At 33.5% G+C, this 72,089-nt stretch overlaps 1 protein-coding gene across 1 annotated transcript; it reads left to right on the top strand.

Moving 5' to 3' along the window:
- The first annotated feature begins 28,883 nt into the window (after nucleotides 1–28,883).
- Nucleotides 28,884–55,522, top strand: LOC129894236 (omega-6 fatty acid desaturase, endoplasmic reticulum isozyme 2-like). Its single transcript, XM_055969826.1, has 5 exons — nucleotides 28,884–29,051; nucleotides 49,159–49,215; nucleotides 50,310–50,405; nucleotides 50,638–50,748; nucleotides 54,857–55,522. The coding sequence occupies exons 1-5, from the start codon at nucleotides 28,884–28,886 to the stop codon at nucleotides 55,505–55,507; spliced, it is 1,083 nt and encodes a 360-aa protein (XP_055825801.1). The 3' UTR covers nucleotides 55,508–55,522.
- The last annotated feature ends 16,567 nt before the right edge of the window (nucleotides 55,523–72,089 follow it).

The following is a 72,089-nucleotide window of genomic DNA, read 5'->3' as shown; positions in this document are numbered from 1 at the left end:
TTTTGTTGTCACATTTATATTTTGACGATTACCATGAACCAACATTATCATTCTTATATTTATTTATTTTTTAATTTTCCTTTCACTATTTTTATTCCTCGTTACTAAATGTTCTAAAGTCTCTCAAACAGTTAAACCTTCTATGTTATGCAAAATCTATTATTATGTGTCTATAAAAGATCAAATCTATTTTTGGTATCTTTTCCAAATTCCAAGCACCAAAATCAATCAACACGATTTATCATTATATCAACTTATCAAATTCAGAGTAACACTATTTCGATATCATTATATAAACTTTTCATATTTTTGAGTCAGGTTTTATTATACTAACTATATATTATATATTTTCATTGACAACATTGAAAATATATATTGTTTACATTCTTACTTCATAATATTCGCGTATATCCTACCTCTCCAGACCTCATTTGTAGGATTACACTAAGTATATTATAATTATTCAATTTGTATATGTCGACTAAAAAGAAATAAGGCCTCTCTATGAAGTTTGGATTTAGGCCCCCAAACTTTTTGAAATGGCCCTGCGCGAACGCGGATGACTTACTCCGCAAACGCAGAGGCAGCAGAGACATCACTCCGCGAACACGCCTTTCCTCCAAGAACACGGAGAAGGAACTCATCAGACTCTGCGAATGTGGACTTTTCTCTGCGAATGTGGAGAAGGAAAGTAATGTGGAGAAGAGTTCCTAGGCACCAGATAGCAGATTTTTGGCAAGTCTCAAAGTCACGGAATAGACCCTCGGAATTCATTCAAAACTCCGTATACACAAAATATGCAATCCTACTAAATTCAATGTTTCGGACTCAATGAAATCACCAGAATTTGAATTTGAGGCCTTTGTAACCATAAATCTGATAAGTCTCAACTAAACTAGTTTCGACACTTGAAATACCCAAATTATCCTTGGGAACTTTAAAAATTATAATTAAGTCATTTCTAGCATTATAATCACCTCCCGAAATCATTGGAACCATCAAAAATCTAACCCGAACACCCAAACCCCGAATGTTGACCAAAGTCAAACTTGGATCAAACTTTAACTCAATTTCCAACTTCGGACCTAAATTCTACGTTTTAACTCCAAATTAGATTCCGACAACTCTCCTAGACTAATTTCTATATTTCAGAACTGATGGAGTCGACGCAATTCCATTCCGAGACTCAAAATTTCAAATGACTCAAAATTTGACAACTTAAGCCTTTAAAACCCATTTCTCAAACAAAACATCAACTTTTCACAATATTTCCAAAAATTAACTTTCAGACCCAACCAAAAGTGATTCAGAAAACCTAATGAGAGGAGTAAAATAGTAATTTTATCAAAAATATCAAAACTGACCTTCGGGGTCATTTCATCATCAATCCGCAAATCTCGAAGGAGGTCGAGATTTTCTTAGCTAGTATGCAACTGTGGGTTTAGTGACCAAAAGATCACAAGGCAAACCCTACAAAAGATATTCCATTGAGCCTCACTATAAATAGCATACTAATTATTTGTATTAGCAATTCCGCAAATTTGATTGACGCATTGTATAGGCATGATTTTACTAAGCTTAAAGTTCCTTGTTCTTCGACTTTTCAACTATTCCGGCCACACCATTCTAGTCCAACGAGGCCCAATTTTCATAATTCAACACACCACTCACTTACTTTATTATTTTTATATTCATTTGTCTTTTCTTAATTTGCTATGATTTACTTCAATATCATTATATTGCAAGATAAATTTAATTCACGTATCTTTAAATCATTTGATAAATTCAATTGTATCATTTTACAGGTAAAGCATTACTGTGTATGTACTACCCATTTGGTATTTGAAGGATTTTTAGATGTATTGAGTCTATGGAGAGAGTTGGCAAAATAGCCACTCTCAAAACTTAATTGGACATTTAGACACAAGTCTTAAAAAATTGCTCTATAGACACTAATTATGACATCAGCCATTTGATTTTCAAAATATACAAGATCAACCTCAACTCTTTAATAATACACTTTTGGTCCCCCCCCCCCTCTCATCAAACAAATTTTTAATATTTCCCCTCATTTATTTTCAAATTTATGAAATAATCAAAAAATATTGTCCAAGAATCCACCCAAAAAAGCTCCTATTTTTAGCCATTTTTTTTACCTATTTTTCTCGATTCCGATGACTTTTCCGACGAAATCTTCCTCCTCACAACTGAAAATCTCCATTCTTGATCATTGCCTCCATTTTTATTTCATTTTTAAATTTTTTACAAAAAATATTCCCACTATTTTTACTATCTTGAAAAGCTTTCAAAATCAACTCAATACCTCATTAGTGGACAGATTTTCGTAGTTTAAAAGCCCTACAAATATATGTCTTCATTACAGAGCTAGCAGAGCATCGATTATACCAGATTTCATTTATTGACATTTTTTGTACGGAGATTACCAGTCATCGATCCATTATAGACCAACACTGTAATCTAGGATCGATCATTATGGTCTATAATTGTGGAAACTGAAGTAATTATTGTTGGTGGTGATTATATGAGTGTGTAGGAGGAGACTCCCAAATGTTAAATCATCTAGTAAGGTGACAATACCCATCCCGTTGCATCGCAATGTTTCATACGACGACATGGTTTGAAGTGCAATAGAGAGCGGAGAATTAGCTTGTCAAGCAATGTTGTAATTAACTATATAATGAATGAGGGAAAAAATATGTCCCACATTCATAAAGAATAAAAAACAAGTGTCCCTGTACATATTAGATGTCGCTTCTGATAAATCTAGGCCTATATTAAGGATAAATATCATCGAAGGGCCTCTGATACCCCAATCACCACACCCGATAATCGATAACGATGATTCAGTTGAAGATGATAGTTTGAGTGATCATTCCATGAATTTGATTGATCATCCAATATATATGAAAGATCATCCAATGGTAGTGGAAGATCCTGAATTGTTTCAAGAAGAGCAATGGGTGTGTGGTTGGGATCTCAACCCAACCACACCTTCTCTGATGTCGATGTTATGTTAAATATATAGTAATGAACAAATGAATAGAATCCATTTCAGTTTCCTACATATTGTTGTCATTTTATTGTTTTTGAATTTTGCAATTCTGTTGGCAATTCATATATTGTTATAGATAATGAATCTGGTCTAACATCGATTAGATGAATTTATACTAAACAAATCAAATGATTTATAGGGCCTAGGCTTGAGTGAGCCCATTATCATGCTAGATTCTCTATATAATCTATGGGTTCCAGTATATGGATTGGTGCAATGGTTATACAATCAACATCTCAAAGTATGTTGACCAAAACACAAGTATGCTTTGAGGATTTCATTTGTTCAACCATAATTCATCCTCATACATCTTTGATTTCATTTGTTCAACCACAATTCATCCTCATATATCTTTTATCACTATTTTCAATTTATGTGGACTCATATATGATTATATGACTTTTTAAAACTCATTTAATTGGGTAAATTTTAATAATTTATTTTCTTATTAATTAATTGTTCTATTTTTCAAATTCTACTAGTTATGGTCTATGCATATGTATTCTAATCCAGTAAGTTTATTATTGATGAAGATCTTAGCCTAGGCTAGACTACGCTTAGTTTGGTCTTCGACTTGCTATATCTAGCCTATAGTAAGACCTACATCCATAATAAACTTACCAGATTAGGATACATATGTATGAACCATAATTAGTAGAATTTTAAAAAGAAAATAATTAATTGATAAAAAATACAACAACAACAACAACAACCCAGTGAAATCCCATATCGTGGGGTCTGGGAGGGTAGAGTGTACGCAGACCTGACTCCTACCAATGTAGGATGGCTGTTTCCGAAAGACCCTCGGCTCAATAAAAACATAGAAAAAGGTCAGACAGGAATATTAGAGTAAATCAGTAGATGACGAAAACGGTCCAAACAGTAGTATAATCAAAGCACAAAAAACAGTAGATATTATTATTAGATAATAACATAAATACCATAAATAACATACGTCAGAGTACAGGAAATCATAGTGCGTTAATACGCCTACGAGTAAGGGAGAATAAAACAACTATGTACTAGCCTTCTACCCTAATATGAGTCCTCCACACCCTCTTATCTAGGGTCATGTCCTCGTTAAGCCGTAAATGCGCCATGTCCTGTCTGATCACCTCTCCCCAATATTTCTTCGGCCTACCCCTACCTCTTCTGAAACCATCCATGGCCAACCTCTCACATCTCCGCACTGGTGCATCTGGGACTCTCCTCTTCACATGTCCAAACCATCTCAGTCGCGTTTCCCGCATCTTGTCTTCCACCGAGGCCACTCCTACCTTTTCTCGAATAGCCTCATTTCTAATCTTGTCACTCCTGGAATGCCCACACATCCATCTCAACATTCTCATCTCGGCAACCTTCATCCTTTGCACGTGGGAGACCTTAACTGGCCAACACTCCGCCCCATACAGCATAGCTGGTCTAACAACCACTTTGTAGAACTTGCCCTTATGTTGTGGTGGCACCTTCTTGTCACATAACACACCGGAGGCGAGCCTCCATTTCATCCATCCTGACCCAATACGGTGTGTGACATCATCGTCGATCTCTCCGCTGTTTTGCATGATAGAACCAAGGTACGTAAAACTACTTCTCTTTTGGATGGCTTGGTCCCCGAGCCTAACTTCCGCGCCAACCTCTTGAGGTGTCTCACTGAACTTGCAATCTAGGTACTCTGTCTTGGTCCTACTCAGCTTAAACCCCTTAGACTCCAAGGTGCATCTCCAATCTTCCAGCTTAGCGTTAACTCCGCTACGAGTCTCATCGATGAGGACTATGTCGTCCGCAAAAAGCATACACCATGGCACCTCCCCTTGAATTTGCCGCGTCAATCCATCCATCACCAAGGCAATAGGAACGGGCTAAGAGCTGATCCTTGATGCAACCCCATCATTACTGGGAAGTGTTCTGAGTCCCCTCCTACTGTCCTTACCCTGGTTTTGGCACCCTCGTACATGTCCTTGATCACCCTTATGTACGCTACAGGTACACCTTTAGCCTCCAAACATCTCCATAGTATCTCTCGTGGGACTTTATCGTAAGCCTTTTCCAAGTCGATGAATACCATATGCAAGTCTCTCTTTCTCTCCCTATATTGCTCCATTAGTCTCCTCATAAGGTGGATGGCGTCTGTAGTTGAGCATCCCAGCATAAATCCGAACTGGTTCTCTGAAATAGACACGCCTCTCCTCACCCTCATCTCTACCACTCTTTCCCACACTTTCATAGTATGGCTTAGAAGCTTAATACCTCTATAGTTGTCACAGCTCTGGCTATCCCCTTTGTTTTTGTAAAGCGGGATCATGATGCTCGATCTCCATTCTACGGGCATCGTTGCGGTTGTAAAGATGACATTAAATAACCTAGTCAGCCATTCCAAACCTACCGAGCCCGCACTCTTCCAAAATTCTCCAGGGATCTCGTCAGGTCCGGTCGCTCTTCCCCCGCGCATCCTACGTACAGCATCCTTAACCTCATCGACCGTAATACTCCTACAACCCCCAGAATCGTGACTCCTTCCTGTATGTTCCAAATCTCCCAACACAATTTCTCTGTCCCCTTTGTCATTCAAAAGTTTATGGAAGTATGACTGCCATCGTTGTTTGATAAGGGTCTCCTCTACCAATACATTTCCGTCTTCGTCTTTAATGCACTTCACTTGATCCACATCGCGTGCCCTTCTCTCCCGGGCCCTGGTTAGCTTGAATAATTGTTTGTCCCCACCTTTCTTTTCCAGTTTAGCATAGAGACGTTCAAAAGCTGCCATTTTTGCCGTTGCAACCGCCGACTTCGCCTCCTTCCTCGCTATCTTATATAGTTCTCCATTAGTCCACTTCTCCACCTCATCCTTGCTCTCCATCAACTTAGCATACGCCACCTTCTTTGCTTCCACTTTCCCTTGCACTTCTCCATTCCACCACCAGTCCCCTCGATGCCGACTACGACTACCTGACGAGACTCCTAGCACTTCCCTTGCTACAGCCCTAATATAACTAGCTGTCCTATCCCACATATTGTTCGCATCCCCACTACTATCCCAGGCCCCCATATTCTTCAATTTCTCTCCCATCTCAAGGGCACTAACCGTTGTCAAACTCCCCCATTTAATCCTAGGTCGTTCTTCCCCGACCCTCCTCGTCCTTGTCATCTTTATCCCTAAATCCATCACTAAGAGCTTATGTCGGGTTGTAAGGTTGTCGTTCGGGATGACCTTACAGTCTTTGCACAAACCTTTATCATCCTTCCTAAGGAGTAAAAAATCTATCTGAGTTTTAGCCACTGAACTACGGAAGGTTACCAAGTGGCCCTCCTTCTTTGGGAAACTCGAGTTGGCTATCACCAATCCGAAAACTCTTGCGAAATCCAACAGTGCGGTTCCTCCTCCATTTCTGTCCCCGAACCCAAAGCCCCCATTCACATCATCATACCCTCCCGAAATAGATCCGATGTGCCCATTGAAATCCCCTCCCACGACAAGCTTCTCAGTAGGTGGTATGCCTCCTACTAACTCGTCCAACTCCTCCCAAAAGCGCCTCTTATCCTCCTCGCATAAGCCCGCTTGCGGCGCATAAGCACTAATAACGTTCAACGTGATCCCTTCAACGACCATTTTAATCGACATCATCCTATCATTGACTCTCCTAACCTCCACCACCTGATCTCTTAAATCACTGTCTATTAAAATACCTACCCCATTTCTATACTTCGATTTACCAGAAAACCAAAGCTTATACCCGTCTACCTCCTTAGCTTTGGAGCCGACCCATTTTGTCTCCTGGCCACAGGCTATATTAATCTTCCTCCTCTTTAGAATATTAACCAGTTCTATGGATTTACCCGTTAATGTCCCAATATTCCAAGAACCTATTCTCAGTCTAGACGCTCCTTTAACCCACTTACCTCTCCTTACCCTCGTCCCCGTCCATGAGGTTAAACAAGTCATATGATCATATAAGAGTCCACATAAATTGGGATAGTGATCAATGATGTATGAGAATGAGTTGTGGTTGAACAAATGAAATCCTCACAAAACATACTTGTGTTTTGATAAACATTACTCTGAGGATGTAGATTGTATAACTACTACTCATCCTCACACTTCTCTGATCTTTGTCCCCAATTTACAAAGATTATTATATGATCATATGGCTTGTTTAAGCTCTTTTAGTTATGTAAATTTCAATAAAAAAAAACTAAATAAATTATATTATATTGAGGACCATCGATTAAATTCAGGGTAAATTCTAGACTACGTGCTTTATCAATAATCTACCGTATGAGTTTATAGCCCTTACTAGCATATTATCAATAATAATAATAATTAATTGATAAATAAATAAATTATTGAAATTTAAACAGGTAAATGAGCTTAAACAAGTCATATGATCATATAAGAGTCAACGTAAATTAAGGACGGCGATCAGAGATGTGTGAGGATGAGTAGTGGTTATACAATCAACATCTTTAGAGTAATTTTTACCAAAACACAAGTATATTTTGTGAGGATTTCATTTATTCAACCACAATTCATTCTCATACATTGTTGACCACTATCCCAATTTACGTGGACTCTTATATGATCATATGACTTGCTTAACCTCATTTAATTGTGAAAATTTTAATAATTATGGATGAAGGTCTTAGACTATGCTTAGTTTGGTCCTCGACTTGTTATAGTCTAGCCTATACTACGACATTCATTCATAATAAACTTACTAGATTAAGATACATATGCATAGTCCATAACTAGTAAAAAATTTGAAAAAGAGAATAATCAATTGATAAATAAATTATTAAAAATTACACAATTAAATGAGTTTAAACAAGTGATATGATCATATAAGAGTGCACGTAAATTGAAAACATCGATCAAAAATGTATGGGGATAAGTTGTGGTTGAACAAATGAAATCCTCACAAAACATAAATGTATTTCGGTAAACATTACTCTAAGAATGTTGATTGTATAACTACTACTCATCCTCACACGTCTCTGATTGCCATCTTCAATTTACGTGGACTCTTATTTGATCATATGACTTGTTTAAGCTCATTTAGTTGTGTAATTTCATTAATTTATTTTTTATTAATTAATTATTTTTTTTCTGAAAATATGCTAGTAAGGGCTATAAACTCATATGATATATTATTGACAAAGCGTGTAGTATAGGATTTACAGTGGATTCAATCACTGGTCCTCAATATAATATTTATCTAAGCAAATTTATCTAATTATTTTATTTTATTGGTCTAGAATAATGATGGATGCTCTTTTTTTAAGTGGCTTGTAGATGATGAATCACCGGCAAGAAGTCCATCGACATCAAATTTTTAAGGCGTTGCCAAATTTTAAATACTACAATGGTTTTAAAATTTTGTTTTAAAAACAAATAGAAATTTGCTCATGAAATTGTTCAAAGAAGCCGAAGAGGTAAGAAATCACTTGTAAAATTGATTAAAAAAAATCAAAATCGAGAAGAATCAACTAAAACAAAGGTAGATTTTGAAAATGTGTAATAGAAATATAGTGGAACTGAATAAATAGATGTATAATTTCTTAAATCAATCATGGGTGCAGTTCATAAATAATAGAGAATTACTTCTATAAGATTTACCATCGATCTTTACAAACTACGACAATAAATAAATTAGGAACACAATGCAACCTATAACAGTAAACATCAACTTCAAGTTGATAGTTCCCAATGATAGCATCCTATAAATAATTAAGAAGGCCTTCTATAATACAAGTCATCAACTATATCAACTATAAGAAAATGCAGTAACACAACACAATTCCATCTATCCACTAAAATCAGCATGCACAAGCGTATGCTGGACTTTGGACATGATTGTGACCATCCAAATCGGTTACAACCCAACCCACCGGGCCGTACGGACACCCACTATACACCTTAAGTTGGAGAACACTTGTATAAGAATAGTTGCTGAATTCAAAACAAACTTGAAAAATTGACCAAAACTTTCAAAGAAAACTCTATTAAAGATCAATTTATTCAATCATACAAAAGCCCCAAAGATACTAGTCTAAACAGATACAAGAGCTACTAAGAGTAGAAGTAAAATAAAATACCAATGACCCATCTTCCACCAAGATAAGGAAAAAAATAAAAGCTGCTTGAGGATCGCCTTAGACTTCACCTATGAAACATAACTGACCCTGCAATCAGACTATGCCAAGTGGCACAGTAAGAGTAGTATCAGTACAAACAACACGTACTGGTAGGCATCATCATTCAATCTGATACCACCGCATAATATATGAACATAAAGTAAGAGATATCATAGTACTTAAACTTCCTCAATTTAGCCACCCCAGTCAACTAAGTGCACTCCTTATTCTCAACCTTAGGGTATTCACCACCCTAAAAAATACGGCCCCACTACTGCCCTAGTCACAACTTAAAACTATGGGTTAAGGACCCACCTTATGATTATTTCATCACCCCCATAGTCCCCACCTAGAAACCTTAACCATTCAATGATTTTGCCCAACTTTCACTATTTGTCTAATTGTCTCACAACATAAAGCATGTCAGACTCACAACCACACTCTCCTCATCACTTGAGTTCTAGATATTATCCCTACCTCGGTTATTCATGGAGATCATAATGGTAGCACTCTCTGGCAACTAGAAACTTTAACTTCTAAGTGTATAAATACCGAACATGATTATACCATATAGATCACCTCCAGGCCTAACAAGGCTCATCCTCTTACCTACCAATAAGTGTATTTGTGATCATAATCCTCTAATTTTAGTGCACCTCGATTCAAGTATTCATTTATACTTCTCAGACCATGGTCATATACAGCTAACATTACTATCACATGAAAAAACATATATCACCAGGTCCTTTCATGGACTACCCACACACACATACTTGTCCCTCTCAGGGGACCCATTCCAGTCATATTTGTGTCGGAACGTAACACTCGATCCAAAACTATGTCGGAATATGACACCTGATCTAAATACGTGTCGGAACCTGACATCCAATCCAAATATATGTCAGAACATGACACTCGATCCAAATACATGTCGGAATGTGATACCCGATCCAAACATACCACATTCACAATTACATTCAACACTCACAGCATTTATACCACTAAGAATAGGTTTATCACAAAATAGGCCAGCAATTGCTCATTTATATAAGAAATAGCCCGTTAACCTTATTTGTACATATTTAGGCATATCATAAGTAATTTAATTACACATTTAAGACAATTTTGGAAATAATCAATGTCCCCACTACCAAACCTTACAGCTCTAACCTCAAAATCGACTAGTTCTACTTTTTCATACGAGATTCTATGACCGATATAAATCAACCCGCTGCACACAAAAAATCACAATCAATAACTTCTCAATTCACCGCAGCACTTTTCTACCCAGGTCACATTATAGTTTAACCCTATCACAACCAGATCGCTGCCCATAACCCATGACCCACAATTAACATATGAATTCTCATTAATTTTCCTTCTATTTTACACAGTAGATATAGGTTTACTACTCAAAAAAGAGAAGCGTAGCCTACTTGGGCGCCAAGCATTAGCGAAGAGATAACACTGTCGAATTCATTAGTTCTAGATGTTTCGTGGGTATGAACAGATTAAATTCCATGAGTTGAAACCTTTCAAAAGATGAGATTCCCTCCCCTCATCTTCTTCATTCAAGAGTGGCCTTTTTGAAGGGTTTTGCAAAACCCTCACCTCTAACCTCCACTTTGGAGAAATGGAAAAAATAAGAAAATTCACAACTTAGGTTCTGTCCTACGATTTCCTGCTCTGGCGACACCGCCCTAGTGGGACCATCTCGCTTTGGTGGAGTGGTGGACCCAGTCAAGCTAAATTCTTGTGATTTCTTTTTAATTGAAATTAACGACGGTTTGGATCGTTACAATAGATATCAATTTACCCCTCATTCATCCCCGAATAACACGCAAGGAAAGGTATGAGCCGGTTTAGGGCCCATTGAAGGAAACGACCACTGTCCATGATCTAAGAAAAATTTGTATGCTCCGAATAATGGTGCGAATGAAATCACCTCTAATACCCACTCGATAAAGATTACCCAAAGAAGGTGAACCCACTTTTCAAACCATACTGACCCGACGCATCTCACTCTAGCGGGAATATTCCTATTATAGCGGCGCCGTTGGAGTGGGATTCTACCACCCTAGCGGTATGGAGCGATCAGTAAAGGATGGGAGAATAATAATTTTCATATTCCCTCACTCAAAATCCCCCAAAACTCTTTCAAGACTTCCACTCTGATCACCTATATAACGGTAAGAACTCGTTCTTAACTTTAACTTCATGCTAATATTTACATTTAGTGGTTAATCATACTTGGAATTCGTAAAATCAAAGGCCAATAGGGTAGTTTTCAACTCCCTTAAAAATATTTCGCTTGCATTGCAAGATTAACGTAACATGGACTCTCCTTTTACGTCCACAATGTCTCCCTGAAGTATTGGGTGTATGATTAAGTACAATTTTCACCCAAATTGTACTAGAATGTGGGGTGGAAGTTGAAAGGTTTTTGGTGGCCCAAATCTTGATTACATTAGCTATTTGGAGTTTTTGACCCAAATTCCCTTGTAGATAATGTTGCTAGGACACTTAGGAGTACTGATTTGCAAAATTTTGGAAGATATTTGTGAGTTGGGGTAAGAAGGCACCATGGATCTCACCTGGTGTTCATCTACGATGAAACCCACTCTGGCGGCCTTCATTCCGCTCTGGCGGGGTCACACTGGCGGGATCCTTCCGCACTAGCGGGATTTCACTAGGCAGTAGCTCCATTTTAGAGACCCTCTCCCCTTTAACCCCATACCTTACACTTAACCTATTTGGTTATAACCGAAATTTTTTTATGAAACATGCAGGTACTTCAGTATGGATCACTACGATGATACAAACCTCCCCTTTATCCGATTCCCCGATGCCACCTTTCTAGAAAGGCACCACGACTTCAAAACTAACAAATTCCTTCCCGAGAGTGGATTTCACATACTAAGAGTGGAAGACAAGATACCTGTCTTCTATGCCCAACTGGAGGAGTTCAGGTGGGGTCCCTTGACCGAATCCCCTACCTCCACACATACTAGTTGGGTGAGGGAGTTCCATGCCATCCTTCCTACGGTCCACTGGGATGATCTTGACCCCATTATTTGTATTAGAGGAGTGGACATCTGCCTGAATCCTGCTTATATTAATATTGTGCTCAAAGTACCGGAGGCCTCTAATACTGAGTATGAGGCCAAATTGAGAGAGATAGACCTAGAGTGGTTACGTAATACACTAGTGGTCCTAAAGCGCTAAATCAGATTCTACTTGCCCAGCACTGAGGGAATCACTAGCATCGACTAGTCTAACGATGCCAAGAAATGGCTATACTTGGTGGCCAGGAGGATACGCCCTTCCAGCAACCGTACAGATGTGACCTTTCCTAGGGCTCTAGGGATGGCTTGTTTCATTCAGGGGATAGGCCTGAATGTGGGGGCCCAGATTGTGTTATAGTGGAAGATGTTCTACCGCGGAAATAAGAAGGCATTCTTTCTACTAGGCCTGATTACTTCCATGTGCAAGACAGCCGAGGTGCCACTGCTGGACTCCGATGAGGTACTCCCCATGGATCCTCATTTCCACCCCTTGCTTATCAAGAGAGCCTCCTCTCAGATACCTAAGAGGTGGAGGGCTAATAGAGCTAAGATCAGTCGGACAGTAGCAGTAGAGGACGAGGACGAGAATGAGGATGATGCCCCTCCCACTCAGTCACATCCACCAGTTGACCCTCGCTTGGAGGCAAACTTAGCTATGGTTTGGAGATGACCAGAAGGCCACTTTGCCCAGACCCCTGCTATAGTGCCACCAGCTACTGCCATAGAGGTAGAGATGCTTCGCCGTCAGCTTTGGTGGGAGAGATGGTAAAGCATAGAGAGGGACCACCTCATAATGAGGATATGGAAGACCATCAAGATCATCTTCCTTTGTCGCTCCCAGAGGGAATTTCCTAGGTTGGAAGCCGATGATTTTTGCGAGTTCCCCTTCCTGAATGAGGCTTGGGTAGGAGAGTACCCCCTAGAGGACCTAGATTCAGATGTCGACACTCCTCCTCGCCCCCATTCGACTTTTATTATTTGATTGGGTAGCCCCATTTGGGCAAGACAAAAATAGTTTACCTCTTTCCTTTACTATTCTTCAAATATTTGTAAGCACTGGATGCTTTTATTTTTCTTGCATCACCTTACATACTAATACCATCATTTTTAAGGTTATTCAGTCCTTTTCGGTCACTATTGACATTAGAGATAGCCAAAAGTGCTTTGGAGTTCATTGCAAAAGCAGGGGAAAATAGGGGACCCTTTTCTAAGGTCTCTGTCTCGCAAAATCCTGCCCTGGCGGGATAATTTCCGCTATGGAAAGATATTCCCACTAGTGCGGAATTTTTCGAGACAGTAGCTTCAGAGAATTCCCTTGGGCATTCTTCTTGTCTCCCATTCCCCCTTAGACTCCCCAAGTTAAATTCAACCCCTCTAACTCTTTTTCCCATGAGAATTTTGACGTGGACTATCCCAGAATCGAACCCAGCTCTATACATAGGGGATTATCGATCCCCCTAGAACCAAGGAAATCAAGATAAACAAGGCATTATTTAAAATAACTTGTGACATCAATTTCTTATCAACTCAAGCCAATGGTTCAATCCCTCACACCAGATAGACAGAATTCAGCAACACTTTGCTTTGGTTCAAGTATGAAATATGCTAATGATCTTTAGTGATCACTATTAGACAAAGGTTCAACACTAAATCTTTTTCTCACCTGATTTCCAACCAAGTTCCGACTGCCCTAAAATAGGAGTTTCTCCACAGTCCCCACTTTACCAATTATTACCAATGGCAAGACTATGCATCATTTACAAGTCGCATTCCCTCACATGAGTATATCATTCAACACATTAGGACTCATCTCTTAATAGCCTTGGGTTTCACACAGTTCAAGCACATAATACAGTTATGACTCCTCCCTGACATCTAGTTCATAGAACTTATTAGAAAAAGATACATCACACAAATTCAACATACAAGCAAGGGTATTTCACATGTTAAATCAGGAGTCACTATACACATAATCAAATGTTCAGCTACATAATTCAAGCAAGTAAAGTAATTTAGTTCTCTCCATAGATGACCATTAGTTGATCATCTATGCATTCCCACTGCCTCTAAGGCAAGATACCAATTGGAACCTTCTTGGTTCCAATTTCCTTGCTTGGGTTCCTTCAGTCGTGACAATGGCATCCAATTTATTGAGATACCAATTGGAATTCAGAGATACCAATTGAACTCAACTCATACCACAAATGACAGACCGTACGAATAAGAGAGAAGGAATGTAACTACTTCCTAAAATGCTTCATAGCTTCCTAAATATTGAATGTGGACGTCAACACATCAATTTGTAGAGGTCTATTCCATACTTGTCCTTGTACTGGGAGACAAGTAACCTAGGATTTGATACCAAATTGTCATAACCCAACCCACCGGGAATTATAGGCACCCACTATACACCCTAAGTAGGAGAACCTTTATATAAGAACAGTAGGTATAGGTTTACTACTTAGAAAAGAGAAGCCTAGCCTATCTGGGCGCCAAGCATTAGCGAAGAGATAGCACTGCTAAAATCATTGATTTCAAATGTTCCATGGGCAAGACCAGATTAAATTCCACGGGTTGAAGTCTTCCAAAAGCTGAGATTCTCTCCCCTCCTCTTCTTCATTCAAGAGCAGCCTTCTCGAAGGGTTTTGTAGAAACTCTTCCCTCTAACCTACACTTGGGAGAAGTGAAGAAAATAAGAAAATTCGCGACTTAGGTTCTGTCCCACGATTTCCCCACTCTGGTGGCACTACCCTGGTGGGACCATCCCACTCTGGCGAGGTGGTGGGACCCAGTCAAGCCAAATTCTTGTGATTTATTCTTAATTAAAATTAACGACGGTTCGGATTGTTACAAAATCTTCATTATCCTCTATGATCTCTACTGATGAAGTGAGGAAATCCACGACTTTGAACTCCACCTTCAATGCATCAATGAACATGTTCTTAACTTCGTTCATGTATGACTTGAATGTTTTCATGTAGGCCTGTTTCATCTCACGAATAGTAGGGGTAAGGTATGGGTGCACAATCTAGTTTTAAAATATTATTATATAATAATAAATAAGTTTTTACCATTGTATTGTTCCCTCTATACTTAAATGGTACGCTTTTCGTTATGTTGTATCTCTTCAACGTGTTCCATCTAAGTAAATGAGGAAAGTGCAAAGTAGAATTAAGTGACTTTCCGACGTACTTTCCAAGATGAGGAAAAACCTCATATATCCAAACCCGCAACCAATAGAAGAATAAATAAATTTATAGAGTTTATGTATTACTGCATAAATAGGTAAGAACCTATAATAAATCGATAAGATGGTAGATAATAAATACCAAACATTTTCAAAAAAAAAGTCGTACGATGCATTATTCTTCTAATTAAAGCTTTTTTTCTTGCTCAAATCAATCTTCTTTTTCAAATAGCTCAACGCTAGCCCAAACGATTCTTCCTCTATAGATAACTCTCAAATAAATCTAAATCAGCCGCCATGTTGATATGGTTTGATTCCACCTTTTTTGATGATTCATTTGCCAGCAACATCAAGTGCACAAACTAAACTAAAGGGCATTTCAACTTTTGCTCTTTTCTCAATCGATTACATTAATCAAGCTTCTCAACTTTGCAGTAGTGAAGTTCTTGTTCTAGATCACATTGAAATAAAATCTTTCACCATTTTGAAGGACTTTGCTTGTTTTTTATTCACTGGGTTATGCTGAACAATTCAGCCTCTTAATCAAAGCAAATTCCATTAAGCCAAAACAAGATGGCTTATCGTTCACACAGAACCAAATCTCATGCAACTTTTTATTATTCTTGACAACTTTTTACATTTTTTACTGCTACAAGCAGTAGAAGCAGATCCTTTAATGATTTTTCTATCTTTAGCCATACTTTACAATCTACTAGCAAAAATAAATTTGTGGTTATTCTATCGATCACTAGTCTATTAACAGAGACAGAGAAGTGCTCTAATCAAATATGCCAAATAAATAGCAGTGATTCTACAAAGAGGAGAATGCAAAAAAATAAAAATAAGAACACCATTTAAGTCTACCAAAATGCAGGGAAAAATATTCAAAATCGATAGGCATAAAAAATATAAAAAATTTAAAAAAAATCTAGCCATTAACCAAAGCAATCAATTAAAGATGCAAAATCAAAAACATAAACTAAAAATATATCGGGTTTTGACTAATTTAATCAAGAAGAATGAATTTTTTTGCAAAAACCCAAAATTCACTATACTATTACGCAACAAAAAATAATAAAATGGAGCTAAAATTGTTCGAGGAAGAAGAATAAACTTACCTGAGCACAAGAAGATGAAGTTTCAACTTGGGGAAGAAGATTGGAGAAAACAAGGTACGTTTAAATGGGGAAAAAGGGAGGTTGAGGACAGAGAGAAAAGTTGTTGAATTATTAAATGAATTTTAAAAAGGATGGAATATTTAATAAATATAAAAAAGTATTTTGTTTTATTTTATCCCCAAGTTTTTGTAATGTTAAAGAAATTCATTACCCCACAACCAAAGTTTTTAAAATATTAAAGAGACCTATGACTCCACAACTCAAGTTTGTAAAATATTAAATATGTCTATGACCCCACAAACCAACCCCATTTTTTCACATTTTCTAACCCTAACCCTAAAAAATAAATCAAAAAAAATTAGTGGCTATTTCCTATTAAGTTTTAAAGGTATCCCCCAATTCAATTAATCTCGAGTCTATGGATGTGTTTGGTATGAAGAAAAATATTTTTCATGAAATTTATTTTCTTAAAAAATATTTTCTAGGAAAATAATAGATTTTTTACTTATTTTTTTGTGCTCGAAAAGTATGTAAAAATGTTATCCTAAAATTATTTATACATAATATAAACAAACACTATCAGAGGTGGAGTTGTGTGGGAATTTAAGAGGGTGGAAATGGGCCTACAGAGATTAGGAGTGAAGATGAAGTGTGTTGAAGGGTGGAGATGACATAATCAATATGAAATATCATTTCTAGAACTTGTTTTCTACTTTCACAAAAAAGTCATTTTTCTCATTTTTAAGAAAATTATATTCCTTAGAAAAAATATTACAAAAATTTTGATCAATTGAATATGAAAAGATTAAAAAAATATTCCCCTCTATATTGAATTATTTGGAGTGTCTTTTATCCCTTCACTCTTGAATGGAATATTTAACACGTTGCTATTGACAACTAGAGTAAAAGTCCATATTGAGAAACACTAATAATTCCATTCTTTATTCATAGATGTCTTTCTTGACTTTGCTATTTATTTTATCTATTTTTAGGAGTTGTCCATATAGAGGACTAGAGTCACTGAAAGAGAGTAACATCATATCAAGTTGAATTTGACTTTTGAAATTTCAATGATAAGACTAATAAATGGTGATAAATATAAAGAACGTTATATTTGTCTTTAGGAAAAGGTCCATAACTTTGTGTATAAAAGTCCAAATTCAATGACCTCACTTCCAATACAACCCCCACGCTTATTATATAATATAAGGAAAAGGCCCGATATATTCCTTAATTTTATTATTTAGAATTGATATACACTTTATTATGAAAGTACAACAACAATAACGATTCAGTACAATTTCACAACGTGGGTTTGGAGAGGGTAGAGTGTACGTATATCTGACTCCTACAAAGGTAGGACGGTTGTTTTTGAAAAATCTTCGGCTCAATAAAATAAAATAAAAAGTCAGATAAGAATAAGAAGTTCAAAGCGATAAGGAATAAGAAGTAACAAAAGCACACCTTATTATGAAAGTAGCTCATAAATATCTGTATTGTTACACAAATGATTCATATATACTTCCATCATTACAAAAGTAGCTCACATATATCCTCCACCATTATAAAAATAGCTCACATATACTATTTTCATCTTATGAAAGTAAAAAATTATTTTTTTTAATTTTTAACTTTTTTTAAAAAAAAATCATGTATCCGGGTACATATTTTTTTTGAAAAAATAAAAAATAATAATAATAAAATACATACATACATACATATATATATATATATATATATATATATATATATATATATATATATATATATATATATATATATATATATATATATAGCACCCATACTATTGAAATAGTTTATCAATAAAGCTGTTTTTATGGATATTTTTTTCCAATGGTACTACACTATAACAAATAAAAAAAATTACAATAATTCGACAATAATATAATTATTGCTATTTTATATCTAGCGACAATAATAAATATGAGTATTGTTAGAAAAGGTTGTATACACTGATAGAGATGAAGATATATTGATTATATAAATTACTTTTAGTTTCTAATATATATATCTCATAAAAATATTAGATATTGAGAGTTCAAACTTTAGATACACAGGTATGAAGTTTGGTACTACTATTCTAAGTTTGAATTTCTGACATAGATATTTGTTTCGTAGGCTTAAAGTTAGATAAAAATATCTGAAATTTATTTGCAAAAATAATTCACCAAACTTCATATAAAATTTGCAACTTCATATGTAAATTTTTAAAATTTCTTCAGTCATAGAAATAATTTATTTTAATTTTTTGCTCGATATTTGGCATTCACGTGTGAGAGCCCGACTAAATTCAACTATTATCCACTAAAATCAGCATGCACAAGCGTATGCTGGACTTTGGACATGATTGTGACATCCAAATCTGTCACAACCAATCCACTGGGTCGTGCGGGCACCCACTATACATCCTAAGTTGGAGAACCCTTATATAAGAATAGTTGCGGAATTCAAAACAAACTTGAAAAATTAACCAAAATTTCCAAAGAAAACTCTATTAAAGATCAGTTTATTCAATCATACAAAACCCCCAAAGATACTAGTCTAAACATGTACAAAAGCTACAAAGAGTAGAAGTAAAATAAAATACCAATGACCGCTTCCACCAAGATAAGGAAAAAAATAGAAGCTGCTGGAGGATCGCCTTCGACTTCACCTATGAAACATAACTGACCCTGCAATCAGACTATGCCAAGTGGCACAGTAAGAGTAGTATCAGTACAAACAACACGTACTGGTAGGCATCATCATTCAATCTGATACCACCGCATAATATATGAACATAAAGTAAGAGATATCATAGTACTTTAACTTCCTCAATTTAGCCACCCCAGTCAACTAAGTGCACTCCTTATTCTCAACCTTAGGATATTCACGACCCTAAAAAATACGGCCCCACTACCGCCCTAGTCACAATTTCAAACTGTGGGTTAAGGACCCACCTTACTGTTATTTCATCACCCCCATAGTCCCCACCTAAAAATCTTAACCATTCAATGATTTCGCTCAACCTTCACTAGTTGGCCTAATTGTCTCACAATATAAAGCATGTCAAACTCACAACCACACTCTCCTCATCACTTGAGTTCTAGATACTATCCCTACCTCGGTTATTCATGAAGATCACAATGGTAGCACTCACTGGCAACTAGAAACCTCAACTTCTAAGTGTATAAATACCGAACACGAGTATACCATATAGATCACCTCCAGGCCTAACAGAGTCCATCCTCTTACCCACCAATAAGTGTATTTATGATCATAATCCTCTAATTGTAGCGCACCTCGATTCAAGTATTCTTTTATATTTCTCAAACCATGGTCATCTACAGCTAACCTTACTATCACATGAAAATACATATATCACCATGTCCTCTCATGAGACCACCCCCACACACATACTTGGCCCTCTTAGGGGACCAAATCCAGTCATATTTATGTCGAAATGTGACACCCGATCCAAGACTATGTTGGAACATGACACCTGAAATAAATACGTGTCGGAACATGACATCCGATCCAAATATTTGTCGGAATGTGACACTCGATCCAAATACATGTCGGAAAGTGACACCCGATCCAAACATACCACATTCATAATTACATTTAGCACTCACAATATTTATACCACCAAGAATAGGTTCATCACAAAATAGGCCAACAATTGCTCATTTATATAAGAAATAACCCATTACCCTTATCTGTACACGTTTAGGCATATTATAAGTAATTCAATTACACATTTAAGACAATTCCAGAAACAATCAACATCCCCACTATCAAACCTTACAGGTCTAACCTCAAAATCTACTGGTTTTACTTTTTCGTACGAGATTCTATGACCAATATAAATCAACCAGTTGCACACAAAACATCACAATCAATAACTTCTCAATTCACCGCAACACCTTTCTACCCAGATCACATTCTAGTTTGACTCTATCACAGCTGGATCTCTGCCCGTAACTCATGACCCTCAATTAGCATATCTAACACATGTTGCTATTGACAACTAGAGTAAAAGTCTATAGTGTGTTGTATCTTTCATTTGAAATTTCTTCGTCAAAACTCGTGCAAGGGCTTGAGAAACATTAATAATTCCATTCTTTATTCATAGATGTCTCTCTTGACTTTGCTCTTTATTTTATCTATTTTTAGGAGCTGTCCATATAGAGGACTAGAGTCACTGAAAGAGAGTAACATCATATCAAGTTGAATTTGACTTTTGAAATTTCAATGATAAGACTAATAAATGGTGATAAATATAAAGAACGTTATATTTGTCTTTAGGAAAAGGTCCATAACTTTGTGTATAAAAGTCCAAATTCAATGACCTCACTTCCAATACAACCCCACGCTTATTATATAATATAAGGAAAAGGCTCGAAATGCCCTTAATTTTGTTATTTAGAATTGATATACACCTTATTATGAAAGTACAACAACAACAATAATGATTCAGTGTAATCCCACAACGTGGGTCTGGGGAGGGTAGAGTGTACGCAAACCTGACTCCTACCAAGATAGCACGTCTGTTTTCGAAAGACCCTCGGCTCAGTAAAATCAAAAAGAAAGTCAGATAAGAATAAGAAGTTCAAAGCGATAAGAAATAAGAAATAACGAAAGCACACCTAATTATGAAAGTGACTCATATATATCTCTATTGTTACACAAATGATTCATATATACCTCCATCATTACAAAAGTAGCTCACATATATCCTCCACCATTATAAAAATAGCTCACATATACCATTTTCATCTTATGAAAGTGAAAAAAATATTTTTTTTAATTTTTGATTTTTTTTTTAAAAATCATGTATCCGGGTACATATTCTTTTGAAAAAGTAAAATAATAATAATAATAATAAAAATAATATATATACTCATACATGTGATTTTTTTAGCAAAGTTTAGGGGTATATATAATCTTTTTCACACATAAATTATTTTTTGACTTCTTTGATTATCATTATTTGAGTTTTTAATTTTTATTTAATTTTTATTTTTTCATTCTTTGGTGTAAATATAAGAGAAATAATTTAAAAAGTGTGAATGGAAAACAGAGAAAAAAATAAGAAAAAAATCTAAAACTATTCTTTTGCACTTATATTGTAATTTAAAATGATTTTTTTGCTACTATATTGTAATTTAGTTTTTGTATGTATAAAAAAATTGGGCATGTATAATAAATTTTACAATAAAAGTAGAGAGAAAAATAAATTTGATCATCAACAACAACAACAACAACCCAGTGAAATCCCACATCGTGGGGTCTGTGGAGGGTAAAGTGTACGCAGACCTGACTCCTACCAATGTAGGACGGCTGTTTCCGAAAGACCCTCGGCTCAATAGAAGCATAGGAAAAAAAGGTCAGACAAGAATATTAAAAGTAGAAAAGTAGAAAAGTAGATAACGGAAGAGTTCCAAACAATAGTATAATCAAAGCACAAAAAAACAGTAGATATCGTCAAATAATAGCATAAATACCATAAATAACATAAGATAACATAACATACATAACATAAATAACCTAAATCAGAGTACAAGAAATCATAGTGCGTTAATACGCCTACGGATAAGGGGGAATAATGTCACTATGTACTAGCCTTCTACCCTGATATGTGTCCTCCACACCCTCCTATCTAAGGTCATGTCCTCGGTAAGTCGTAAATGCGTCATGTCCTGTCTGATAACCTCTCCCCAATATTTCTTCGGCCTACCCCTACCTCTTCTGAAACCATCCATGGCCAACCTCTCACATCTCCGCACTGGTGCCTCTGGGACTCTCCTCTTCACATGCCCAAACCATCTCAGTCGCGTTTCATGCATCTTGTCTTCCACTGGGGCCACTCCTACCTTGTCTCGAATAGCCTCATTTCTAATTCTGTCGCTTCTGGTATGCCCACACATCCATCTCAACATTCTCATCTCGGCAACTTTCATCTTTTGCACGTGTGAGACCTTAACTGGCCAACACTCCGCCCCATATAACATAGCATGTCTAATCACCACTTTGTAGAACTTGCCCTTAAGTCGTGGTGGCACCTTCTTGTCACATAACACATCGGAGGCGAGCCTCCATTTCATCCATCCTGCCCCAATACGATGTATGATATCCTCGTCGATCTCCCCGCTGCCTTGCATGATAGAACCAAGGTACTTAAAACTACTTCTCTTTTGGATGGCTTGGTCCCCGAGCCTAACTTCCGCGCCAACCTCTTGAGGAGTCTCACTGAACTGGCACTTTAGGTACTCTGTCTTGGTCCTACTCAACTTAAACCCTTTAGACTCCAAGGTGCGTCTCCAATCTTCCAGCCTAACATTAACTCCGCTATGAGTCTCATCGAGGAGGACTATGTCGTCCGCAAAAAGCATACACCATGGCACCTCACCTTGAATTTGTCGTGTCAATACATCCATCACCAAGGCAAATAGAAACGGACTAAGAGTTGATCCTTGATGCAACCCCATCACAACTTGAAAGTGTTCTGAATCCCCTCCTACTGTCCTTACCCTGGTTTTGGCACCCTCGTACATGTCCTTGATCACCCTTATGTACGCTACAGGTACACCTTTAGCCTTCAAACATCTCCATAGTATCTCTCGTGGGACTTTATCGTAGGCCTTTTCTAAGTCAATGAATACCATATGCAAGTCTTTCTTCCTCTCCCTATATTGCTCCATTAGTCTCCTCATAAGATGGATGGCTTCCATAGTGGAGCGTCCCGGCATAAATCCAAACTGGTTCTCTGAATTAGAGACACCTCTTCTCACCCTCATCTCCACCACTCTTTCCCACACTTTCATAGTATGGCTTAGAAACTTGATACCTCTATAGTTGTCGCAACTTTGGCTATCCCCTTTGTTTTTGTATAGAGGGATCATGATGCTTGACCTCCATTCTATGGGCATCGTTGCCGTCGTAAAGATAACATTAAATAACCTAGTCAGCCATTCTAAACCTACCGAGCCCGCACTCTTCCAAAATTCTCCTGGGATCTCGTCAGGTCCGGTCGCTCTTCCCCAGTGCATCCTACGAACGGCCTCTTTAACCTCATCGTCCGTAATACTCCTACAACCTCCAATATCGTGACTACTCCCTGTATGTTCCAAATCTCCCAACACAAGTTCTCTGTCCCCTTTGTCATTCATAAGTTTATGGAAGTATGACTGCCATCTTTGTTTAATAAGGGTCTCCTCTACCAACACTTTTCCGTGTTCGTCTTTAATGCACTTCACTTGATCCACATCTCGTGCCCTTCTCTCCCGGGCCCTAGCTAGCTTGAATAATTTCCTGTCCCCGCCTTTCTCTTCCAGTTCAGCATAAAGGCGTTCAAAAGCTGTCGTTTTTGCCGTTGCAACCGCCGACTTCGCCTCCTTCCTCGCTATCCTGTACAGTTCCCCATTCGTCCACTTCTCCACCTCATCCTTGCTCTCTATCAACTTAGCATACGCTACTTTCTTTGCTTCCACTTTCCCTTGTACTTCTCCATTCCACCACCAATCCCCTCGATGTCGACTACGACTACCTGTCGAGACTCCTAACACTTCCTTTACTACAGCCCTAATACAACTAGCTGTTTTATCCCACATACCGTTCGCATCCCCACTGCTATCCCAGGCCCCCATATCCTTCAATTTCTCTCCCATCTCTAGGGCACTAACCGTTGTCAAACTCCCCCATCTGATCCTAGGTCGTTCTTCCCCGACCCTCCTCGTCCTCGTCATATTGATTCCTAAATCCATCACTAAGAGCTTATGCTGGGTTGTAAGGTTGTCGATCGGGGTGACCTTACAGTCTTTGCACAAACCTTTATCATCCTTCCTAAGGAGTAAAAAGTCTATCTGAGTTTTAGCCACTGAACTACGGAAGGTTATCAAGTGGTCCTCCTTCTTTGGGAAACTCGAGTTGGCTATTACCAACCCGAAAGCTCTTGCGAAATCCAAAAGTGCGATTCCTCCTCCATTTCTGTCCCCGAAGCCAAAGCCCCCATGCACATCATCATACCCTCCTGGAATAGACCCGATGTGCCCATTGAAATCCCCTCCCACGAAAAGCTTCTCAGTAGGTGGTATGCCTCCCACTAACTCGTCCAAATCCTCCCAAAAGCGCCTTTTATCCTCCTCGCGTAAGCCCACTTGCGGCGCGTAAGCACTAATAATGTTCAACGTGATCTCTTGAACGATTATTTTAATCGACATCATCCTATCATTGACTCTTCTAACCTCCACCACCTGATCCCTTAAATCACTGTCTATTAAAATGCCTACCCCATTCCTATACTTCGATTTACCAGAGAACCAAAGCTTATACCCGTCTACCTCCTTAGCTTTAGAGCCTACCCATTTTGTCTCCTGGACACAGGTTATATTAATCTTCCTCTTCTTAAGAATCTTAACTAGTTCTATGGATTTACCCGTTAACGTTCCAATGTTCCAAGAACCTATTCTCAGTCTAGACGCTCCTTTAACCCACTTACCCCTCCTTACCCTCGTCCCCGTCCAAGAGCGAGAACATGACCCTAGTCTACCATCACTATCTAAAGCCACGAAAACGCGTATGAACTAATAAATTATTCGGGGGTCTAAAGTCGACAAAATATAACTACAAGTATATGAACAAAGGATAGATATATAAAGATATAAAAACCGAAGGTACCAACTCCGGTAGAAATGAACCTGATTGCCGCCGGAAAATACTGCTGTTGAAATACTGTTCACATCGGAATTAGGAGTTGAGTTGCAGCGGATGTTCGTCACAGGGAATACAGATTTGTACACCTGAAAAAAAAAGAAAATAAAATAAAATACAACAACAACTTCGCCGGAAAAATAGGAGTTTCGCCGGAATTTGATAGTTACTCAACGAGAACAACAGCAATGAAAAGACTCACTGAGTAAAACTCACAACGAAAACCCAGATCGACTAAAAAACAAAGCCGAAATCACAACGGAACAGATCTTAAAAGACGTCGCCGCCGTAAAAGCCAAATTCCGTACTCTCCAGTAACCACCGTGTTGGAGATAGATATCAAGAATAAAAAATTTCTATTACCAGAGTATAGAAAGAGCGAAAAATAAGCAGAGATCAGTGAAACAATTCCTTAGAGAAAATGGTATATCAAGAGGTTTGTAAAGATAGATGAACCTACGTCAGCATTTCTAACCAGCATTTCTCATCAAAATAATAAATTCAAATTAATCGTTGAATGAAAAGTCAAAAAAATAAATTATTTATGAGAAGAATCAAATATACCCCTATATGTATTATTTTTTTAATAAAAACTTAAAAAAATAAATTTAAAATTAATTTTTCATTTTCGTTAGAAGAAAAGGGCATATGTAAGCCATTTTGTAACAATAAGGATATATATGAGTCACTTTCATAACAAAGGGTATATCAACTCTAAATGATAAAATTGACCATTTTCCTTATAATATATGGAAAACTTACATAAATCACATTCTGTAAAAGGCTAATTATCATTTTTTCCTACCTTTTTTCAATTTACAAACATGGTAATCCGGATACATTAATTTAGTAATTCGGATATATTAATTCAGTAATTCGGATACATTAATTAGGATTTTATATATCAGCATGTTACATTTAAAGCATGATACATTGAACATAGAGATAATTATTGAAACATAATTAATGTATCCGAATTACTGAATTAATGTATTTGAATGGAAAGAAGAGATTTTTGAAATTATTTGAAATGAATGATGAAAATAATGAAAAATATGATAAATAAAAAAGTGTAATCGGGTAATTTATCCATAATATATCTATATGATATGCAAAATATTATCTTGTAATCGTCGTTAACGTCTTAAAACGTTACGAAATTCTATGGAGCTTTACACAACTCATACAAAATTTACCACGATTTTATCAAAAGTTCTCATACATTAAAAATATGTTTTCATTTAAACTTAGTACAAAACGACTTTTGTTTGGATACCCAAACTAAGCGTATGGAAATAATTTGTTTCTGTCATGCACCGTGAACACCCGTACTATTGAAATAGTTTGTCAATAAAGATGTTTCTATAGATGCGTTTTTTTCAATGGTACACAAATAAAAAAAATTACAGTAATTTAAGAACAATATAACTATTGCTATTTTAAATTTAGCGACAATAATAAATATGAGTATAGTTAAAAAAATTATATTCTTTGATAGAGATAAAAATATATTGGTTATATGAATTACTTTTAGTTTCTAATATATCTCATAAAAATATTAGATATTGATTGTTCAAACTTTAGATGCACATATATTAAGTTTGGTACTACTATTCTAAGTTTGAATTAATAACATAGATATTTATTGCGTATGTTTAAAGTCAGATAAAAATATCTTAAATTTATTTGCAAAAACAATTCACCAAACTTCATATAAAATTTGCAACTTCATATGTAAAATTTTTAAATTACTTTAGTCAGAGAAATAATTTTTTTAGAATTCTTCTTCCAATATTCAATATCCAGGTAAAAAGTCCGGCTAAATTCAAATATCTCATATGTTTAATATGATAAAATCAAACCTTAGAGGAAATCTCTCAAATTATTATCATAAACTTATTGAGATTATATTTTCTATCCATGCACTTCCCCATGCAGCCGCCAAGCATATGGCCACTTTTGTTGACTATTTGAGGATATTAATCTGGATAAGATCTAAACCTGTTACTTTCATAAATAATAAAGATAGGCTATAGATCTGTCAGTTGTTAGTTTTGTAGATTTGACTACCACTAAAGTTGACCAAACCATCATTTAGTGTGTTTAATAACTCAATTCATAAATTGAGTTGAAAATCTCACTGTTTAGCGGGTTGTGTGCTATTATGTGAAAGATGTTCACCAATATTTTACTTGTTAAAAGGGTGAAATTGTGTGTGTAAAAAATCGTATACTTTATTGGTAGTATTATTGAAAGTGTTGAAGTTGTTATACTATTAAAAAATTAGTTTATTTTCACTAAAAAAAATATTCAGTAACTATTTTCATAGATATTTTAATTAAATTGGTGAGAAAAGAAAAAAATTAATATTTTTCTATGTAAAAATTAGAAAGTTTCCCACTATAATTTACTTTTTATCATGTGTTTTTCTAGTGAATTGATTCGATGAAAAAAGAGTGAAAAAATTATATTATGTAGCACAAAATTTTTCATGAATTCGTGGTGAGAAAAATATTTATTTCAATTGGTGTTAGCTCCCACACTATGCCTCAACCCCACCCAACCAACACATGTCTGAAGATTTTCTAATTACACTACATTATTGAAACTAAAATCAGACATACAACTTCCATATTCGCAAAGGTGAAAACGAAATACAATCAGGTGAATCTAATTTTATACTTTTAAAAAGTAAAGTAGGAGCTCTATGGTGAGCTCCGAATTGTCAAAAAGTTTTAAAACCTGTATCTTCAAAATAAAAAATAAAAAATATGTATAAGTGTATTATGAATAATCAAGGATAGAGTAGTTTTTTTAAAATATGTATAAGTATGCTAGGAATAATCAGGGATAGAGTAGTCTTTTAATAAAGAATTTATCTGAATTCATAATTTGGAGAAAATATATAAATCTCACTCAAGTCAAACTTACTTTAATAATTTAATTTTTTGGATAATTCTTTATCCCCCCCCCCCCAATTTTATTTCTAGTAAATTTAATATCACCCAAATGACTGACATAACAAATAAAAGAAATTTAACTTAACGGATACTTCTTTTTAGACAATATCTTTTCGATTCTTCTTCCTCCTCATTCCCTTTTCTTCTCCTTTCAATCACACCTTTTCCATTCCATCTCCCCCACCTCCTCCTCGCTCATGTCATGACCCTCTAGGTATTTCAGTGTTTAGAACTTTCCCTTAACGACCCCAGGTCATTTGCTTGATGGGACCGACAGTTTGATCGCCTTGTCGTTCGTTTGATTTTTATGTGAGTTTACGTGTTTTGGAGCTTTAGAAACTTGAACAATTGTCTTTGTTTAAAACTTCTGGTAAAAAGCCTCAGAATGCAATTCTGATGGTTCTCTTAGCTCTGTAATGTCGAGTTTGGTCTAGAAGAACCTTAGTTTCGGAACCTGAGGCTTTCGAATTCATTCCGAGCAACCTTATGGCTTATGGCTAAAATAGAGCCATGGGCGTGGGGCCCACCATTTGTCAAGACGACCTCTGTTGGAATTTTTGACAAATTTGTTGAGTCCGAAATATCAATTTTGATGAGTAGCATAGTTCATTTGTGTGCACGGGTTCTGAACAAATCATGAGCACCCGTCGGAGAATTTTTGGACTTATTGAATCAGCTGATGTTGCACCTGCTGGTGCAACACCAATTGTTCTTCACGTTCATGCGCCAAGGGTCATATTTGTGGAGGCCAATGATTTTGGTCTTCGCGTTGGCGAGCCTGGTGTTGAGTTTGTAGAGACCAGGGTCTTGTTCACCACATTAGCGGGATAGGCTTCGCGTTTGCAGAGGTCTAGGTCCCTACCTTTTACATTCGTAGATATGGCTTCGTGTTCGCAGAGAAGGGTCAGAGTTGGCCCCGATTCGCGGAGGTCAATTAAGTGACTTGTTATATTTTGATCAGTCCCGAACTGTAGCCCTCATTTACAAACTTCAAACTTTAATTTCTTGATATCTAGAGCTTTGATTGAATTGATTTTTGTTGCTTCTTGCTGGGAATTGTTGAGGGTTTAGGTTAGGATCATTGGAAAGTGTTGTGGGCTCGTTTTGGAGGTAATTCCTTGTCTTTGGACTTCTAGTTCCCTCTTTAATGGTGAATTCTTGTTCTTGATTTGCATGAAATGTTTTGGCTTGTTTCCAAGGCTTGACTGTGTCCCTTTTTAGGGAATAATTTTCTCAAGCTGTTTAGGAATATTTGACGAAGTCAATTTTAAAATTTTCTATATGGGTCCCACAATACCATTTTTGATTCATTTTTGGGATCGTTTTGAATTATTACTAAATGAGTATCAAAATATTTGTATTGATAGTGTGACCACATATTTATTAGCGTGAAAGTGATCAGAGATGTTTCGTAAGAATAAAGCTCCGATTTCATAGATTTTGGAGCACGCTTGATCGTCTTTGAGGTAGGCTACGGTCTACTTTACCTTAGATTGTGCTCTATTAGATAATGCTTAGTATGAATTGCATGTGAATTCAGATTGTATAAGTCAGGTTTGAAATCCTTCCTTATTTCTATTTTCTTGATTCTCGTAGAAGCCTCCAACTAGTCTTGGGTTGCGGAATCCTTAACTTATGCTAGTAATTCCTTGCTTATGGATTAGTTTGTTGTTTTTATCCTCTTTAGAGTTGATATTTGAGGCCTTAGAATAGGTTGTGACCTAAGTGCCTTAGAATGCATTCTGATGATCCTTTAGTTAATTTGATTTCCCCATATAGTAGTTGCTACGGTTTGGTACCCTTCGCTAGTGCATGAAATCTTAGTTGCTTTTTATAGCCGTAGGTTGGCATTAGATGTACTTAGCATTCGCTTCAGTAGTATCTTCGAATTATGCCTGAGATTCTCGAGTTACTCTTTCGGTTGTCGATTCTTTATAAATTCCCCATTTCCTGAATTATGGTAATCATTTATGATGTTATTATTGTGTAACATATATTTTTGGGCTTGAGACCTTGGTCGAGAACCAGCAGGACTTCAGGGTAGTTTCCTACGTTCTGGAGTAGGGTAGTATTGGTAATGTACATCTGGTTATTTAGCTGCTATTATTTGAATGATGGTGATGACATTCATTGCATTGATACTCATTTTCATGTGTTTTGTAGTATGATCCTGGTTCATGTATTGGATTTTTACTACTATTTTTTAGAAAGTCTAATTTCACTCTTTTACTCTTTAAAAATGGTTTTGACTGGAGTCCTACCACATTTACCACTTTGATAAATGTTTTTTTTAAATAAAGAGGCATTAGGGATGTTTTCACTACATAATTATTCGGGCGGCCAGATTGCTGACCCTTTTCTTACCACTTACTGATCGGTCGAGGATATTGTCGACCCTTTATATATTGGGGTGGTCTCATATGTATCTCCGATACCACGATGGAGCAGGTCCATAAGGATCGATTGTTGACACCCAATTTTGACCATCCACAATGCAAATTAGCTATCGAGTTTCTTTGAATTCGAACATTTTGAAATAATTAGCTTTTATGTATATATATATATATATATATATATATATATATATATATATATTCATATTATTCTTAACTATTTTTATCTTTATATAAATTTTAGTATAATATACATATTTCTATATAACTATATATATATATATATATATATATATATTCATATTATTCTTAACTATTTTTATCTTTATATAAATTTTAGTATAATATACATATTTCTATATAACTATATTTTTTATTACTATTTATGTGATTATTCAAAAATTATCTCAAAAGATTTTATTTTTACTAAATACAATTTTAGTTAAGCTAGTTTAATTATGGTTTGTATTTTTGAAATTTTTAGTTTTTTCTTAAAAAAAACAAACAAACTAAAAATACACTTCTCCCACATCGAAAATACATGGAAAATTTGGGGGTTTTGGAGCCTATATAAAGGCTCATATTCTCATTAGGAAGAAAGAAGGAGGAGGAGTTTTTTTAACCACCCCAAAGTTAGAAAGTTTCTTAACCTGGCTAGGATTTTGGACTTTTGTCCCCAGCCTAAAAGTTGTGAAAATTTCTAGCTTTCAATCTATATTTTCTTCACGGAAAATAGGAGATTGAAGTTGAAATTTAGGCTAAGAACCCACGAAGGTTCGAGTCTAAACTTTTTTTTAAAAAAAAAATCTTTTTTCTTTGTTTTGTAGATTGGAGTTCCATCAAGCTATTGGGTGGTGGTGAAGTTGTCTTCCGCTCATCGTTTTCAATCTTGACCCGGAAAGAGGTAAAATATTTTTTCAGTTTTATTTTATTTACTTATTTCATGTTTTATATTTAGTTGATTTATAGTCTTATTTTTTTTAGTTAGTATGTATATAAGAATAATTAGATTAATGATATAAATTTGTTATAGTTAGCATGTGTTAGGATTAATTAGCTAGCATGTGTTAGAGTTAATTAGCTAGAATATGTTAGGATTATTTCATGAAAACACTTAGTTTTGTTCATTATTTTTCCAAGTAGTTTGATATTATTATTATTACTATTATTATTATTATTGTTTGTTCTTATTATTATTGTTGTTGTTATTATTATTGTTGTTCTTATTATTGTTGTTGTTATTATTATTGTTGTTGTTGATTACTATTATTATTATTGTTGTTGTTGTTGTTGTTATTTTTATTATTGTTGTTGTTGATTACTATTATTATTATTATTATTATTATTATTGTTCTTATTATTGTTGTTGTTGTTCTTGTTATTATTATTGTGTTCTTCTTATTGTTGTTGTTCTTCTTATTGTTGTTGTTCTTAATATTATTATTATTATTATTATTATTATTATTATTATTATTATTATTATTATTATTATTGTTGTTGTTGTTGTTGTTGTTGTTGTTGTTATTATTGTTGTTGTTGTTCTTCTTATTGTTGTTGTTCTTATTATTATTATTATTATTATTATTATTATTATTATTATTATTATTATTATTATTATTATTATTATTATTATTATCGTTATTATTGTTGTTCTTCTTATTATTATTATTGTTCTTATTATTGTTATTGTTGTTCTTGTTATTATTATTGTTGTTCTTATTATTGTTGTTCTTATTATTATTATTGTTATTATTATTATTATTGTTATTATTATTATTATTGTTATTATTGTTGTTCTTCTTCTTATTATTATTGTTCTTATTATTGTTGTTGTTGCTCTTGTTATTATTATTGTTGTTCTTATTATTGTTGTTCTTATTATTATTGTTGTTGTTATTATTATTGTTGTTCTTATTATTATTGTTGTTGATTACTATTATTATTATTATTGTTGTTGTTGTTGTTGTTTTTATTATTGTTGTTGTTGATTACTATTATTATTATTATTATTATTATTATTATTATTATTATTATTATTATTATTATTGTTCTTATTATTGTTGTTGTTGTTCTTGTTATTATTATTGTGTTCTTCTTATTGTTGTTGTTCTTTTTATTGTTGTTGTTCTTATTCTTATTCTTATTATTATTATTATTATTATTATTATTATTATTGTTGTTGTTGTTGTTGTTTTTATTATTGTTGTTGTTGATTACTATTATTATTATTATTATTATTATTATTATTATTATTATTATTATTATCGTTATTATTGTTGTTCTTCTTCTTATTATTATTGTTCTTGTTATTATTATTGTTCTTATTATTGTTGTTGTTGTTGTTCTTGTTATTATTATTGTTGTTCTTATTATTGTTATTATTATTATTATTGTTATTATTATTATTATTGTTATTATTGTTGTTCTTCTTATTATTATTGTTCTTATTATTGTTGTTGTTGTTGTTGTTATTATTATTGTTGTTCTTATTATTGTTCTTATTATTATTGTTGTTGTTATTATTATTGTTGTTCATGTATTATTTATTGTATTTATATTGATTCGGGTTGTAATAATTTAGTCACATATGTTAGTTATACTTTGTTAGATATTAATTTTAACTTATTTTAACCTAATTAGATTCCCCTAAAGATAAACCAATTCATGTTAATTTTACTCTTTAAATGATTTTCTACCTTTACTTAGTTATTTGATAAACTTTAACTTTTTTATATATACATCTATATTATTTTCAATGTTTAAGTTTAATCTTTTTTTTTTCTAAAAAATAATTCTAAAGTCTTCATTTCATTTTAAATTAATATTTTCAAAAGTTAATCAAATAATTTTCAAATCGTCGGATAACCGCGCGTTAGCAGCAACTTTGAATGCTTAACTCCTTCTCAAAGTGGAAATAAGAACCTCGTACCTTTTTCTCTAAATTTTTAAGACTTAAATCTGTTAGGGTCTTTTAAATTAAGTTTTCTTAATTTCTTTTAAAAAATTAAGTGGCGACTCCTTTTTTCTAAAATTGTTTTTTTCTCTAAAAATTGAAATTAATTTTAAACCATCTTTTTTCGATATAACAGAAATGACGACTCCGCTGGGGAATAATTAGGTTCTAACCATTAGATTTGATTGCTTATTTGACTAACTATTTGGGTTTGTAATAATTAGTAATTCTTGTTTTCCTTAATTGTGCAATTATGTGTTTAATTTATATATTAAATTGTTATTTGCATTTCATAGCATTTTTCCTTTTTAATGTATAGTATATTAAAGAACGATTTTGCGGTACCGCAGTCGGGCTTTTTATACTTAACCCTTTTCGGAACGATCGATAATTTATTGATACGTCATGCGTCCAATGGTTGTCGTAAGTTTCAGCCTGAGTTGTCCGCTTGGGTTACCAGTCTTGCAAAAGCCACTCTTAGTCAACCTAGCGTAGAGCAAAGCCAAATCCCTAATTTAGTGCATTGGCCTAAGACGACCCATTACCCAAGGCGTATTGGGCCCATTAGAAAGACCACCTTGAGTTCAAAACGGCCCTCGGCCTAAATGGACAATCATACCTATATGTTTAAATTTGAAGGTTTTATACGCGGTTTGGCAAACCATTGTCCCTCGGGGTTGGGAGTTTTTTTTTTGTAGCTTAGTCTAGTCAAAGAAGGACCTTCAGTGAATGACACTTCATCCAAAAGGCGTTGGCGTTCGGAGATGTCAAGAAATCAAGAAAGAAGTATTTTCCACAAAGGCTTAGTTAGAATTGTACCCCTGCGTGGGACTGATTATTTATATCCCTTTTTTCCATTTATGTATCCCCATTCAAATTATTCATAATATTTGTATAAATATAAGTTTTGGGGCAATGGAATGTTTCAAATGACGTAATACATCCTTCAAATCGTTAGGCCTACCTTTGGCACAAAAAGGTCACATATCTGTTTAGGATGCACAATAATTGTTTGTGTGCTATATGCTATAACTGTTTTGTGAATATGTTGCTTTATTTGAAGACATGCTAGTCCACTTTTTTTAGATTTTTTTTAGAGCCTCATAGGCATAAATATCGAGTCACTATCGATAGTACGTCCAAATATTCAATGAGTCTTTAATTTTCTAACAAAATTCGAACTTTACACTCAAATCATAAACTTTGCTTTCTCATCTCCACAAAAAAAAAATCAAGTGGTCGAACTACGTAGGACCTGAATTCTCCTTTGTGAGATACGTAGGCAGTTTTTCAAGGCTCGGTCCCTGTTGTTGAAGTTTTCAGTTTTCCTCATTCTTTCAAAGAAATTGAGAACTTTTTCTGCATCTAAGAAAAACAAGGGTACAAAAGTTGAAACGCAAAAAAATCTGTGATTCACAAGACAACTTTTCTCACACATTTATCATAAAATTAATTTTTGTCCGTTTACTCTTTCTTCACTCATAGATTAGTTTGTCTTAAAACAAAGCAATATTTATGTGTTTAGTGTTTATGTGATATTTTGCATTAATTATTACAAACACAGACTAACACTTTGGCTTTTGAGTTATTCTTTTTTTTCAGGGAAAAACTAATTTATGTCGGAAAACAAACTTGCTTACTTCTCAAAGATCGAGGGTTCAACAAAGTTGTTTCTTTCTTTGTAGGGGCTGTTATCAAAGGACATCATGCGATAAATGAAAGGATCTCAATTTTGAGGTCAATTCTCTCTCCCTAACTAAGAAGTTTTCTTTGTAAACAGAAGATACGACATTATTTCAAGAGAGGGGATCACGGGACAAAGAGTTCATGGGAAATAACGATGACATTAGATTTCACAAGACACCAATACACAGACTGAAAGATAAATCGGGGGAGTCTTTAACTATGAAATCTTACTCCTATATCTTGTTACTTATTTTTTTTATAATGGCCTCGCTTTCACACTTTTCTCATATCTTTGCAGGAAAACTGTCCCCGACAATAGTCGGGGATGGTTATAACAATGTATGATTCTTTGAATAGTTGGAAGAATTCAAATCATAAGAGACAATCCTCAAGAAAAACACAACAACAATAACCAGAGCTCAAGAAATTGGATTTATTGGAGAAGTATCAATTTGAGGAAGAAAGATATAGGGTGATAAACATCCAACCTCTATATTGGATGAAGAATTAAAGAGATATATATTCCAAGAGTCTCCTAAAAATGATGTAAAAATTCAAGATAAACAAGAAATAGATACTGAGTATGACAGCATAAAATACTAAAAGCAGAGAGCTAAATATTTGGACAAATTATTGGAAGCAAGTGTTCAACAGGATGCAAATACTAATTGAGAAATTAAAGGAAAGCATAGAAAACATTGAAAGACAATCCTCTCTAGTAGAAGAATTATCCCAGATCCTGAAAAGAGCAGATAATTTCGTACAATTTGTCCTCCAAAATGCATCCATTATTATCTGTCACCGGGACAATGAGTTATGTTATCTACAATTCTTTGTCAAGTCTGCATGAAGAGGACATCATCAATAAATAAATATAAAGATTTTACTAGTACTGATGTAAAGGAATCTCGAGACTTCAAACGAGAGGTTTTGGAAAGGGGAATATCGGCAAAGAAGGGATTATTTGGGTCAAAGAATTCTCTAATATATGTTGAACCTGTGTTCAGTAAGGCAGGAGAGACAATTGGTGTAAATTACATAGGAATGGAGATAACTGATCAGATAAGGAAAAGAGAAAAAAATGGCAAAATTGCAAGAAAAGATAGTTGTACAGAAAGCCAAGAAGACTGAACTTAACAAAACTATTCACATAACAGAGAAAACTATGCGAGAGAAACAAATGCTTGCAACCATGTCTCATTAGATTAGATCCTTTTGTCAGGAGTGGTCAATATGATCGAGATTTTTTCTACCATAAAATTGGATAAGGAACATCGTCAGCTTGTGAATGTAATATTGTCTTCAGGAGATTTGGTTCTTCAACTAATAAATGACATCATTGACCTTTCCAAATTCGAATCAGGAGTAATGAAGTTGGAAGCCACAACATTCCGACCAAGAGAGGTTATAAAGCATGCTGCAGCATCTCCACAGAAAATATTAACATTGGAAGACCACACCAAGTTTGTCTAAAGCTCTAAATTATTTTATATATTATATCTACAAGAACTACGCACACCTGATTCTCATCTTGATGAGATACGTAGGCAGCCCTTCTTGGGTTCGGTATTTCCTTTTTAAAAAAAACAGTTAAAAAAAATAGAAAATACATAAAATAATAAATTGTGTACATATTTTAAGAGCCATATCTTCTTGATTGGGACGCATACAGTTAGGAGCATGCGAAATATTTGGTATGATAAAAATGATTGGCTTTGTGGTAAACCATAGCTTCTGTTGGTATCTTTCATTTGTACTTTTGTGATGCTTGAAAATTCTCTTGCGGACATTCAAGGTAAGAATATAACCAACCTCATGGTTTCATGTGCATTGTGTGGTGAGCTTTAGATTAAAATTCAATTGCATCGCACTGTTGATCTAGAACTTGGCCTGATATGTTTGTTGAGGCAAAATCCTGAGTTATGTTTGGTTTGAGAAAGGATTGTAGGCCTTTTTGACCCGTTTATGCCTTTCAAAGCCTACCAAATAACATTAATCCCTAGTTTTCCCACTTTGAGCCTAAAACCTTTTCTTTGGACAATCGCATCTTAGCCCTTTCCCTTCTGAGTGCTTACATGCACTATCCCTCTCTTGGCCCAACCTCCTTGAGCGCACCAAAGACGTGCAAATTATAGAAGAAGATCCAACTTTGAAATTGCCAAAGGCAAAAGACGTAAAGTCTTCAAAGTCAAGAAAGCAAAGACGACTTTCTCATAAAAAAAAAACTCCTACAAGGTCGATGTAAGACAGAAAGGAAACTACTCCAACAAAAGAGGAGAAACCTCAAAAAGGAGCGAAAAGAGAAAAGCTCTAACAACTAAGGACTCAAAGAAGTCAAGACAAAAGAAAAAGGTGAAAAGAGAAAAAACTCTATCAAATAAGTACTCGAAGAAGTCGATACAAAAGAAAGAGGATCAGACATCAAAGGCGTATCAATCGTCAAAGGCACATATTCAGTGCGACATTCAAGGAGGAATAAAGTTACTTTTATCTCAAATTAATATCCCACCCGTTCCCTAAGCCTATATTACAAGCCAATAAACAAGCCCTATATGATCTCATTCCAAATATTCTCACATTAGTGGAGACTTACATGCAGGCCAAGCATATGGTATCACAGTTGCATGGTTGAACTTTCTTGAGAGTGTGAGTGCACTTTGTAAAATGTTCTCAAATCAAACACTTCATATATGTGCGAAATAGAATTTTCTTTATTGTGAGGGCACTTGAAACATGATGATTGGTATAATTCTGAACCTTTGTTGGAAGCAGGATGAAAAATTCTTGTCGACATTTAAGTATGTTTGAGGTACTACTTGAAGCTATAGGAATTACCTTGAAGTCAATCTCAGTTATAAGAAAGGAAATGAGAAATATTTCCATGCATTCCTAACTGTTGATACCAATTGTAGTCAAAATTTGACTATCTCTTTACATTGTGAGATGCCTATTTTACTTCATTGGATCGTCCATCTCAGACGGGTGGAATATCTTGTGTTTTAAGCTGGAAATGTTGCAACTAATACAGTTTTCCATGTTATTATGCTCATATTACACATGTGTCTAATGATTATCTTGTCTCAGATTTTGCAGCATTCATCGTCCAGAGAATTGAACTACATTTGACCTGATTCCTGCACCAATAGGATATGTAGGTGCCACAATGGCTCGGTCATATTCTCGGTAAGATTTTCATTTCTTCCTTACAATGAAAACTGGGACAGAATTTTTGAGAAGATCTCAAAAATTTCACAAGAAGATACTATGTCCAGCAAATCAAGATTGAAGATCATGTTAATATGTGCAACTGGGACAGAATTTTTGAGAGGATCTCAAAAATTCCACAAAAATGTCAAATCCTTTTTCAGCAGCCCGACATTTGTCAAGAGATCTAACTGGGATATAATATTTGAAGAAGATCTCAAAAAAAAAAATCCGTCAAGAATTGTCAGAAGTTCGAAGTCAACTCCAAATGATCTCCAATATTGCTAGAATGTAGCGAACACAAATTCAAGATGCGAGCCACCGAGGTCTCGTATGAACTTCTATCAAGACATGAGTCCCAACGAAAACAAATTGTTTAAAAAAAATGATAACATTGCATTGCATTTTCATTTGCCAAGAGGGTCATTCATATTTTATTTTATTCATATTATATTATCGTAGGTGGTAATATCATTTGCCAAGAGGGCCATTGCATTCATCATTGCCAAGAGGGCCATTGCATTTTCATTTGCCAAGAGAGTCATTCATATTTTATTTTATTTATATTATATTACCGGAGGTGGTAATATGATTTGCCAAGAGGGCCATTGCATTTTCATTTGCCAAGAGGGTCATTTATATTTTATTTTATTCATATTATATTACCGGAGGTGGTAATATCATTTACCAAGAGGGCCATTGCATTCATCATTGCCAAGAGGGCCATTGCATTTTCATTTGCCAAGAGGGTCATTCATATTTTATTTTATTCATATTATATTACCGGAGGTGGTAATATCATTTGCCAAGAGGGCCATTGCATTCATCATTGCAAAGAGGGCCATTGCATTTTCATTTGCCAAGAGGGCCATTCATATTTTATTTTATTTATATTATATTACCGGAGGTGGTAATATCATTTGCCAAGAGGGCCATTGCATTTATCATTGCCAAGAGGGTCATTGCATTTTCATTTGCCAAGAGGGTCATTCATATTTTTTTTAATTCATATTATATTATCGGAGGTGGTAATATCATTTGCCAAGAGGGCCATTGCATTCATCATTGCCAAGATGGTCATTGCATTTTCATTTGCCAAGAGGGCCATTCATATTTATTTTATTTATATTATATTACCGGATGTGGTAATATCATTTGCCAAGAGGGCCATTGCATTCATCATTGTCAAGAGGGCCATTTCATTTTCATTTGCCAAGAGGGCCATTCATATTTTATTTTATTCATATTATATTACCGGAGGTGGTAATATCATTTGCCAAGAGTGTCATTGCATTCATCATTGCGAAGAGGGCCATTGCATTTTCATTTGCCAAGAGGGTCATTCATATTTTATTTTATTCATATTATATTACCGGAGGTGGTAATATCATTTGCCAAGAGGGCCATTGCATTCATCATTACCAAGAGGGCCATTGCATTTTCATTTGCCAAGAGGGCCATTCATATTTTATTTTATTCATATTATATTACCGGAGGTGGTAATATCATTTGCCAAGAGGGCCATTGCATATCATTGCCAAGAGGGCCATTGCATTTTCATTTGCCAAGATGACCATTGTATATTCATTGCCAACAAGACGATTGCATATATCCTATCAATGTATTTTCATTCGTCCTACCGATGGACAAACAATTATTTTGCCAAGTATCCTATCAATGGATTATCAACCTATCCATAGTGCAACATTATCCTACCAATGAATCAATGAGAATTTTTCAACATGCAAAGAGGATGAAAGAAAGTGCGAACGACATCAAAGAGGATGCAGCACAACGTGGAATTCTTTTAACAGAGAACTAGGACACAGTCCCAAGAATAATGTCAAGCTCATAGGACACGAGCTAAGGAAACGATTTCCACCATAGTAAACTACATTCCTATTGAAAGGCGTGTGGTTATTTCGGGATTCAGTCATAATTCAAAACTCGTACCAACCCTTTTTCAGAAAGATGAAGATGGAGTCGGCCAAAATTGGATTTGTCAATTTTCTTTGTTCAGGATCTCTTTTATCGATCATATCCAAAGAAAGGGACAGCTGTTGACACCCAATTTTGACCATCCACAATGCAAATTAGCTATCGAGTTTCTTTGAATTCGAACATTTTGAAATAATTAGCTTTTATGTATATATATATATATATATATATATATATATATATATATATATATATATATATATATATATATATATATATATTTATTCATATTATTCTTAACTATTTTTATCTTTATATAAATTTTAGTATAATATACATATTTCTATATAACTATATCTTTGATTACTATTTATGTGATTATTCAAAAATTATCTCAAAAGATTTTATTTTTACTAAATACAATTTTAGTTAAGCTAGTTTAATTATGGTTTGTATTTTTGAAATTTTTAGTTTTTTCTTAAAAAAAAAAACAACTAAAAATGCACTTCTCCCACATCGAAAATACATGGAAAATTTGGGGTTTTTGGAGCCTATATAAAGGCTCATATTCTCATTAGGAAGAAAGAAGGAGGAGGAGGTTTTTTAACCACCCCAAAGTTAGAAATTTTCTTAACTTGGCTAGGATTTTGGACTTTTGTCCCCAGCCTAAAAGTTGTGAAAATTTCTAGCTTTCAATCTATATTTTCTTCACGGAAAATAGGAGATTGAAGTTGAAATTTAGGCTAAGAACCCACGAAGGTTCGAGTCTAAACTTTTTTTTTAAAAAAAAATCTTTTTTCTTTGTTTTGTAGATTGGAGTTCCATCAAGCTATTGGGTGGTGGTGAAGTTGTCTTCCGCTCATCGTTTTCAATCTTGGCCCGGAAAGAGGTAAAATATTTTTTCAGTTTTATTTTATTTACTTATTTCATGTTTTATATTTAGTTGATTTATAGTCTTATTTTTTTTAGTTAGTATGTATATAAGAATAATTAGATTAATGATATAAATTTGTTATAGTTAGCATGTGTTAGGATTAATTAGCTAGCATGTGTTAGAGTTAATTAGCTAGAATATGTTAGGATTATTTCATGAAAACACTTAGTTTTGTTCATTATTTTTCCAAGTAGTTTGATATTATTATTATTACTATTATTATTATTATTGTTTGTTCTTATTATTATTGTTGTTGTTATTATTATTGTTGTTCTTATTATTGTTGTTGTTATTATTATTGTTGTTGTTGATTACTATTATTATTATTGTTGTTGTTGTTGTTGTTATTTTTATTATTGTTGTTGTTGATTACTATTATTATTATTATTATTATTATTATTGTTCTTATTATTGTTGTTGTTGTTCTTGTTATTATTATTGTGTTCTTCTTATTGTTGTTGTTCTTCTTATTGTTGTTGTTCTTAATATTATTATTATTATTATTATTATTATTATTATTATTATTATTATTATTATTATTATTATTATTATTGTTGTTGTTGTTGTTGTTGTTGTTGTTGTTATTATTGTTGTTGTTGTTCTTCTTATTGTTGTTGTTCTTATTATTATTATTATTATTATTATTATTATTATTATTATTATTATTATTATTATTATTATTATTATTATTATTATTATTATTATTATCGTTATTATTGTTGTTCTTCTTCTTATTATTATTGTTCTTATTATTGTTATTGTTGTTCTTGTTATTATTATTGTTGTTCTTATTATTGTTCTTCTTATTATTGTTGTTGTTATTATTATTGTTGTTATTATTGTTGTTCTTCTTCTTATTATTATTGTTCTTATTATTGTTGTTGTTGCTCTTGTTATTATTATTGTTGTTCTTATTATTGTTGTTCTTATTATTATTGTTGTTGTTATTATTATTGTTGTTCATGTATTATTTATTGTATTTATATTGATTCGGGTTGTAATAATTTAGTCACATATGTTAGTTATACTTTGTTAGATATTAATTTTAACTTATTTTAACCTAATTAGATTCCCCTAAAGATAAACCAATTCATGTTAATTTTACTCTTTAAATGATTTTCTACCTTTACTTAGTTATTTGATAAACTTTAACTTTTTTATATATACATCTATATTATTTTCAATGTTTAAGTTTAATCTTTTTTTTTCTAAAAAATAATTCTAAAGTCTTCATTTCATTTTAAATTAATATTTTCAAAAGTTAGTCAAATAATTTTCAAATCGTCGGATAACCGCGCGTTAGCAGCCACTTTGAATGCTTAACACCTTCTCAAAGTGGAAATAAGAACCTCGTACCTTTTTCTCTGGATTTTTAAGACTTAAATCTGTTAGGGTCTTTTAAATTAAGTTTTCTTAATTTCTTTAAAAAAATTAAGTGGCGACTCCTTTTTTCTAAAATTGATTTTTTCTCTAAAAAGTTGAAATTAATTTTAAACCATCTTTTTTCGATATAACATCGATTATGAAAGTCGTAGATCGGGACCAGGCAGTATATATAGACTTCTTGAGTTTTCTATTGGTCCTTATAGCCTATGACACATTGAACAAGATGACGGATATCAACGTGCGTCTTATCTAGCATTCCAGGAGGCATCAGGTAGGTGTATATACTTGGTTGTATGGCACTTGGTATTGCTGGAAAATTGGTTTCTATTGCATAACTTACATTCATATGCATCCCTTATCACCAGTACAATTGATTGTTGTTTTGCACCCGTTGGTCTTATAAGGGGCCTGTTGGGTTATGTTTGTTGTTGTGTACCTTTCGAGCTTATGAGGGTTCGATTAGGTAATTTTTTTTACTATAGTTGTATATCTTGTGTCGGTTTGATCGTTGGTTATATGAATGGCTTGGACTTGTCTCTATATTAGTGGTTCCTAATCCAATTGGGTTGGACTGACCTTTTGGCTATTGTGATGTGTAGCGTGGTTACCGTTGTTATATCTCCGGATAGTTGATTTCTGTAGTGGACTCTTGTAGTTGTTAGGTTGTTGGATCAGCGCCTCCAGGTGTGCTCCCTCATCTCGGTTACTTGTATTTTTATCCTATTACCCTGTCTTTATTTACTTTTATTGCACGAAATCTCTTCTTTAGCTTTTTATACTATATATTCCTTACTTACCTGTTATTTATACTTGCATTGTCTTGGAACTCAGTTTGCGTATGTCTATTGGGTGCCATTTTTTTGGTACTCATACTACAGTTCTGCACCCTGTAAATCATAGTACGAGTTCTCACCGTTGACGTGTGCCTGGCATTATCTTCTTTCTTCTTCGTAGCCCCTACCTCATTTCTCCTTCTCAAAGGCAAATTCAAAGAAGGCGAATTGAGGATTTGAAGAGGTAATAACCTATAAGGTTATTTTAAAAGAAAAATTCAAAAAAGTACAATTTTACCCCCTCCCGATAGTCGCCTAGAGTAATGTTTGATCAGTTTGCAAAATTGATTTTGAAGTTTTATTAAAAAACTGTAATTTTTGGAAATTGTGAGTTTTGAAAGGTTTAATGTTGTTAGAAGTGGTTTTGGTAACAACCGGAGTTTCATGTTTCAGAATGAAATTCATCAGCTCTGAAATACGGAATTTGGTCTGAGAGTGTCGATGTTTTCTGTTTTGGAGTTTTATTGTGGAATTGAGCCCTTGAGTTGGAAGTTTAAGTAAAATTAGACCAAGAGTGACTTTGGTCAACCTTTGAAATTCGGATGCTTGAATTGGATTTTTGGTGATTTTATTGGATTGGGAGATAATTTTAGGCACAAGTGAGGTTTTGGTTGAATTTTCTAAAATTGTACTTTGTGTAAATTTGTTTTTTTAAAAATTGTGGCAGTTTAAAGGATTTTTTAACTTTCCATTGGAGATTTTAAATTGTGTAAATTTGTTTTTTAAAAAAACTTTAATGGTGGACATCGATTTTTTAAAATATAAAATAATACCTCATGAGTAACAGGAAGATAAATTAAAGCATATTTTTTTATATTTTTTTATTAAAATGGTACATAAAATATGAAGTTGCAGAATTTAAATGGATAAAATTGAGATGAAATGTCAAAATGGAAAAATGAGAACAAGTTAGGGGTTGTCTATGTGCTTGGCCTATATTCCACAAATACAATATTCACTTCACAATTACTTTGGCTTACCTTTGAAAAAACACACACACACACATACAATTTATCATACATTCATTCGACTTTTGCTTTAAAAAATTTTTCTTTTTATTTTGAGTCCCGAATCTAAAAGAAATCTTATTATATAGCCTTTTTTTTCTTAAATAATTATTACACAGTGTTAATTTAAATTAATCAAATATTAACGTAGATATCAAAAACAAAATTTATCGATAATTCTTTAAAGTTAGCATCAACTTTCACTTAAATATTCTAATAGAACTCATTCATTTTAAACACTTCAAGTAAAGTTCGTTGTGTCATTTTAATATATTTTACTGACTTGACACATTATGTATACTACACCCAATCTTAGTGCTAGATGAACATTTTTTTTTCTTCTTCTTCAATCTTCACTCTTTATCACAACCACCTACTCCATCTTTCAAATAAAAAAACTTCATAAAAAACTTACAAAACATGAAACAACAAAACAAAGAAAAAGCAAATAAAAACTCTCACTAATTTTCAAAAATTTCATAAGAACATGAAAGAACAAAACACAAAAAAATAAAATAAAAGAAGATGAATATCAAAAACTCGTCGAAAAACACTATCAATAAAATAGTCCTTCAAATCAAATCTACAAAAAAAAATGAAAACTAAAAAAGAAAAAAAAGATAACTTTCATTCATTTATTTCTTCTTATAATTTATTTAAATTATTATCTTACACTCAAATAATAGGTATCCTTTTTTAATTAGTCATCATGTCATATTGTTCATGAATGTATTATACATATTTTTTAAAATTTTAATTCATTGTTAAAAAAAGTAACAAAATAACATAATAAAATTCTATTACAAATATTTAAAATGAACAAGACTTAATTAAAATACTTAAATAAAAAATAATTCCAACTCTAAGGGGTCGTTTGATTTGAATACAAGTTATGATGGGATTAGTTATAAATGTATAAATTATGATGGGATTAGTTATGATGGGATAAATTGTGATGAAATTATTTTTTATTGAGTGTTTGGTTTGTTGCATTCAAAATAATATGCATTATATAAATTTTAAGAATAAATTATTTGTTTACAAAAATACCCTTTATGAATGTTAAAAGTGATGTATAAAAATAGTTTAAAGGGATATTTTTGTCATATATCTACTTTATCTCTGGATAAGTTATCCCGGAATTACTATACCAGTCAAGGGAAGAATAACTTATTCCAGTCATAATTATTAATCTTGAGATAACTTATCCCACACTTTGTAACCAAACAAATAATTGAGGGTTATTAAAAATTTATCTCAAAATTATTTTGCCTTATCCACTATACCAAACGAGTCGTCAATAATTTCACAAAAATAAAATATTTTAATAAAATAAAGAGATATGAGATAGAATAGGACCAAAATACCCATAATTATGAGTTATGACAAAGCAAAGTACATAACTACAACTTCCATATTCTCAAATGGGAAAACGAAATACAATCACGTGAATCTAATTTTATACTTTTAAAAAGTAAAGTAGGAGCTCTATGGTGAGCTTCGAATTGTCAAAAAGTTTTAAAACCTGTATCTTCAAAATAATAAATAAATATTATCAACCAAGTAATATCAACCAAGTAAAATGGTTGTCCACTTAAAATGGTGGATAGTCCATTTACTTTTTAAGTGAGTAAAATGCCCATTAATATTTTCCTCCACTTGTAAATATGGCTATAAATATAGCCTTAAACTTCAATGTAAAAACACACAAACACATAAAAGAAAGAATTACTATTACTCTCTCTATATTACTACTCTCTCTATTAATACTTTCTATATACATATTCTCTTGTTCTTCTTCCTTTATAAAATTGTCAAGTTAGTTAATTCATAACACGTTATCGGCACGAAGCTCTAATTTTTCAGAAAATTAACTTCTATATCAGGTATATCTACTAAAGAAATTTAATTTTTAAGTTATCTTTGTTACTTTCAAATTAATTTTCATCATGTCAAACTTGTCAAAATTGGAATTTGTGGCACTTGATATTTCTGGTAAAAATTATTTGTCATGGGTACTTGATGCTGAAATTCACCTTACCGCTAAGGGTCTTGGTGATGCTATAATTGAAGGAAATACAGCATCAAGTCAGGATAAAGCAAAGGCTATGATTTTCCTTCGTCATCATCTAGATGAAAGCCTAAAAATGGAATACTTGACAGTGAAAGATCCACTTGAATTGTGGAAAGACTTAAAAGGGAGGTATGACCACCTCAGGGCAACAGTATTGCCAAGGGCTCATTATGAGTGGATGCAATTACTTTCAGGTATCTAATGAATTTGGCAGTTCATGAAAAGCTTGAAATGCAGTTAATGGACGTGGTCACTGCCTATTTATATGGCTCATTGGACCACGACATTTTTATGAAAATTCCCGAAGGGTTCAAAGTGCCTGAAGCATATAAGGATTCTCGAGAAAATTGCTCAATAAAACTTCAAAAATCCTTGTATGGGTTGAAACAATCAGGGCGAATGTGGTACAATCGTCTTAGCGAATATTTGCTAAAAGAAGGATATAAAAATGATCCAATTTGCCCTTGTGTCTTTATGAGAAGGTCTGGATCTGAATTTGTCATAATAGCAGTATATGTTGATGATTTAAATATTATTGGAACTCCAGAAGAACTTTCAAAGGCAGTAAAATGCCTGAAAAAGGAGTTTGAAATGAAAGATCTTGGAAAGACAAAATTTTGTCTTGATCTACAAATTGAACATTTTACAAATGGGATATTTGTCCATCAGTCAACATATACTGAAAATATTTTAAAGAGATTTTATATGGATAAAGCACACCCATTGAGTACTCCAATGGTTGTGAGATCTCTTGATATTAATACAGATCCGTTTCGGCCTTATGAAAATGATGAAGAACTTATTGGTGCTGAAATACCATACCTTAGTGCAATTGGTGCATTAATGTATCTTGTCAACAATTCTAGACCAGATATAGCTTTCTCAGTAAACTTGTTAGCAAGATTTAGTTCTTCACCAACACGCAGACACTGGAATGGAATTAAGCATATATTCAGATACCTTCGAGGTACCATTGATATGGGATTGTTTTACTCAAATGATTCCACATCACAATTGATTGGTTATGCAGATGCGGGATATTTATCTGATCCCCATAAAGGTCGATCGCAAACAGGCTATTTATTTACATATGGTGGTACAACTATATCATGGCGTTCAACAAAGCAAACTATGGTTACCACTTCCTCAAATCACGCAGAGATAATAGCCATTCATGAAGCAAGTCGAGAATGTGTTTGGTTAAGATCAATAACTGAACACATTCAAGAAACATGTGGTCTTTCTTTGACAAAAGACGCTCCAACAATATTGTATGAAGACAATGCTGCATGTATAGCTCAACTGAAGGGAGGATACATCAAAGGAGACAGAACAAAACATATTTCACCAAAATTCTTTTTCACTCATGATCTTCAAAAGAAGGGTGAAATAGATGTCCAACAAATTCGTTCAAGTGACAATTTGGCGGATATGTTCACCAAAGCATTGCCAATATCAACCTTTGAGAAAATGAGATACAAAATTGGAATGCGTCGTCTTCGAGATATTAAGTGATATTTTCATCAGGGGGAGCAAAATACGCGCTGTACTCTTTTTCCCTTAGTCAAGGTTTTGTCCCACTGGGTTTTCCTGATAAGGTTTTTAATGAGGCAGCACTCAAGGCGTATTATCAGATATGTGTACTCTTTTTCCTTCATTAGGCTTTTTCCCACTGGGTTTTTCCTAATAAGGTTTTAACGAGGCACATTTCTCGTGGACATCCAAGGGGGAGTATTATCAACCAAGTAATATCAACCAAGTAAAATGGTTGTCCACTTAAAATGGTGGATAGTCCATTTACTTTTTAAGTGGGTAAAATGCCCATTAATATTTTCCTCCACTTGTAAATATGGCTATAAATATAGCCTTAAACTTCAATGTAAAAACACACAAACACATAAAAGAAAGAATTACTATTACTCTCTCTATATTACTACTCTCTCTATTAATACTTTCTATATACATATTCTCTTGTTCTTCTTCCTTTATAAAATTGTCAAGTTAGTTAATTCATAACAATAAAAAATATGTATAAGTGCGTTATGAATAATCAAGGATAGAGTAGTTTTTTTAAATATGTACAAGTATGCTATGAATAATCAGGGTTAAAGTAGTCTTTTAATAACGTATTTACCTGAATTCATAACTTGTAGAAAATATATAAAATCTCACTCAAGTCAAACTTATAATAATTTAATTTTTTGGATAATTCTTTACCCCCCCCACCATTTTATTTCTAGTAAATTTAATATCACCCAAATGACTAACATGACAAATAAAAGAAATTTGTCAAGACGACCTTCGTTGAAATTTTCAACATATTTGTTGAGTCCGAAATATCAAATTTGATGGGTAGCATAGTTCGTTTGTGTGCACGGGTTCTGAACAAATCACGAGCACCCGTCGGAGAATTTTTGGACGTATTGAATCAGCTGATGTTGCACCTTCTGGTGCAACACCAATTGTTCTTCACGTTCACGCATCAAGGGTCATGTTTGTGTAGGCCAATGATTTTGGTCTCCGCGTTGACGAGCCTGGTGCCGAGTTTGCAGAGACCAGGGTCTCCACACGCCATGGTTGATTCTTTGTGATGAAAAAGGGGATGTGCCACGCATCGTGATTGATATTTATTGACACATATTGAGAGGATATTGGGATTGTGTCACGCGCCATAGTAGGTGCACGAACAGATATGTCTTCCATGGGTCCCAGACTGATGATTTAGCAGGTGTTTATCATTAGGATAGACAGATAGACATCATTCTATATGGCATCACACTACATTGCATTGTACTTCATCTTTGTACACTGATATTTGTGATTGATTATATGGATTGTGGGTAGTGGAATTATGTGAGACTATGGTGGTGCTTGTCTATATATGTGCGTGTTGAAGTGAAATATGTGATATTCTACATGTGAACTATGGTTATTGAGTGAGAACTGTTAGGTTAGGCTGATTTGTATGCAAGTTGTAGTTATGTTTAGAGTGTGTGTGATGGAGTACTCGAGTTCGATATGTCTTAACTTAGAGTTAGATGTTTGCTTGCTAAGTACCGTTGTTGGTTGGTATTCACTCTTGCTTTTTACACTTGTGCTGCTTTTGAGACCAGATAATCGTGATTTCTCCTAATACTCTTCTATGTCCGAGGCTTCAGTTGGAGAATTAGTGAGGTAGTTACTTGTCACCCCGGCGGACACCTCTCACTCATTATTTATGTTTTTGTTCTATTCCATAAACAATGACATTGAAATTTGTATTTCTTTCAAATCTATTGTATTACATTAAAGGTTTGTACATGTAACGATCAGATTTGAGGGTTATATTAAGCTATGTTATGTTATCAGCGTTATTAAATCTGTTTTAGTCGTTCTGTCTGTTTTACTTCCGCATTTTCTATTTTCGTTAGGGTTAGGCTAACTTGTCTTGGTGGGATAAGGCAAGTACCATCACGCTTAATTTTTCTTATTATTGTATTAAGGTTGACCGAAAGTTCAAGTGTCTTGAGTCTAAAATCAATTCAAATTGTATTGATCTCTTGATATCCATTGCGAATATGGTTCACCCACCTTTCAAGGTATAGTATTTTTTTTGTTAAAACAATTGAATTGTTTAGTGTGTTAACAATTTTTTTTTTAAAAAAAACTTTGTAGATCCCTACTCATCACATGACTGGCACATCATCTCCAATTTCAAAAGATGATTTTGTTCTACCATTCCGTGTGGTTGAAGAACATCAACCACCTATTGTATTGGAGGACACCCTAATGATCCAAATAAATTTGATAGCCCCAAATCACATGAACAATCTCATGGTCAGGAAGATATTCAGGTTGATACATCAAGTAGATTTTGATATATCTGCTTTTCTAATTGATATACTTTTAAACTACTTGATACATTTCGTGGTCATTTATCAAATCCATCATTCTTCATTTCAATAGTAATTTTCATAAGTAATTGTTTTTATTATAATTGTAGGAAGCAGAGTCATCCAAGATTCCACAAGATATAGAGGATGTAACAGTTTATCACATGGAATCAGCTGCTGCAGAGCCCTTTGAAGAGCCTGTTGCTTCTGATACATTAAAGGTAATGTATCAAAATAAATTTTATGATACATTCAACATTACCAAGTCTAGTATTGACATGATACATTTAATTTAGGATAATGCATCAGAAGAACCAAATTACGACATGAATGTCAAATTTAGTAGCGTAGCATACATGGGTTCCATGCATGGGGTTCTGAACGAATTTCGAGAATCAATTTTACGAAATCATATGTTGTTGTGTTTATTGAGTTCTGGTGCATGGTATTTGTTCTTCGTGGTAACGTGACCCCCTCTCGCAATCGCATGAAGTCAATTTTTGTGTGCACCGTGATCGCATAAGATTAAATTCTCAGTCATCGTGTGAAGGTCCAATCGCGATGGTCAATTAAATGAGTTGACCTTGATAACTTATTGCGATTGCATGGATGGGTGATGCGATCACGTTGATCATTTTTTCTTGAATAGTGATTTCTTCCCAAAGTTGGGATTTCGTTCCATTTTTCACTATTTTTGAGTTTTTAGAGCTCGGTCTAGGCGATTTTCAAAGTTTTTTCGTTTGGGTAAGTATTTGAGACCTCAAATCTTTATTTTCCATTAATCAATCCAATATTTTAACATCAAATTTCTACTTTTGAATTTCAAAGATGAGGGTTTTTCAATAACCTAAGTCTTTATGTAAAATGGTGATTAAGGGCTTATTTGAACTCATATTTCAATGTGGTTTTCTCTAACGAGTTTCAAAATCTTTGGGTAATGTGATTTTAATATAAAAATCAAACCTGTACAAAAAGTTATGGTTAGTTTACATCCTTTAGGATAAACTAAATCTTGAGACCAGATGTATTTATGGGTCGTTTAGCAGGATATATAAGAATAGTGAAAAATGTGGTGTATTAGTAGTGTTGGTATTAGTTATGTTGAGATTTTTCTTATAGAATGTTTGATTTAGTGTATTGAAATTAACATGAATTACATTATTTCTAAAATAAATATTTGTTTATAAAAACACCGTTAGTTAATATCTTAAATGGAATTTTCAGATTTGACCCTAATTTTTGAAAATGGCTTTTTTAGGTCAATTTGGCCCTGTTTCCAAAATCTTTGATACGGGTATTGTTGGTTTCATATTTTTATTGTGATTCCATATTTAAATAGATTGTATTGATTTAGAGATCTGTCAGAAAGAAAGACTATTGTATTGATTTGGAGATCCGTCGGAAAGAAAAGAACCAAGTGGCAGAGTGATTGTTTGATTTCAGTTGAGGCAAGTGAACTTCTTAACTCTTTGTTAAGTCTATTGAACCTTGTATGGCATTGTATGCTTGAGAGTGATGGTTATTGGTGAAGGATTTCATAGTTCATGCTTTGGCAATTATTAAATGAACTCTGATGCTGATGAAAGCGACAAAAAATAAGAACTTATTGACTTTGTGATATAAGATGCCTTGAATGATTCGAACGGTTGTATCAACTTTTTCATGATATTGTGATGAGATTTTTGTACTGGGAAGTGATTGTGAAAGTTATATTCCTCCCGTTGAGTATTTACACATGTCTACATTCATTGATGCTTACCAATGTTGTGATGATGGTTTGTGAAGATGAGAGGAAAAAGGAAATGTGCCATACGTCATGATTGATTCTTTGTGATGAAAAAAGGGACATTCCACACGCATATTGAGAGGATATTAAGATTGTGTCATGCGCCATAGTAGGTGCACGACAAAAATATCTCCCATGGGTCCTGAACTGATGATTTAGCAGTTGTTTATCATCAAGACAGACATACATCATTCTATATAACATCGTCCTACATTGCATTGCACTTCATCTTTGTACCGTGATATTTGTGATTGATTATATGGATTGTGGGTGGTGAAATTATGTGAGATTATGGTGGTGCTTGTCTATATATGTGTGTGCTGAAGTGAAATATGTGATATTCTACGTGTGAACTATGGTTATTTAGTGAGAACTGTTAGGTTGGGCTGATTTTTATGCAAGTTGTAGTTATGTTCAGAATGTGTGTGATGGAGTACTCGAGTTCGATATGTCTTAACTTAGAGTTAGATGTTTTCTTGTTAAGTACCGTTGTTGGTTGGTATTCACTCTTTCTTTTTACACTTGTGTTGCTTTTGAGACCAGATCATCGTGATTTCTCCTACTACTCTTCTACGTCCGAGGCTTCAGTTGATGAATTAGTGAGGTAGTTACTTGTCACCCCGACGGACACCTCTCACTCTTTATTTATGTTTTTGTTCTATTCCATAAACAATGACATTGAAATTTGTATTTCTTTCAAATCTACTGTATTACATTAAAGGTTTGTACATGTGACGATCAGATTTGAGGATTATATTAAGCTATGTTATGTTATCAACGTTATTAAATCTGTGTTAGTCGTTCTTTCTGTTTTACTTCCGCATTTTCTATTTTCGTTGGGGTTAGGCTAACTTGTCTTGGTGGGATAAGGCAAGTGCCATCACGCTTAATTTTTGACTCGAACTCACAATGTTTCAAGGTAAAATCAAGGCTTCAACCAGACAAGTTTTAAATATGAGAGTGCACAATTAAATATATTATCCTTTCTTAAACTATCTATATATATATACATACATATATATATATATGCACGTGCAACCTCACGCCACCATAGGGTCCGCCTCTGCTACTTCTTCATGCCCACCTCCATTTCCTTTTTCCTTCTTTAAACTCCATATTTCACCCAAAGTACATTTATATATTCATCAAAATTTCATTAAACACACACATCAAAATCATAGAAAACTTCAACACCCATATAACTTTAAAAACTTGATTTTTTAGAGAATTTTAAATTTCTTGAAAAATAATGAATTTCAATGGAGGAAAACGAGATTCTAATGGACAATCTAATGTTAAGAACTTATGATGGCAACGACAATGCAAGTGATGGGTAGAGAAATAATTTTCTTGTTCTAAAATCATTATGAATAGTTTTTCTTGAATTAACTATTTACTAAAAATTGAGTACTATATAAAAATCTAAGGATGATTAATACCGATAATCAGTAATGATAGTGCAAGTGGCCGGAGAGTAATGAAAGGGAACAAAACTTTTTGAATTTCATTGCAAATGACTTAAATTAATTAGTTTTTTAAAAAATATAAGTAAAAGGAAAATCAGGAATTAACAAAAACAAAAGAGGGTGGAGAGTGGGGCGAGTAAAACTTTAAAATTAAATGACTTTCTACGTGGATCTGACATGAAAATGATGTAGTGCTGACGTAATAATAACATGATGTGTTTGTAATGCAGTTTTTATTGTGGGATTGATGCTATATTCTTAAGGTGATATTAAATTCATTTCAAATTAGATTAGAAGGTAAATAAACACTCATAAAATTAAAGTATTAAAATAAATTTAATTGACAAATTTAAGTGTAATTTTATGTATTACCCATAATTTTAATATTATACAACGATACAAATTAATTGCAAGAACCTCCAAGACATTAATCGCAAGTATTGAATAAAACATGGTGTATCCAATATTTTACAAATACATGAAGTATAAAATATATATTTCCTTTCGTCTAGTAAGTAAGAGCAGTAACGAAGAGAGTAAATTTTTTATATTTTTTAATTCCTGTAAAAATTTAAACAACTATTCAAAGGGTCGTTCGATAGCTGATTTGAAAGTGAACCATATATGTATTAAATTTTACATAACTAATATCACATTTGGTAGAAAGTTATGAAATAAGTTATTCATAAATAATATAAATATGATGTTTGATTTACAACTTAAAAAATTACATAATTGTATAAATTATAGGGAAATAACTTATACATAAATAATTAATCTCTATATAACTAATCCATTTATTGAAGGAGAGTCTTGGAGTAACTGGTAAAATGCAAGGTAAGGCTACGTACAATAAACCCTTGTGGTCAGACACTTCCCCAAATCCCGCACATAGCAAAAGATTTAGTGCACGAACTGCCCTTTATACCTAATTCATTCATTAAATTATATATATAAATTTTCTCGTATCTCAAACCAACTATTAAATGAATCACTGACATGAGAGATTATTTTCTCCCCATAAACACAGAGCTACGCAAATTAAACTATAATGATAATGATAAATGATAAAACTAGTTATCTGCTAAGAATAGTCAAAGTAGGTTGGCTCTTGGCTTCACCCTCACTTTTGCCTTCACCCTCACTTTTGCCTGGCCTTTGTACTTGGTCTTCAATGTCTCCGGAAAAAAATATGACCGTTTTGCAAGCCACTATTATCCTTATAGCCCAATATATACCGATCGTGAGAGGTTACAAATCTACATTTCAGATGCAGGTGTCATTGCAACTACTTATTTGTTGTATCGCGCTACTTTGACTAAAGGGCTAGCTTGGGTTGTCTGCATCTATGGGGTACCCCTCCTTATTGTCAATGGCCTTGTAGTCTTTATCACTCTTTTGCACCACACTCACTCCTCATTGCCACATTATGATTCATCTGAGTGGGATTTTCTAAGGGGAGCTCTAGCTACAGTAGATAGAGACTATGGTTTCCTAAATAAGGTATTCCACAATGTTACAGATACACATGTTTTGCATCATATATTTCCATACATATCACATCACAATGCAGTGGAGGCAACAAAAGCTATCAAACCATTGTTAGGAGAATACTATAAATTTGATGATACTCCAATTTTAAAGGCAATGTGGAGGGATACAAAGGAGTGCATCTTTGTGGAGAAAGACAAGGATAAAGGTGTTTATTGGTACAAGAACAAGCTTTGATACTTGAATACCAACAAGTATTCATTCACAATTGCTTAAACAAGTTTGTACTATTAATGTTTGTTTTACTTGTCACTACTATATCTATTGTTACCCCAGATCCCACGTTGTGGGATTTCACTGGATCGTTGTTGTTGTACTATATCTAATGTTATATAATAAAATAAATATCTATCTATGTAACAATGAATTAATTTGGTGTGAATGAATGAGAGAAATCTTATTATGAAAATAATTTCTTTCTATTTGAAAACTAATGATTAAAAACATGTCAATGTCTTATGAATGGATGTATATGTGAACCCCAAAGTGTGGTTATTCACTTTAAGAAATTCCACTATTAATTCATTTTGTGACGTTTTATTCTAACCCTCACCATATAAATCATTTTGTGGTGGTTTTATTATGGAGGTTAGAAAATTGCCACAATTTAGTATAGTTTATGGAGACTACCGACCCCAAAAATTTGTTAAATTCGTTAGATTTAGAAATTATAAATGCTTTAAGATAAAATTTAGATATCAAATCAATAGTCATATTCATTTATATATATTTTTGCATTTTAACTTTATTGAAGCTCTTGTAATACTAATTAATTTTTTATGGTAAAATATTTTAATTAATAGGTACTAGTTGATAAAAAATAAAAAGAAAAGACTCAAATATGTCATTGAATTTTGAGAAATTTGAGCCTTTTTCCAAAAATGAAAAATAAAAGAAAAAATTATCTAACTACACACGTTATATTACTATATTTACTATTATTCCCTACCATTTGTAAAAATCTCAAAAATCCCTTTTTCTTTAACTCTCTCTCCAACTCACCGATACATCCCATTTCGATTCTTCCAACTATCCTAAATTCACGCCTATTTTCAAGCCACAACTACAACGGTTTATGTTTTGAATTTTCAGTCCATGATTTTTCTGAATTTCAAGCTTCTAATTAAGGTAATTCAATTTATTCCTTCTCGATCATCTCACTTCAATTCCATCTCCTTCGATCTTCCATTGATTTCAACTGTAAATTTTTGTTGTTTTTACTCTTCTATTCACTGATACATATGAATTTCATTCCATCTTTTATTGTTAGTCTCACACAGTTGAATCAAAATCAAGGAATTCTTGTTTCACCGGGTTTTGATTCTTCTGATAAAGGATATAAAGTGATTAGATCCAAACATCACAACGATCCATTAGTTATAGATTCTTTACATGCAAAATCGAAATCTCAAATTGCAAGGTCGAAGTATATAGTTCAAAAATTACCTCAAAAAGAAGAGGAGAAAATTGAAGGTGGTACAACACGCCCTAATCTTCCAAAGGTATGAGTTATTCAAATGTATCAGACTAAAATATAGCGAATAAATGCATCAGACTGAACGTATCAATTTTCTTTTAACCATATTTTATATAGACTATATGTATCAGATTTGTTTTCTTGTATTTTAAGTGTTGATAGACTTTTCATATGATGATACATGAGGTTCTATTATGAGTTTTGCTATTATGTACATGATACATAAAGTCTTCGACTTTTTATGATTTTCAAGATACATTATGTATTAATTATGATACATAACCTTTGGTTGATTTTTCGTTGATCAGGATTCATCAATTTATGCCTTCTATGTTGTTCCTGATACAAAAGGTCTTTTAATTTTCACTACACACAACTTGTTTTGTATGTATAGATAGTCAAAACTTAGTGTCTCATATCAATATACATAAGCTCACTATGTATCTGGATTTGTCATGTACTTGATACATAAGTTCGATATGTATCTGCTACTCTAATGTATCATATTATGTTCTGTTTCTTGAAGAAAATTATGTAATGTATCAGGTAGTATTTTGGTCTGATTCATTTGTTCTTTCAATTCATGGATTGAAGTATGTCATCAAAAAGATCCCTTCCCACTCTTTGAGATTCGGCACTACATATACCACTATTTTTTTTGATGATTTCAAATCATCAATAAGTGAAGAAGGTATCCAGTTATTTAGGCAAACCATTTTTTTCACAACCCTAACCCGTCGTGACTGGTACCCATAATACTTATTCCAATGGAAGAACCATTCTAACAGCCCAACAACAATAATTGCAATATGTACACAAGCTTAAAGATGCAGAAGCAAGTTTAAATTAAAGATAAGTGCTAAGTTCCCACAAATTCAGAAAACTAACTAGTTATAACCTCCATGGTGGGATATTAAACACCCCTAGAAACTGAAAATCATCGTACCAAAATTCTAAACTAACAAGTCTAGAATAGGAGTACAACTCCAAATAGAAACAGTAATAAATAGAAAACTTGTCTGAAACCTAAGTCCTGGAAAAAGAAAAGGACTAGAATAACGATAGAGTCCACGATAGCCTGAAGAAACAGCTCACCCTTGAACTCAAAGACACGATCACTCCCTTAGATGAGGTCTCTCCGCAACCGAATGAATATGTCATGTACTCAACAAAAAGGCAGAAAAAATATAGTACCAGTATACAAAGACAACGGTGTACTGGTAGGATTACGCAGTTAGCCAGTAAGCAGATCATAGATAAGTAAATTCAACACAATAAGCATAATACAGAATAAGTCTACAATATCTCAATATCACAACTTAATGTCTTCCACATGCTATAATTTCACACAAGGGTCCTCTCAAGAGACCTACAAGCAATTAACTATGTATCGGAATATGACACCCGATCCAAGTATGTGTCGGAATGTGACATTCGATCTAAATACATGTCAGAATGTGACACCCAATCCAAATTATAAATGCTTTAAGATAAAATTTAGATATCAAATCAATAGTCATATTCATTTATATATGTTTTTGCATTTTAACTTTATTGAAGCTCTTGTAATACTAATTAATTTTTTATGGTAAAATATTTTAATTAATAGGTACTAGTTGATAAAAAATAAAAAGAAAAGACTCAACTATGTCATTGAATTTTGAGAAATTTGAGCCTTTTTCCAAAAATGAAAAATAAAAGAAAAAATTATCTAACTACACACGTTACATTACTATATTTACTATTATTCCCTACCATTTGTAAAAATCTCAAAAATCCCTTTTTCTTTAACTCTCTCTCCAACTCACCGATACATCCCATTTTGATTCTTCCAACTATCCTAAATTCACGCCTATTTTCAAGCCACAACTACAACGGTTTAAGTTTTGAATTTTCAGTCCATGATTTTTCTGAATTTCAAGCTTCTAATTAAGGTAATTCAATTTATTCCTTCTCGATCATCTCACTTCAATTCCATCTCCTTTGATCTTCCATTGATTTCAACTATAAATTTTTGTTGTTTTTACTCTTCTATTCACTGATACATAGTTGAATCAAAATCAAGGAATTCTTGTTTCACCGGATTTTGATTCTTCTGATAAAGGGTATAAAGAGATTAGATCCAAACATCGCAACGATCCATTAGTTATAGATGCTTTACATGCAAAATTGAAATCTCAAATTGCAAAGTCGAAGTCTACGGTTCAAAAATCACCTAAAAAGTAGAGAGAAAATCAAAGGTGTTACAACACGCCCTGATCTTCCAAATGTATGAATTATTCAAATGTATCACACTAAAATGTAGCGAATAAATGCATCAGACAAAATGTATCAGAACAAACGTATCAAATTTCTTTTAACCATATTTTATATAGACTATATGTATCAAATTTCTTTTCTTGTATTTTAAGTGTTGATAGACTTTTCATATGATAACATATAAGGTTCTATTATGGGTTTTGCTATTATGTACATGATACATAAAGTCCTCAGCTTTTTATGATTTTCAAGATACATTATGTATCAATTATAATACATAACCTTTTACTGATTTTGCGTTGATTAGGATCCATCAATTTATGCCTTCTATGTTGTTCCTGATACAAAAGGTCTTTTAATTTTCATCACACATAACTTGTTCTGTATGTATAAGTAGTCAAAACTTAGTGTCTCATCTCAATATACATAAGCTCACTATGTATCTAGATTTGCCATGCACTTGATACATAATTTCGATATGTATCTGCTACTCTAATGTGTCATATTATGTTCTATTTTCTGAAGCAAATTATGTAATGTATCAGGTAGTATTTGGTCTAATTTATTTGTTCTGTCAATTCAGGGATTGAAGTATGTCATCAAAACGATCCCTTCCCACTCTTTGAGATTCGGCACTACATATACCACTAATTTTATTGATGATTTCAAATCATCAATAGGTGAAGAAGGTATGCAGTTGTTTAGGCAAATCATTTTTGTCGCAACCCCAATCTGTCGTGACTAGCACCACAATACTTATTCTAGTGGAAGAACCATTCTAACAGCCCAACAATAATAATCACAATATGTACACAAGCTTAAAGATGCGGAAGCGGGTTTAAATTAAAGACAAGTGCTAAGTTCCCATAAACTCAGAAAACTAACTAGTTATAACCTCCATTGTGGGTAATTAAACACACCTAGAAACTGAAAATCATCGTACCAAAACTCTAAACTAACAAGTCTAGAATAGGAGTACAACTCTAAATAGAACCAGTAATAAATAGAAAAATTGTCTGAACACCTAAGTCTTAGGAAAAAAAAGGACTAGAATAATGATAGAGTCCACGACAGCATGAAGGAACAGCTAACCCTTGAACTCGAAGACACGATCACTCCCCTAGATGATGTCTCTCCGCAACTGGCTGAATATGCCATGTACTCAATAAAAAGGCAGAGCAAGTGTAGTATCATTACACAAAGACAATGGTGTACTGGTAGGATCACACGGTTAGCCAGTAAGCGAATCATAAATAAGTAAATTCAACACAATAGGCATATACATAAACAGAATAAGTCTACAACATCTCAATATCAAAACTTAATGTCTATCACATGCTATAATTTCACACAAGAGTCCTCTCAAGGGACCTACAAGCAATTAACTAAGTATCGAAATGTGACACCCAATTCAAGTATGTATCAGAATGTGACACCTGATCCAAATATATGTCGAAATATGACACCCGATCCAAATTATGTATCGGAATGTGACACCAGATCCCAAGATATCACAATCACAAGAAAATTCAATATTTACAATATTTATACCACCAAGAACAGGTTTATCACAATAACAGGCCAGCAAGTGATCATTTCACACATAATCTAGCATGTTTCCCTATTTATATACACACATGCATATCATGAAGCAATTTAACAAGCATATGAAATATATACGGGAAACTAGACCATCACCTACCTCAAATTCAAGCTTTCACAATCTTACAATGCAATAGCCTTCCCTTTTTGGGTTCGTTCTTCTCGTTCTTGGTCTAGAAATATTAAATAAATATCAAGAATCACTACAATAGCCTAACTATCAAGAAATATAATAAAATTTCATTCCTTAGGCCAAACCCACAATCCTAACCTTACCCTAGGGCTATTTTCCACCATAGATTTTCAATTCAAACCCTTCCCCAATGATTGTCACCCATACTTCTTGTTTCTAAAAATCAAAGTATGAATCTAGGGAGTAAAAACCTTACCTTAAATGTTGAAATCCATGAAAAATCAATGGAAATCGCCCTAGGTCGCCTCTTAGGATTTTAGAAACTGATTTTTGCAGAAAAGACCATTTTTGATCTTTTTCATGATTTAAGTCGCGACTGTCCCTCTCTAGCAGGATAGATCCTGCTCTAGCAGGAATAATCCCATTCTGGAGGGATATGCAGGAACATTGAGCTTGGAATTTGAGCTCCAAGCCCCCATTTTTCAACACACCTCTTCCAAAGATGCATTAAAATTATACCCTTCACGCCAAATTCGATTTTGAGAGTTTTACTTGCCCGAAGGTAATTTTGCGATGCCGTAAATGATCCGTATCATCTTGGCTATCAGCCAGTCCAATTAAATTATAAATTTGACCTCCAGTCATTCACATGATAGACCTAGACTTCACCTAACTCAGAATTCATCCACGTCTGGCCTAGGCTCAAATTTTTCGAAGTCACTACCCAAAGTTTTCTGGCCCAAAATCCTTTCCTCATTGGCCTATCCTTAACGATGGAAATAGATCGTTACATTATTTAGTCACTACTTAGATATACCACAATGTAATTTCTAAGTTCAAATCATCAAATGTCTATTACTTCTTGAGTTGGAGCATAAAAACACAGATGAATTGCACATTCATCACATTCAGGGTAACGTACTCCATTTCTAGATCAAGGAATTTTCTATCATCACTGGTCTGTGATGTACCGATAATATAAATGAATTTCGGTACCCGGATGCACACCTAAAAAGGTTGTTGTCTAAATATTTTCTCGGTGCATAAAATGGTGTAACCAAAAGACATTTTGTTCAGCGTTTCTTGATTGGAAGATGGGAAACCAGCGAAGACGCTGTTTAGATGGTCGTTCTCTACTTTATTCACGCATTTGTATTTTCTCAACTAGGTGATTCACCTATTTCTGTTGACAATTTTAGAATGGTAAAAAATGGTAAGTATGAGCAGTTTCCATGGGGTCAAATTGCCTTTACCAAATTAATAAAAGTTAAGAGACAGGAGTTTACTACTTCCAAACAAATGTATTGTTTGAACGGCATACCATACATTCTCAATGCACGAATTTATGAATTAGCATCTCAAGTCCCTTCTGAAATTGCTGTAAGAGTGGGCAATCACATCCCTAGAATTTTTAATTGGCGTGTTGTTGCGGTCAAGCCCAAATATGAGACATGTATGTCTAGCATTTTTAGTTAGGTATATTTGATATAATCCTATTCATTTATTTATATCAATGTATATATCATCTGATGCTCATTATCTGTAGTTAAAGGTTTTTTACTTTACAATTATGCACTGATTCAGTTTATATATAATTTCTAATGCATTCACTATATTGAATCTGATACATTAGAATTCAGTCATGAATCCATGATACATACTGCACATTATTATTTTTTCTCTTCTTCACTTCTTCTTTTTTTCAATTTTCATGCTCCAATCTTGTCCCAATACAAGATAAGCTAGAATCCCTTGACATCCCTGACAGTCAACCTATTACTGTAGCCATTACATTAGCTTTCAAGCCCAAACGAACGGAACCTCAAGAACTCTCTGGCTTTGAGGATTTTTCAACCAAACCACCCGAAGAGTTGTTAAGGAGGTCCGGTCGTGTTGTTGATACATCTTATCCACCTCCTCCCAAAAGAATGAAGACTGTTATTAGGAAAAAGACCATTTCTGTAGAAACTGTTAACAACGACAAAGATGTCCCATATCAAAACCATAAAAAAGCCTTTCTTCACTAGTACAAAACCAGTGGCAAAGTCAACAGTAGGAGGTAAATCGTCCAGTCAATTGGAGGAAATTCTTTTAGTGGATGTCAAATTCCTAAAGAAGTCTTTAAAGAAATACATAAGTTTTTAGTATAACTTTTAAGTTAGTCAATATACATTTAATAAGTTGCTACATTCTAATTTTTCTTATTATTATATTAAGATTGACCGGGAGTTCAAGCATCTTAAGACTAAAATTGATTTAAATCATATCAATCTCTTGAAAGCCATTGCAAATATAGTTCACCCACCTTCCAATGTATAGTGCTTTTTTGTTAAAACAATTGAATTGTTTAGTATGTTACAATTTTTTTTCAAACATCGTAGATCCCTGATCATCACATGACTGGCACATCATCTCCAATTCAAAAGAAAGTGAGAGAGGCTGTTGATAATATTAACAAACTTGAAAAACATGTTGAGAAGATTGATAAAGACAAGATCAATCCCGATTTATCTGTAATATTCCAAACTTGTATCTGATTCATTAACTTTAGTTCAGGTTATTATACTAAAGTCATTATATTTTTATCATTCTTATAAAACAGAATTCAACAACTTCAACCTCGATATTATCCGAAACTCGAGAGGTGGTAGATGCTCTTATATAGGAACTTCCATTATCGCTGATGCCATTGACTACTTGTTAGTCATGAACAAGTAGCTCAGGCTGAATTCTTACTACGCGATAGTCAGTTGCCTACCACTCTTCCAACCAAACCCGTTGTATTGCTAGATGATGCGAAGATACCTATTCCACAAAGTAGGATGCCTTCTAAGATCTTATACCATACCTAACAAACTTTAGTTCGAGTGAAAATGGTAAGGAGAAGATATCGACTGAAATGTATCAAACATACCCCTTTGAAGGTTTTGACATATTCTATAGTCCCCTAATCGAGATTATCATCGACTTTTCTCAATGGATAGATAAGAGACTATTAAAATTGCATGCCAACAAGTAAGTACTATACTTATAATTTATATCAATAGAAACTATTTATTATATATTTACTCTCATTTTAATATAATATTTCAATCAGGAAACTAAAGGAGGAACACTACAAAGCAAAGTGCTCTTCATTCGGGTTTGAAAAAATAGACTTTGTAATGGTATTTTCTCAAGATAAGAACTGGTTCTATCCTATGTCACAGCCTAACAAATGATGAAATGATGAGGTAAGTGATAAAAATTATAACTTTTATAATTATTTCTTGATACAGTTACAAGACTCTGTCTGATACCTCAGTTTAAATGTATCTCATACATAAGTACTATATATCAAATACATCTAATACAAATGTATCTACTATGTTAATAACTATGTATCAGTTTGTATAACTAATATTTTCTTACAATGTACAGCACATCAATATAATATTTTACTACCTTCGGAAGAAGTCCAAGATTCATTTGCTCAATCAGTATAGATACACAACAGCAAACTGTATCTTCAAAGTTTATATCAAATCTGCAAATATATGATATTATCACATTCCTCCTGATATTTCTATCCAAGAAGACATGGCATGAGCTGCTGTTGTAGCTCATCATGAGAGGTCTGTGAAGAACATAATCAGAGGTTTCTCAATCCCCGCCAATTTGCCATGGCATTTGGTAGATGATGTATACATTCTGATAAACTATGATAGTGATTTTCATTGGGTTCTGACAGTAGTTGTGTTCAGAGAGAGGTTGATACACATGTATGATTCATCCTCTGGAACAAGAAGAATAAACCCTTCCCCAGAGATTCAAAAGATAGCAGTAATTCTACCTACATACCTTTAGGACAGTGGTTTTTTTAGAAAAATGAACATACTGATTGGTCATCACTTGATTCGTATAAGGATAAATCAACCGATAACATGCTTGAAGCACATCACCCTTTTCAGATTGAATATGTTGAAGACATTGTGCAAAAAGGAAGCGATAGCTTTTGAGAATTAAAGATTATGCATATTTAATTCATTAAAACGCCATTTTTATTTTTTTGAAGTTGGTTAATTCTTTTTTGTAGGCATTGTGGTATGTTCGTGGCTGTTTTTGGTGACTATTGTAGTGATGGAATTTCTATTCTAAATACTAGACTATATACCAAATACTTTTGTTCAAGATACGCCTCGCTATTGTGGAAGTATGGTTTTTGAAAAGTCAAAGATGGTTATGTTAGTGAAAATGATGATCCAAAAAAACCTAAGAGATATTTCATCTCTCCTAGTCAAGGAGAACTGGTGGACGTCAAGTAGTTTTTTGAAATTGGTAGTAATAAAATGTAGACTTTAGTGTTGGCAGCAATAGTAAATATTTTTTGATTATGTACTATTTGTAAGGTTTTTTTGAACAACTACTATGTTAATCTTTTACTGTGCAACTATTTATCAGTTGTTGTTGAATATAACTTTTTGTTGGTCACTTTATTTACTTCTATCAGTATTGTTATTGACCATGATTCATCACATAAGCTCTTGTATCAGATACATCTCTCTTATGTATCAATTCTATGTATGGGTCTTCAATATATCAATCTAAAAATATAGATCATAAACACCTTGTATCTCTGGTGCATTGTATATAATATGTCTAAATTAATATCAGTTTTGTTCATGATACCTAACCTTTCAATATATCAGATACATAACAATGTTTATGTATCATTTCTTGTGGAAGATACATCATTCTGATATATCATTTACTGGTATTAGTTGAAAGGTTATACAACAGTCATTAATGTATCTATCTCAAATATCAGTCGAATGGTCATGTATCAGTAATCAATGTATCTAACTCAAATATAAGTTGAAAGGTCATCTTAAATATCTTACTTAATCTATTTATTTCGATAATTAATTACTTTTACTACTTGAGTATCAAGTAAATTACAATGAAAATAATTATCAACCATGCATGTATTTGTTAATAATATTTAATTATTTTTCTTATACATGTAGTATTCATCTATCATGGGCATCTACTAAACAGAACTAGGTATCAAATATAACCACTAAAATGTTACAACTCTCTGTCTTCTAAATTTTATTTAAAAAAGAAATACTTTATTATAAAAAAATACCAGATACATAAGTAATTGATCCAAATTGAATATATCTTGGGAAATCAAAGTATTATTTTTCTTTGGAAATGAAATTACAAGTCCTTTTGTTGTGGCCATCATGGCAATAACGAACACAATAGTTTGTGCTCGTACTTAGCTTCTCACTAGAGTTCTTTTTTTTCCTTTCTTTGGTCTTCCTAGCATCCTTTTGTATCTTGGTGGCAAGACGACTTTCTCCAAAATTTCTTTCGGAACAGACCAATCTTTCTTATCTGGAATTGGAACCATTGGCAATTCATAACTATTTGTCAACGCCTCTGTCTTGTAGTCATTAGAGCAGTATAGGTGCATGTCTGTAATGTTCTTTCTCTTCAATACTACAATTGCGTATGGACATGGTATCTCGCCTAGTTGAAACCTCCCACAATTGCATGTTTTTCTTTCAATACACACAATGTATCTTCTACCTGATTTATAAACAGAATATAAATATTCTGATGAATCAACAACTTACAAAAAAATTACCACAAATATGAATATAGAACTCAAAAAATTTAAAAACTATGTATCAATCAGATAAATTCTGTTTAATAACTGATGAATACCATCATTCTCGAACACTTTATTGTGTTTACTACTAGGATATTTTTGAATTTCCTACCCAAGGTCTGTTTGTATAAGTTGCTATTTTCCTATTTTTGTAGTTCCAAGCACCAACTAACATTGTCGTCTTTTTCAGAAAGTCAATTATAAGCAGCTCTCGTGCTTCAAAAATACATCCATTGATACATTCTGCGATGTTAGAAGTGATCATTCTCCCCTTGTTGACAGTTGCATGAACCCTTGACCACTTTTTGTACCTTGTATTCTCCAAATACTCTTTCACCTTATGATCAATTTTTTCAACTTTTGCCATTATTTTTTCGAATTCATCTTTTCGATATGCCTTGGACATTGAGTAGAAGAGGTCACTTAGTATGGTTTTTCTCCTCCTGTAGTTAGTGCACACATTTTCCCATATATGTCATATGCATGCAAAGTGAGAGACATTGGAAAACACAATACTTATACTCTTCATTATGCTTTTGTTCCTATTCGATACAACACACATATTGTTCGTCTAACTAAATGCATCTTTGAATTTTTGGAAAAACCATGACCATAATGAATCATTTTCCGTATCAACAACACCATACGCCAATGACAATATGTAACCTAAAAATAATTCTCAGCCATAAAATAGTTAGTATAGCCGATATAAATATCCCTTTATAAGGTCCATCAAGATGAGCACCTTCAACAACAACTACAGGTTTGCAAAACTGAAGCCTCATCAATGGCGTTAACACTATGAATAGATACATGAACTCATTGCTTGGGAACTTGTGCATCCTTATGTACGAATATGGATATACGGTATTTAGCATATGCATGAATATAGGCATCTGCCTATATCCATTAGCAGGTTTACCCCTTAACATCTCCAAAGCATGTTCCTTTGCACGCCATGCTTGTTGATAGGTAATATCAACCCCATAGGATACTTTAATATCCTCTCTTATATTATTAGAGGTGTGAATTCTCTTATGATTAATCAATTTAGGTGCAGTGAATATGCTGACAAAAGCCTTTGTAGCATGAACTTTGTTGAAAAACCTGTCTCTTAAGGGACATGAATATTTACTATTGAAATATCTCACTTTGAATATATCAGAGTTTTTCCTACATGTTGCTTTCATTCTCCAACAACAATCGTCTGAATAACATATTAACACATAACTGCATATTTTTAGGAAAAGTTATTAACATGTACCAGATACATAAAGTTTACAATGTATCATGACCAAATACAATATTGAAAATTACATATTGACAGCAAAAATGTTTTCCATTTGTACCAGATACATAATAATTCTTATGTATCATGACTAAAAAATAAAAAACTATTTTTCAAAAACAACAGAATAGTAGGGAAACTTATTAAACTTTAATAGATACATAAGATTATGATGTATCATGAATAAAAAAACTCAAAAAATCGAGTGAACCTGATACAACTTGAAATGTACAGAGTGTTGCTTAACCATTGAGATACAATATTTAGTAATGTATCAAGATTCAGATTTTCACTCATTTTCTATAAAATAAATTTAAAACTACACATATCAGGAAATTCTTAAACACTTACACTCAATGTATAAAACTCAATATGTAGATCTCTACACATTATGTATCTGTATCTGTATTATATCATAAGTCTAAATAAATATTAGATTTGTTAATGATATATTACATTTCAATGGATCATTAACATATCAGAACTCATTTAATACCATATACATAGTAAAATAACTTTAAATGCCCATATTTTTTACTGTCAGATCTTTTAACTTTGAAATTGTATCCATTATCAATTTTGTATTTGGCTATTACAGCAACAAGTGTTGCTTTGTCCTTATACAATTGCTTCTCCTTCACTTCCACACCAATTGTATCAGTATGTAGTTTGTAACATCCAATTCGGGTATATAACAGGTAGCAACATTCTCAGATTCACCTAAACTAAGAACTTTTGTATTATTCGTGTTTGCTTCGACACAAACAATTGCACTAGATGTAGCATCGAATGATTGTATCTGACAACTCTTTATATCTGATGTTGTTATGCATAGGGGATACATTGTGAATCCAGGCTCGTTCTTCTTCAATTCTATGTAAAGCTTGACACCCATATCATTACGAATAATTATTGGCGATAAGTTGTCTTGCACGATGTATCGAATTTCAATATTTTTTCATGATTCACCAATGCTCAATTCAGCAGCAACTGCTGATTTTAGATTCACGAATGATATATTATCACCAACTACGATTCCATCACTTATGTATCTTTCATTACTCACCTCGGATTTCCAAACTCCAGAATGCCTCGGTGAAATCGGGATATTCATCTTCGATAGTTTGATGAATTTTGAAATTTTGGATTAAAAATTGAAAGAATACTATGCTCTGCTCGTTTAGATTTTTGAATTTTCAAATTCTACAATCTATTATGGTTTGTTTGGGGTTAATTCCCTTCTTTTACTACATGATTTCTTGAAAGAAGAAAACTTAATTTGATTTAAGTTACCTTTTCATAAAAAACTTAACAACATTAATTACTATGAATCAACTCGCTATGTATCAGTCCATACAGTTATGTATCCGAAATTGTGCCAAAAATTAGGGAATTCGGATAATTTAAGAAAGAGTACGGATAACATGTAATTGGGGTTTTTCACTATGGGATTTAAGTAAAATTTACAAATATGGGTCAACATGTATTTTACCCATCTCATTTTAATCCGTATGAAATATGGGCACATTGAATTATTACTCATTTTATGTGAATCCATTTTCAACCCACTCATTTGCCACCACTAATGGGAATTAAGAGAGTGGTTACTTTATTGGCTTGAAAGCTTTTACGGGGAAAATTTTGGTCTTAGGCTATTTTTAATATTTTGGAGGGAAAGGTATTAGAATTTTGGTTGGGTTTGGGTCCAAATGAAAAAGGAGAAAACTGCTTTGGTGCATCGAATAAGCTTTTTATTTTGTAAATTTTACTACTTTTATTTTTCATTTTTGGAACTCCCAAGACCCGATTTTTGAACTGGACCTGACCTTGACCCTGACACCCAACACCTATCTCCAATGACTGTTCGAGATTCGAGCGCGACACTCAAATTAGGACCTGACTTCTGAACCAAGACCTGACCCGACCTCGCCGATCTATTTGGGACCGAGCCTCGACTATCAGTCTGAAATCTAACTCAACCCATTCCGACATCCGACCTAGGATACGATCTTGAATCCTGAGACAGAACTCGACATCCAAACCGGAATCTAATTCCGATCTGGGACCCAAGAGTTGGATCTTAATGTGAGGTCAACATTCGGGCCCCGAATTGAGAATTAAAAGTTGAATCCTAAATTAGTATCAAGAATCGATACTATAGATTTGAGTTAGGGTGGAAAGTTGAGGTGTGAGGTTGAAAAAGAGTTTTGGAAAATATTTTTCTTACTTTTTTTAGGTAAGTCAATTTTCTTAAATTTGAGTAAAATAAGTTTATTTAATATTATTTAAAACATTTAAGCCAACCAAACATGAGAAAATTTTAAAAAACATAATGAACTTTGAGTGAATAAAAGTTGAAAGCTTAACCCATTTGCCTAACCCAAATTTTACCCATGATATCCATACATATCACATCACAATGCAGTGGAGGCAACAAAATCTATCAAACCATTGTTAGGAGAATAATATAAATTTGATGATACCCCAATTTTAAAGGCAATGTGGAGGAATACAAAGGAGTGCATCTTTGTGGAGAAAGACAAGGATAAAGGTGTTTATTGGTACAAGAACAAGCTTTGAAACTTGAATACCAGCAAGTATTCATTCACAATTGCTTAAACAAGTTTGTACTATTAATGTTTGTTTTACTTGTCACTACTATATCCATTGTTACACAATAGAATAAATATATACCTATGTAACAATCAATTGTGTGTGAATGAATGAGACAAATCTTATTATGAAAATAATTTCTTTCTATTTGAAAATTAATGATTTAAAATATCTCAATGTCTTATGAATGGATGTATATACGAACCCCAAAGTGTGCTTTTTCACTTTAAGACATTCCTTTTTTAATTCATTTTGTGACGTTTTATTCTAACCCCCACAATATAAATCTTTTTGCGGTGGTTTTATTATGGAGGTTCAAGGAAATTGCCACGTGGCGGTTACCGACCCCCCAAAAATTAACTTAATTCGTTACTTTTAGAAATTACTAACCCTTTAAAACAAAACTTAGATGCCAAATCAATAGTCATATTCATTTTTTTTGGATCTTAACTTTATTTAAGTTCTTGTAATACAAATTGATTTTTTTAAGGTAAAATATTTTAATTAATAGGTAGTAGTTGATAAAAAATAAAGGGAAATTAAAAGGCTCAAGTATGTCATCTAATTTTGAGAAAAGGCTCATTTATGTTATCCGTTAAAATTTTGGTTCATTTATGTCATTATCATTTCAGAAAAAGTTCATCAAGTCATTATGGGTTAACAAAAAACTCATCCAGTTTTGCAAAATCACTTTGTCCATGTGGCGAACGATGATTCAGCCATATCATGAATTCTTTTTGTTATTATTTTCTTTTAAAAAAATAAATATCTAAAACCCATTTGAATTTTTTTAAAAAAAAAACTAAATTGTAAATCCACCCGAAAAAATTATGAGAATTTTGAAAAAAAAGTAATTATAATTTTTTAAAAGTGTCCTTTATTTTCAACTCTTAAAATTTTCTTATGTCTTATTTGATTTTGCCTATTTTTTCCAACGACCACCATGGCCTTAGCAGCTTCCAGTGGAGGCTGCTCAATCAACACCAACAGTGATGGCCTCGTTGAATGAAAGAGGAATGAACTATGCATCAACACTACAATCACATACATCTAAACATATTCCACTACCGCTCAAACCGATTACGTATTTGCATGGAGAACCTAGAGTAGTGTGGGAAGAGGAGGAGGTAACATAGTTGATTGTGAATGAAGAACTAGAATTTGCAGTGGTAGGAATGTTTTCCTATGGATGGCCGGATATACAGAATGTAGCGACCCTCCAGGGAGGATGCTACTACAAAAAAATGTATATTAAATTCGTGACACAAAAGCAAATAACTTTCCGTAAGACCCATTTATATAATCCAAAAAAATAGTGAAAGGTGTAAGTTGTTCGCCAACTAAAAAAAAATTTTCATCTCAATTAAATCAAATAAGAATTCCAATTTAGGACAGACGACTTCCCAAAATAGTTTTTTTTTTTTAAAAAAACTTCTGAGACATTCATGTATTACGATAATTTATGCTTCATTCAAATATTCCAACTCTAAAGGGAAAATTTAGTTCTTCATAAAACTTAGAAATGTACATACCCCAAAATTTACAAAACAAGCAACCATCCTTAAGTTACAACCCTCAGAAATACGTACATAAATACAAATATACAAGCAACCCATAAATCATATACACGTCCCAAAATACTGTAAAATATAGATGCCTATATGCAAATGTGATCTTCATTTAAGCTCCCAAAACTTCAACATATTCTTTTCAAGTCATGAGCCGCAC

This window comes from Solanum dulcamara, chromosome 1 (assembly GCF_947179165.1).
Source record: "Solanum dulcamara chromosome 1, daSolDulc1.2, whole genome shotgun sequence".
In the NCBI taxonomy this organism is placed as follows: domain Eukaryota; kingdom Viridiplantae; phylum Streptophyta; class Magnoliopsida; order Solanales; family Solanaceae; genus Solanum; species Solanum dulcamara.
This window is presented reverse-complemented; position numbering and strand designations above follow the sequence as displayed.

Bases quoted from the DNA above. Each gene is read 5' to 3' on its own strand.
- LOC129894236 (XM_055969826.1), top strand. From the start codon at position 28,884: ATGAGCACCCGTCGGAGAATTTTTGGACTTATTGAATCAGCTGATGTT. The intron at 29,052-49,158 runs GTCTTGTTCACC...ATGTTTGTGTAG, and splicing joins TTGAGTTTGTAGAGACCAGG to GCCAATGATTTTGGTCTCCG. The intron at 50,749-54,856 runs GTAATGTATCAA...TGATAAAACTAG, and splicing joins TTGCTTCTGATACATTAAAG to TTATCTGCTAAGAATAGTCA.